Raw genomic sequence first — 72,089 nt, forward strand, 5'->3', positions numbered from 1 at the left:
TACGAAAACCTATTATGAAAACCGTATCACAAGTGATGCTGCAAGATGATTTTGAAACAGTGTTTTTGCTTATCATAAGTCGTGTTTTCTTTAGAGCAATGCTACGTGGATTATCTATTGTTTCCATCGCAGGGAATCGAATTCCGGATTTTAGCGTTGTAAGTCTATAAACTTTCTGCAGTCCCATAAGACATCATTAAAAGTTATACATGAGCAGAAAATTACATTCAATATTATGCGATGCATGTCACCGAAGACTCAATCCATGTATTTTCATATTCGTCTAAAGTTTTTTGAAATGCGCAAAAGGTATACTGAGCATTTAATGTTACTTTCATTTATACCACTACATTCTTAAGATGATTCAAATTTATCGTGTTCCAAGGTCATCTTGTAGCGTTTATTTTGATAATTTTTGTAATAAACATTTTTATATACCTGTAACAACTGACAAAGATTGTGGGTCCCGGTATGGCCAAATGTTTAGTACGCTAGGCTCGCAACTGAGGGCCATGAGTTCGAATCCCCGTCACACCAAACATGCTCGCTCTTTGAGCCATTGAAGACATTATAATGAATCGACCAATCCCATTATTCGTTGGTAAAAGAGTAGCTCAGCTGTGGGTGGTGCTGACTAATTGACTTCCTTATAGTCTAACACTGCTAAATTGGAAACGGCTAGCGCAAATAGCCCTCGTATGGCTTTGTACGAACTGCAAAACAAACAATGGTTGGGTGGTTTTTCCATCACCTGTATGTTTATGTCCGAACTTATTTCGTTCTAGTCCTACATAAAACCATGTTCCACACACTCAATGGGCGTCCTAGCATGGCCTGATGGTTAAGGCATTCAACATGCAATCTACTGGCCGTGGGTTCAAATTCTCTGAACATATTTCCCGTGTTTTTAGCCTCGAGGGCAATATAATGTGACAGTCAATCACAATTTTCGTTGATAAAAAGTAGCTCAAGAGTTGGAAACGGATGGCTTTGACTATCTACCTTTCCCCTAGTCTATCACGTTTAATTTAGAGAGAGTTGGAATAGATAGCTCTCGATTAGCTTTTTGCAAAATTCAACAAATAAACTTATACAGTGACTCACCATTTCACTGCCGGACCTCTTGGCAAAGCCAAGTGGGTATTAAAATTTAGATGACGACGAATCTAATTAGTAAGAAAGTTTTAAGATGACTTGAAGGGGGGGCCGGAAGGAAACTTTTTTGCAAATAAATGTTATTAGATTAAATTTGAATAAAGCTTTCTGTTTTTACTCATTAAGTTCTTCTCTACACTTTAAGCGTAACAAAAAGTTAACCTTAATAAGAAGGAAGGCCTACTTCTACGTCAGATCATAATAGTTAGCTTTATAGCTTCTGCTTTAACTGAAACTTCCATATGAAAGCCTAGGTTATTTCATTTATATTTAAATTGTTTTCTGTAATGTTTTTTTTCAGCTAAGACTAAATACATATGCGTACGTGTATTTAATGTTTTTATCGTGTATAACTGGGATTATTTCACTGTACAGCTGTTTCTGGAAGTATTTGTTTTTTGTAGTTATAGCAAAACTACAAAGGCGGTTATCTAAAGACGTTCGTAATTCTGAAATTCTGATTATAGAGATGGCAGCTAGCCAACAGCACCCTACCATTCACTGTCTACACACACACACACAAAATAGCTGCCCTTCTTTTAGTGTACCTACAGATTAAAATGCAAGGAACTTTTTGTGGTATAACACTTAGTCAAAACTCGGTTCGCTAACTCTAAAATCCATGAATCTTTGAATCATCATAAAACTATAAATATATATCTTCACATAAATCTCATCAAGATCAACTAGTTTTCAAAGTAATTCTAACAAATTCAAGTTATTTTATAACAAATTACTCAACTATGATGACGAGAAATTCACTTGAAATAAAGAAGTGTGTTCTTAAGAGTGCTGGTATGGTTATTAAAACTTCAATTAAAATAAAGGAAAGAACAACGTTTTGATCTACTTAAATCATCTTCAGTTTTAGTATTCATAGCAGGCGTATTTAGAATACAACTATTTAATAAAGGAAAGAACAACGTTTCGATCTACTTAGATCACCTTCAGTTTTAATATTCATAGCAGGCATCTTTAGAATACAACTATTTAATAAAGGAAAGAACAACGTTTCGATCTACTTAGATCATCTTCAGTTTTAATATTCATAGCAGGCATCTTTAGAATACAACTATTTAATAAAGGAAAGAACAACGTTTCGATCTACTTAGATCATCTTCAGTTTTAATATTCATAGCAGGCGTATTTAGAATACAACTATTTAATAAAGGAAAGAACAACGTTTCGATCTACTTAGATCATCTTCAGTTTTAATATTCATAGCAGGCATCTTTAGAATACAACTATTTAATAAAGGAAAGAACAACGTTTCGATCTACTTAGATCATCTTCAGTTTTAATATTTATAGCAGGCGTATTTAGAATACAACTATTTAATAAAGGAAAGAACAACGTTTCGATCTACTTAGATCACCTTCAGTTTTAGTATTCATAGCAGGCGTATTTAGAATACAACTATTTAATAAAGGAAAGAACAACTTTCGATTTACTTAGATCATCTTCAGTTTTAATATTCATAGTAGGCATCTTTAGAATACAACTATTTAATAAAGGAAAGAACAACGTTTCGTTCTACTTAGATCACCTTCAGTTTTAATATTCATAGCAGGCGTATTTAGAATACAACTATTTAATAAAGGAAAGAACAACGTTTCGATCTACTTAGATCATTTTCAGTTTTAATATTCATAGCAGGCGTATTTAGAATACAACTATTTAATAAAGGAAAGAACAACGTTTCGATCTACTTAGATCATCTTCAGTTTTAATATTCATAGCAGGCATCTTTAGAATACAACTATTTAATAAAGGAAAGAACAACGTTTCGATCTACTTAGATCACCTTCAGTTTTAATATTCATAGCAGGCATCTTTAGAATACAACTATTTAATAAAGGAAAGAACAACGTTTCGATCTACTTAGATCATCTTCAGTTTTAATATTTATAGCAGGCGTATTTAGAATACAACTATTTAATAAAGGAAAGAACAACGTTTCGATCTACTTAGATCACCTTCAGTTTTAGTATTCATAGCAGGCGTATTTAGAATACAACTATTTAATAAAGGAAAGAACAACTTTCGATTTACTTAGATCATCTTCAGTTTTAATATTCATAGTAGGCATCTTTAGAATACAACTATTTAATAAAGGAAAGAACAACGTTTCGATCTACTTAGATCACCTTCAGTTTTAATATTCATAGCAGGCGTATTTAGAATACAACTATTTAATAAAGGAAAGAACAACTTTCGATTTACTTAGATCATCTTCAGTTTCAATATTCATAGTAGGCATCTTTAGAATACAACTATTTAATAAAGAAAAGAACAACGTTTCTATCTACTTAGACCACCTTCAGTTTTAATATTCATAGCAGGCGTCTTTAGAATACAACTATTTAATAAAGGAAAGAACAACGTTTCGATCTACTTAGATCATCTTCAGTTTTAATATTTATAGCAGGCGTATTTAGAATACAACTATTTAATAAAGGAAAGAACAACGTTTCGATCTACTTAGATCACCTTCAGTTTTAGTATTCATAGCAGGCGTATTTAGAATACAACTATTTAATAAAGGAAAGAACAACTTTCGATTTACTTAGATCATCTTCAGTTTTAATATTCATAGTAGGCATCTTTAGAATACAACTATTTAATAAAGGAAAGAACAACGTTTCGATCTACTTAGATCACCTTCAGTTTTAATATTCATAGCAGGCGTATTTAGAATACAACTATTTAATAAAGGAAAGAACAACTTTCGATTTACTTAGATCATCTTCAGTTTCAATATTCATAGTAGGCATCTTTAGAATACAACTATTTAATAAAGAAAAGAACAACGTTTCTATCTACTTAGACCACCTTCAGTTTTAATATTCATAGCAGGCGTCTTTAGAATACAACTATTTAATAAAGGAAAGAACAACGTTTCGATCTACTTAGATCATCTTCAGTTTTAATATTCATAGCAGACGTCTTTAGAATACAACTAATTACTCTGCGAAAATTACAAAAAAATTATCAAGCTAATTTGATTTATAAAATCTAAGGTTCCTGTTACCGCAATTCGGATTATGTTAATAACGCGTTATTAAATTTAAAAAATTTACGTAATCGTAGTCCAAAGAATTATGCTAAGGAAAACGAGTTTTGTTTTACAAAAATGTCTTATGTTGCAACGCAAAATGTATATTTCATGTAAGTCTACTGAAGTAGCTTTATCGGCACATTTTGGGCAAATATGTATCGGATTAATATTGGGTTGAGGAATAATTCGTGAGCGTTTTTTCAAGTTAAAAAAATATATTCATAAATGAAACGCTTTCGCAAAATATTTCATGTCATTTGGTAGATAATTTTTTGCTCTAATAGATGGTGTGTTTGATTTTCATATGTCTTTAATTTTTGCTTTCATTTTCAGCTCATTAAATGGAATGTCATAAATGGAAAATCGAGCATTTTCGACACCATTTGCTTTTCGCATTTAATTTCTGGCAATTTCGTTTAAAGCAATGCATACTATATACCTAGGTATTACATGAAATAAAGTATCATAATAAATGTTTTGGGTGTAATGTGTTCATGCATTGAAGTATTGTATAGTCTTGCATGTAATGCTTGAATGAAATTATTTAAAAACGCTCACGAATTATTCCTCAACCTAATAGTTTTTAAGGAGGTGTAACAACTCGGAGAGATTCAAATCGATGACACCAATGTTGGAGTCGAGCAAAAATGGTTTTATAAGTTTTAACTAGTTTCCTGTTAGCCTGTTAAGGACGTTGCTATATCCTTAAAATTGTTATTAAACTTTGGAGTCTTTAACGTTTATTAATAGAAAATGGCAGCTAGTTTAAAAAATGTCAAGAATATATCCGGTTTAAAAATTACCAGTAGTAGTAAACTTAGGATTAATTACTTTATATAATTTGTCTTTCAAGTTCTATTCTTTTCGTATCAGTTGATCAAATTACAATTTATATATTTTGAAAACATCTATACATCAAATTATGCAAGTTCATCAAAACTTTCACTGTTCTGACTCAGTAGTTTAAAATTTAGATTTCATTCATTTCTTGTTATAACATAATGCTCATAAGAATAGTCTTTAACAGTGTTGATAAGGATAACATGCGATATTTAACAGTATATTTGAGAATAATAAGCATTTATTATATGCGTTGTGATGGTTATTTGACCACTAATTTAATTAAGTTCATCTTGTTTAGCAGAGGGTATGCACTACTTTTAAATAAATCAAATTTGACTAACTGTTGAACTGATATGTTACTTATTACTTAAGTGAAGTTTTAAAGGTTGGAACTCATAAACAAGAGAGTGTTTACTTGTTTTGTGAATTTCTTTGTTAAGACAGTCAGTAGTAAGATTACGGACTTACAGCGCTAAAATCTGGTGTTTGATTTCCGCGATGCTCACAACATATAGTTCATTGTTGCTTTGCTTTAAAACAAATAAATCCTCAAAATTTAAGCCATTTGTGTTTTGAAAATGTGTGTACTAAAAATAAGTTAATTACGAACTTGAGAAAAAAAAATTCAGTCATTTTGTCATAGTAAATAAGAAATATGTGATATGTATTTCTAAAAGATAAAACGATACCATGACACAGTAATTTTGATATAATTTCATTTTCTTCATCTGATTTACTACAATGGTTTTCGGATAATAAGCAATGCAACCTTGTAAGATATAAATGTTGTTTGTTGTTGTTGTTTATTATTAAGCACAAAGCTCTGCCCACCAAGTATATTGGAAACCCGGTTTCTGGGGGAGAGGGGGCAGATATAAATTTTACAGTTGCAATGAATATATATATAACTTTAAATGACGCTGGAAAGTTCTATTTACTAAATAATATTTTTCATTCGAGGCATACAAAATATGTACCAGCGCTTTATTTCTTTGTTTTCTGATATTCTAAAACGTTACTATGTTCCGATAATTGATATGAAGAGGTTTTTGGTGTTTTTTTTACACCAAATATTTTCCGTATTTTGTGCTGTCAAGCACTCGTGGCCAGCATTCTAACTCGTGCTTTTGGAATTCAAAACCACTTGTCCATTTTTTGTAACTACAATGTCTTAATGGGGTAAGAAAAACCACAAGTTTAAAGCAGATATGGTCACAATATTTTTTTTCAAAATTTAAATGTTTTTGTCTCGAATCAAAATCGTAACTTCAAACTTAACTTTATAATACTTTGAATTCTTTGGTCTAAATATTACGTATTTTGTTTCATATTATGCAAGCCAAAGAAGACATCAGACAAGGCTTTACACTGTAGAAAAACTAATTTTATGAAAACCATTTTTTATTATGAATTAACTTCTTCTTAATTTTATTATGATCTACAAAACATTCTCTTGTCCTGAGGCAGGCTTTACTTGGCCTTCTTAAATACTAATTTTATTATATACCGCCATTGTTTGTATATAGATTATTTTTTAGCGATAGTTCCAACTCTTGTTATTTGTAAACGTTCTACTACGTATGTATATGATAATAGAGATTGACAGTATTGTTGCGAGCTTCGGTGAAGCTTCTAAAAGTTTCATGTAATTGATGCATAAAAACCGACGAGTGACTGACAAGAAATTAATATTATTGGTCAGCTATAGTCAGTGTGCTATAGGCCTAGAAAGCTAAAACTGTGATTAACGCCTGTTAATAGGAAAACTACAGATTTTGTCCAGAAACGCTTAAAGATTTTGAATATAGCAAACCGTTCAACTTCAGTGAATTACTTCGAACGTTATTATTTCTATGAGAATACTAAATATCTTCCCTGGAAGGATCCAGCTTGTTCCTGGTGTGAGGCTATCTGTGAAAAGAAATCGTTAGCTTAGGCAAAGGGTAATAAAACCAACTCAAAATTAATTTGCTCATCGTGGACTTGGATTGTCAATAAAGTTTTCAATTGTATTCCGGATATAAAACTTTGTATTGTCTATAAGTTTGTAGAATTCTTTTATATAAACCATCAGTTGTAATAACTACTAGTAATTACCATTATTATAAATTCTATTGTTTTTATGTTTGTATATTGAAATATATTTATGCTAAAAATGAAACTGTGTGTATCAACCTTGTTGGCAAGTAACATAAATTTAATACATATTAACATTAATTAACTGCTAATCTCAAATTAATTTTTTTTGAAATAATAGCATGTAACGTAATAAATGGGAGACTCGTCCGAGATAAATTGTAACACGTAACATAGTTATTTTACCTTGAGTGTGAATATTTTGACGGAAAATAAAATTTAATGCAACGTATTTCTGGGAAACTAAAGAAAATGAGAAGTTCTAATAATTTAACTGAGAAATAGACACAGATTTTAAAAAGACATTTCAAAAACAGCATGCCTCGTATATTTCTAAAATAATTCTACATTGCAAGGTAAAAACAACAACAACAACAACTTCACTTTCAATAGTATGTGATTAAAGATTTCCATTATTTAAAATTTTACGAACTGGTTCTGTAAACCAAACAATCAGTTCCTGGTTAGTATGCCTCGTAAACACGACAAAGTGCAGATGTTTTAACAAAACTGTCATCAAATTAGGTCAAAAGTTTTCAATACACAAACCTAAAATGAATATTGTATGCTAATACCATGACATAATGAAACCGGAACTCAGATTTAAAGGGATAAACCCATTCACATATTTTTTCTGACGTGTGAATAAAAGTCTAAAATGCATATTAATTCTACATGTTTGATAGTATTTTGAAACAAATAGTGTAGTATACTATAATTTTCAATAAAAATGTTTCAGTACAGAGTTTATTTTTGGCAACATAGTCAACGTTAAGTTGACATTACAAAGTTTCTGTAAAACTGAGGAGTCAGACCTTGAGTTTAGGTATGACATAGGCCCGGCATGGCCAAGCGTGTTAAGGCGTGCCAGTCGTAATCTGAGGGTCACGGGTTCGCATCCCCATAGCACCAAATATGCTCGCCTTTTCAGCCGTGGGGGGCGTTATAATGTGACGGTCAATCCCACTATTCGTTGGTAAAAGAGTAACCCAAGGGTTGGCGGTGGGTGGTGATGACAAGCTGCTCTCTAGTCTTACATTACTAAATTAGGGACGGCTAGCACAGATAGTTCTCGAGTAGCTTTGTGCGAAATTAAAAGAACAAACAAACAAACAAACAGGTATGTCATACTTTATGCGCTAAGTATAAAAAAAAGATAGTAAGACATGTTGTTTAAAAATGAAAATGATTATTTTTTCTTTTAAATTGCTGAATAATAAAACTGATATAATATTAACCAATTGAGACATGTAGTGTATGTATGTATATATATATATGTATAATATTTATTTTCCTTAAAACTTATCTTTCAAGTTTTATATTTACTGGCCTGGTGTCGCCAGGTGGGTTAAGGCGTTCGACTCGTAATCTGAGAGTCGCGGGTTCGAATCGCTGTTGCACCAAACATGTTCGCCATTTCAGCCGTGAGGGCGTTATAATTGTACGGTAAATCCCACTATTCGTTGGCATAGAAGTAGCTAAAGAGTTGACGGTAGGTGGTGATGATTAGCTGCCTTCCCTCTAGTTTTACACTACTAAATTAGGGACGGCTACCACAGATAGCCCTTGTGTAGCTTTGCGCGAAATTCACAAACAAACATTTACCATATATACATATGACTGTGTATTGAGGCTAAAATAACCGGTTTTTTGAAGAGTAAATTCTAAGGAATTCCATTCAATAACGATTATTAATCTCCATTTCTCATGTCATTCATCGCCAGCGTCTGTCTTTCATTATAATAGTTTTAAGTGCTTGATTTTTCTTAAATTGAGAGTTGATTTTATACACAAAAAATATGTCGTACGGAAATATTTAAAGCAGAAAAAATGCATTTTTTTGGTGTTCGTTAAATGTTTATGTTATATTGTAGCATGTAATTATAATTACGTTTAACAGTTATTTAGTTCATTGTTAACCATTTTACATTTATTTACAATTCTACTTTAAGATTTTAGCATTGTTCACAATGTACAGAATTTCCTAGACTTTAAACTGTTTTCTATTGAGTTTTCAGAAAAAGAGAAGTAGACATCTACAGTGAACAATTTAATCTGTTAGTTACATTGTTTTCATGATCTAGTTTAATTAATGAATTCTTTCTTCTGAATTGTTCGTTTGTTTTAATTTCGCGCAAAACTACACAAGAGTTATCTGCGCTAGCGTTCCTAATTTAGCAGTGTAAGACTAAATGGAAGGCAACTAGTAATCACCACCTACCGCCAACTCTTGGGCTCTTATTTTTGCAAACTAATAGGGAGACTGACCGAAGTATAAAAGATACAAACTATTAGTATATTTGTTTGAACAAAAACATAGGTTAAATCTTCACACTTCCGCTTTTGTCACCATTGAGGATGGACTTCGTCTCTCATTCAAGAGAGCAGGTGTACGCGTGACATTATTTTCATAAAGGTTCCGCTTTACCTCTAATCTTTCTATGACAATACAATAATTTTTCAAGTGGCACGAAATGGCTGACATCCGTAATTATGCATCTCTAAAACATGGAGACAATTATTCAGACGTTTTCAGTGCTAAGGAAAATTGAATTCTTACATGAATTCGTCGTTGAAAATGTGACTTATTGATTTAAACTCATTTCTCTGTTAACTCAATATTTGTAATTTATCTTCAGGAAAAATACAAAAGATATATTTAACTTACTTTAAATATTTTGTCGAAATGTAGGGCTAAAGCTTGGGGAACTCTAAAGGTCATATCAGAAGCCAGTTGCACGTGTAACGCATTGAAAAAATCCTCTTATTATCCTAATAAATATTCCACAAGCATTTACATCGTAACATGACTTTAGTCAAACTTCCGCCTTATACATATATATATATATATATATATAGCAATAGACATTATTTTCGTACCTCAGCTGTACATCTGAAGACTTATAACGCTAAAGACCTGATCTCGATACTCGTAGTTTGTTTGTTTTTGAATTTCGCACAAAGCTACTCGAGGGCTATCTGTGCTAGCAGTCTCTAATTTAGCAGTGTAAAACCAGAGGGAAGGCAACTAGTCATCACCACCCACCGCCAACTCTTGGGCTACTCTTTTACCAACGAATAGTGGGATTGATCGTCACATTATAACGCCCCACGGCGGAAAAGGCGAGCATGTTTGGCGCGACGGGGATGCGAACCCGCGACCCTCAGATTACGAGTCGCACGCCTTAACGCGCTTGGCCATGCCGGGCCTCCATATCCGTAGTGGGAACAGCACAGTTATGTAGCTTTATTTAAAAGTTCTTAGAGTAATTTACTAAATTCAGAAGCGTACACAATGCATTTTTCTCACATCGCTTCCGAAAAGACCCGCCATGGCCAGGTGGTTAAGAAACTCGACTCGTAATCTGAGGGTTTCGGGTTCGAATCCCCCTCCTACCAAACATGCTCATCCTTTCAGCCGTGTGAACCTTATAATATGACGGTCAATCCCACTATTCGTTGGTAAAAGAGTAGCCCAAGAGTTGGCGGTGGGTGGTGATGACTAGCTGCCTTTCCTCTAGTATTACACTGCTAAATTAGGGACGGGTAGTGCAGATAGATCTCGTGTAACTGTGCGCGAAATTCAAGACAATCCAATCCTTTACAGCTGTATCCAGAGCTTTAGATACCATCCCTTATTTTAGTCAAGAGTCCATACAGACTGGTTAAGTTACTTCAGAACTTAATTAACAAAACAAATCATTCTTCTCTATCCATGTTATCTCAATACAATCAGTTAAAAATTAACTTACTTGCCCTGTCAGTTACCATGGTTGAATATAGAGCTTTAAATAATTCTCTTTTTTTTTGTCACAGTCTACACAGGCTGGTCAAATTACTTTAGAACACTCTTGGACAAGACAGATTATTTACAGTTATGTGTATATTATTTTAATGTCAATGTGTAACTCACTACAGAAATCACCCGTTATGGTTAATTACTCATACGCTGCCCAAATTCACGGTTTTTTTAATTAACTAATTTTTTTCTTGACTGAACTTCACTTGACTTGTACTCACTTGATCGCTTATATTTGTATGCTTTCAAACTGAGGCCTAGAACTTTTTACAAACTTGAAGATGTTATGATGTAACAATATTCACAGAGTTGGCGGTGGGTGGTGATGACTAGCTGCCTTCCCTCCAGTCTTACACTGCTAAATTAAGGATGGCTAGCACAGATAGCCCTCGAGTAGCTTTGTGCGAAATTCAAAAACAACAACAATACTCACATAGGGAAAAATTTAGAGGTTTTCAAAAAGATGACGTCAACAAGAGTAAAACAGTTGAACTACACACACCAGCTACGTAAACAAATTTGTCATAACTGTCGCCTTTGAAATAATTACTTTTAACACTCTTGTTATGAAAACTAAAAATATAATTAATTATTAGGTCACTAAATAAATAACTCTTGTATATCCAACTTATATAAGCTCTCGTGCCGTAAGAGTTTATAGACGTTTTTGGATATAAAACTTTAAATGAAACACAAGCTCAAAATAGCTTTAAAAGTAAATGCTGGATAAAGTTTGGGTAATTTGAGTTTTCGGGTACTATGCTTTTCTACAATACGATAAGTGATGATTAATAAGCCAATATCTCCACACATTTTCTTATTGTTTGTTTCAAATTAAATACAACACTACACAATGGGCTATCAGTGATCTGTCCACCACAGGTGTTGAAACCCGATTTTCAGTGGTTTGAGTCCGAAGGCATACTGCTGTGCCAAGTTTCTGGCGTTTCGTTACTTTAATTTAAATGAGTTGCTCTGAGCTTTCTATAAAAGCATTTTGAGATAGTTATTGTGTAAAGAACAAAATTAACGTTAGCTATGATGAGACAGGTTGATTAATACGATATTTTTAGACTTTCATGAAAAAAAAATGTTAATTAAGCAATGTCAAGCCTAAACATCACAACAGTTAAAAAAAAACGTGTTTTAACTCTAGCTTCAAGACCAGTAAGATGGATTCAGATTAATAAATTTACTGACTCGGTGAAGCGGAGAGCGGACCGCAGGGTCCACGTTTCTAGTCCTGATTTCTCCAAGCCCGTTTCCTTAGCTGTGGTTTCGCTAATTATTAGCGTTTAAGGTAAATAAACTTTGAGGTTACACACGTCTGGATTTTTTGTTTTGTTTTATTTTACACTATAAAATACAGTAATATGTCTGCGGATTCACACCGCTAGAAACCAGATTTCGAAATCTATGGTGGGAGAACAGCGATAGCCCATTGTGTAGTTTTGTGCTTAATTCCAAACAAACACGATTAAAGTTAAAACTGAGTTCATCTGACAATCAATTTAATGATGTTTAAAGTCTGTTTTTTTAAATTTTCTTCAATGAACTGAAAATTGAATTTGTTTAAATAAATAAAAATAACAGAACGTATGGAGGATAACTTTACTAATGCCACTTTGATTGCTATGAAGAAGCTGATAATAGTAATAATGCTATTTCTTTTACTGGTATTATACATTATTTAGCTTTATCAAGTTTAAATAAAACAGTAAATTTAATGGTTTACTTGGAGAATTTATCTTTAACTTCAATGTTATTGAACAGAAAGAGGATATTTGATCCTGACTTGCATCATAAGAATTAAATAATGTTAATTGAACGGTAATACAGAAGAACACGGTTTTATTATATGGTGTGTCAAGGTGATTGCGATAACGAGGCTGAGCATTTTGACGAGTAAACTAAACAGATTATTTTCATTCATTCTACCCCTAACTGCAGCCGTTAAATAATTCATCAGGCGTTAAGTATGGAGTTTAAACACAAATATAACTTATAAAACCTCTTTTAAAGATAAGGTTTAATAGTACATTTGTGCCTTTTAAAAGGAAAATAAATGAGAAAACAACAGCCCTGTGGGCGATTATAGAAGCTTTTCAGGTCTGTTTGGCTGTATGTGATCAGACATATTCCATATAACTTCGAGTTTCCCCTTGTCATTATATCATATTCTCATCCAAACCTTACTATAATTCAAATTATGATAACCCACATGTATATCTTGTATTTTTTTTATAATTGAACCTCATTTTCCATTTATTTACCTAACTCATTAAATCCTTTTGTACAACAGCAGTATCTTCTTTATAGCCAGCAACAACCAACACCTTAATATCATCAGCAAATTTATGTAATTTATTGACCGTTCTTTCGTTTATGTCATTGAAAAAGATACTTGTTTTTTATACGACGTTTATGTGGTACCTTGTCAAATGCTTTCTGAAAATCTAGATAAACCAAATTTACACTCTTATCCTCATTTACATAAGCAGTAACCTTTTCGAAAATTGTCAAAAGATTTGTAAGGCAAATTTTTTCCTTAGTGAAACTATGTTAACTCTCCAGTAAAATTCTAAGCTTTGTTAACTAACTTTCCAAAACATACTTTGCAAAATATTTCCCACAAATGTTGTAAAAATAAATAAATCTATAATTACTGGATAATAATATAGTGTAATTGGTAATTATTGGCTTCATTTTTTTGGTATTATAATGATTGCATAAAGTTAACTTAAACTTACAATTTTTTTCAAAATAATTCAACATAACAAAGTGATTTCAAAGCATACAAACTACTACTTAAGCACCTTTCCAATACTTTGTCAAAAGTCCAATGCTGGTTTGTTTACTCGTGAAAATAAACGTAGACAGTCAGCATGAACTCCGAACCACATCTTGGTATATACACTAATTTTCAAAGACGATGAAAATTTGTTTGTTTGTTTGGGAATTTCGCACAAAGCTACTCGAGGGCTATCTGCGCTAGCCGTCCCTAATTTAGCAGTGTAAGACTAGAGGGAAGGCAGCTAGTCATCACCACCCACCGCCAACTCTTGGGACGATGAAAATAACGCTGTTGTTTTTCTGGACCAGAAGCATACATTAAAAAAATATTAAAAATTGAATCTGACGAATCACACTTTATAGTGCTTGCATCTAGTTTTACTCCAGTAAGAGAAAACTGTTAAATAAATGTTATTCAAAGAAGTAAGGCTAATTAAGTTATGATTGGTACCAAATTTTTGAAGCGTACTGATTCAGTTGTATAGAACTCCCAAAATTAATAAGGGTTATTGTTTGTAAGGCGTAGCAGGAAATATGCAAGAAGAGTCTAATAAAATAAGCTTTACAAAAATGGTTATTGAAACAAATAAGCTTTACAAAAATGGTTATTGAAACATGATATCATAAAAGAAAGCGAACATGGATTCATAAAAAAAAAAATATTACCTAACCAATACCTATTCTTTTTTCGATGATGTTAGATTTTATCTAAATAGTACGGACGCGGTGTTATTAGATTTTCTAAAAGATTAATTACATTATAGGATGGTTGAATGAATAAAAATTGTTCTTTAAAAGTCCAATACAGTTTTAAAGGCCCCCCGCTAGTACAGCGGTATGTCTACGGATTTACAACGCTAAAATCAAGGGTTCGATTCCCCTCGGTAGGCTCAGCAGATAGCCTGATGTGGCTTTGCTATAAGAAAACACACACACACAATTTGAAAGGAGTCTTGTTGTGAGTGTCTTAGGGGTAAGTGCTTGGGCCATTTCGTATTGATGGCAGTGATAGAGATTAATTAGTAAATTAGCAAAGTGTATTGATGATATCAAACCTTTGGGTACTTATAGCTGTATTGAGAATGTTGAGGTATTACAGAAGAAATCTGATTAATTGGTAAATCAGAGGACCGTTTGGCAAATGACCCTTAATTATAATAAGTGCAAGGTTGCAGACTGGAACGTGTCAGACGCTTTTCATTAAGAGACTATATCGCCTTTAGAGGTGTACGGGACATATTTACTTCACCATGAGTTATTAAACAATGTATTTCAAATATTTAGTGTGAGTTAAAATGATGAGATATTGTATTATCTGAATGCGATTTTGTCACTGGCGACAATTTTAAAAAAAATAATAATCGCATAAATTTAATTATGCAGTTTTTGAAAACAGAACATCTAAACCTAAAAATTACAGGAGTAAAAATATTTTTAAATACATTATCTAAAGAATTTAGAATCGTGATTCGGAGTGGATATATCTCTCCATGGTGCTTAAAATAGATTTATTTTAAACTCTATGAGAACTTAGTTATGGTTTTATTGATGACGAGAGACCCACTTGAAATAAAAATGTATCTCTCCTTGTTCTCTTCTTATCAATAAAAGTGTTAATACCCCTACCAATCACTCTGAGATACATTTTTAGTTCTGTTTTTGTACTCTATGTAAAACCTGGAAGCTATCTTTTTTTTTTTTCCCACGTATAGAATGATATTTAGGGAGTGTAATAAATACATTGATTTTTAATAACTTTTTTGCTTGCATATTTAAATGTTGCCCTTAGAGATGAAATTATTTAACAGTATCATGTACTTGACAGATAAGTAGTCGAATAGCATTACTCTCCTTCCAATTTCTTTAAATCAGCTATTAATTTCAAGGTGTGACTGACAATTGTGAACTTTCGTCAGTTTCACATCCTTGTTTGTTATATTATTAGCGCTACCAGGAGATCTGCCCAGATTCACCACAGTGGTTTTCTGGGTCAGAGGTCTCTCCTTTACAACGATGGCCTTTCCGTTTTAGATAAGTTCATTGCTCTGTATTAGGTACAGGTGTGGCGTGGAGCTCATTAATATCTTCAGCACTTGTCTGCAGCACAGTAGTCGGTTCGCTTTCATCGAGAACACTGGTTACTGCCCCATGTGTCTCTTCTTTGTCTGAATGTAAACTTTGCTTCTACTTCACGTAACAGCTTCAAGAGTCTTATCTTTTCTTCCAGTTATAAGCTTATTGTTGGAATATAATGTGTTGTTTATTGGCCGATATTTCGCGGTGGACCAAATAAGTTAAACATATCATTCGTAACGTCACGATATGCTTGTTTGTTTATTTGGAATTAAGAACAAAACTACACAATAGGCTACCTGTTCTCTGCCCACCACGGGTATCGAAACTCAGTTTCTAGCGGTGTGAGTCCGCAGACATAACGCTGTACCACTGGGGAGCGCCACCAGTTGTATCCACTACTTAACATTACTGTATAAGTATATAAGTCGCTCAAAATAAAGTGTGACTAATTCTTTATGTTTATCCCCCACAGCTCAACAGCAAACCTGAAAGCTTACATTGCTAAAAATCGACTATCGATTCCTGTGGTGAGCTGAGAACACATATCTTAATATGTAGCTTCATTCTAAAAAACACAGCCAAAAGTTTGTCTGTTTGTTTATTTTTGAATTTCGCTCAAAGCTACACGAGTGATATCTACGCTAGCCATTCCTAATTTAGTAGTGTGAGACTAGAGGGAAGGCAGCTAGTCGTCATAACCCACCACCAGCTCTTTGGCTACTCTTTTACCAATGTATAGTGGGATTGACCATCACATTATAACGTTTCCACGGCTGAAAGGGCGAGCAACCAAAAGATCTTTTATATTTATCAAGTAAAATTACAAATATATACTTTGAACCTTTTTTCGACTAAGATAGGTATCGTATTAGATGTTTTATTTCATTTTTTGATTGAGAAAAATCTTATTTTTACTGGAATATCGAATCAATCGGCATTTTGCAGTTAAAGTTTCTGAACAACGTAAACAAATTCCATCGCAAGCGCTTCCTCATTTCTCCAACAATTTCCTCGTAATTGGTGTCATTATTTTCTTTAGAGTGGTTTGTTTATACTTGTGAGTAATAAGTTCTTCGCGTATTTATGGCACGTACAGAAAATAATAATAATTGCTTAAAGTGCAATCTATGTCGTCAATATTAACGAAGCATGAGCACCTGTACAAATGATCGTTAAAGCATTACTTAGTTAACAGGTTTTTCTCACACAATAAGCATTCAATTTATTATATTACATATTACAGTCTGAAATAGCACGAAAATATAATATTAATTTAGAAGTTTTTGGTTTGTTTGGAATGTTGCGGAAAGCTGTACGAGGGAAAATTGCTCTAGCCGTCCATAATTTAGCAGTGGGACTAGAGGGAAGGCAGCTAGCCATCACCACCCACCGCCAACTCTTGGGCTACTCTTTTACCAACGAATAGTGGGATTGATCGTCTCATTATAACACCCCTTACGGCTAAAAAGAGGAGCATGTTTGGGGTGATGGGGATTTGAACCCGCCACCCTCAGATTACGAGTCGAGTGTCTTAACCACCTGGCCATGCCTGGCCATTTAAAAGTTAATTGAATGTCGATAATTATCAATTTATGATATTTTCCAACAAGATTGATATACACAGTTTTCTTTCTTAGTACAGATATATTTTGATATACAAACAATAATATAATTTATAATAATAGTTGTTACAAATAAGGGCTTATATATAAAAAAAATTACATTACAAACAGTTCTGGCCTGGAACTGAATATTTTGTCAACGGTTCACGATGAGTGAATGAATTTGGAATTGATACTGGTATAGTTCACTTAAAGGCTAGCTATATGCTTTAGCACGTATATTTTAATATGCTGATTTACCGAAAAGTTAAGCATCTGTACGTATAACCACAGTTACAGCGTCCGAGGTTTATAGTATACTATTAGCAAGCTAACAATATATATATTGTCTCTTGACGCATCGATTTATAACTCTTTAGGGTGAGGTTCTCGAAAGTTCACTAGCAAGATACGCTAGTGTTTTCTTAAAACATATATTGTTGATTCTTATGCTCGCACGCCTTTCACAAATTTATAGAATAAGCAAGACTTTCACAATGTGCATTTAACAATATAAGCTACACGTATTTCTAAACATATATTAAACTAAACCAAACATCAGCATTAAAATAAACACATAATAGTAAATCCGTTACATAACTGACAGCGAATTTATTTTGAAACTTTGAGTGTTGTGAACCAATTAACATAGGTTTCTATAGAAAAGCATAGTGCACAGTATCCTAAAACAAACGTAACACTGAAGTTCCATTATATTATCCATCAGTGAAGACGTGAGCCAACTAAGACTGGTGTTATACAAAATGCTTTGCGACATTATTACTGTAAACTTAGCTTAAGATATTAATTTTACATTACACCAGCATTTGTAAAGATGTGCAGAAGTGATAGATTTATATCACAAACTAAAACAATGTATAATTAGCAATTTAATTTTAACCTTACTCCTATATTTTCAATATAAGATGGTAGAACAAAGTCTCATGATTATAGAGGAACCTGTAGGATCAGCCTTAAACTCTCGCTAAACATAGCTTTATAGCTGATCATTTCTGTTATAAAGCTCCGATAGAGGTTGTTGTGTTTGGTACTCCTATAAGTTGGCCTTGATGGATATTTAATTGGCCTGGCAGTCGTGTGGCAAGGTAGAGACCTTTTCAACTGTGTTAGTTTGTTTTTATTTTTGACAACACTTGGTGACGATACAGATTACTTTGGCGAGCTACAAAGTTTAGAGATGTTTATTTTCCATGTCCAACTGCAGTAGTTCGTGGAGAAACTATTGTCTGCTTATCCAAATTTTATTTTTTGTCCACTAGCATAGATTAGCTAGCCAGGCTGAATCCGGTTTGTTCCAGTTGTCCTGTATTATTGCTACTTCTTCTTTGTCTAAATCTGTTGGTTAAGCCATTCGACTCACAATTTGCTGATCTCAGGATCGAATCTCTTCACTAAACATGATCGCCTTTTCAGGCTTGAGAGCATTATAATAAGGTGGTAATTCCCAATTTTGGTTGGTAAAAGAATAGCCCAAATGTTGGCGGTGGGTAATGTTGATTAGTTGCCCTGCCACTGTCTAGTACAGTCTTCGAGTAGCTTTGCGAGAAATTCAAGAAACCAGTCGTTTTTGTTTCTTCACTGTTGTTTCATTGTAGCACACAGTTTGTGTAAAGGACTTTTAGGTCCTTGTGGTTGTATGTCTGAATTTCCTTTTCTAAATCAAATTACTTTTAATTTAGTTCTGTTTAACAACTTTGATCGAGTCTCCTGTGCATTATGGGAATTTGATTTTTTTTTAATCTTTTGATCGTCCTTAATTTACATTTCATGCGTTTATAGAACCAGGACTGACATTTTTCATTTAGTTCGGTTTGCACATCTGTTCTTATTATGCTTGTAGATCTAAACACACCTGGTAAAAATGGTTTTAATTTATATAATTTGTTTGCTTATTTTCTTTAGAACGATTCTGAAATATAAAAATTTGGTGATATCTGATAACTGTACATTGAAATGACTAAGTAATAAGAGTTTCTGTCAGTGAGTTTTATTTATGCCAGTAGTCAAGGATAGTTTACTAAAATATGTTTATTTGTTTTGTTTCTTTTTTGAATTTCGCTCAAAGCTACACGAGAGCTATCTGCGCAACTAATATAGGTAAAACACTTCAGTTACTTTCTGATATCACAGAGTATTATTTCTTAGTATTTCTTCTGCTAGGAAGATAATCTTATTAGAAACGCCGATGTATGTAAATATCATTCTTTATTTATTGTTAATTATTACAAATATGTAAGTAACACTCGTATTTAGTTCTTATCTGTTATCAGTCTCATGGTATAAAAACACAATGGTGCATCGTTTGTTATGGTATACGTATTAATTCCACATTTACAAAATACATCCACAACAATTTTTAATTGGGAGAGTCTTGGTTATTTCGTTGAGGATAAGTAAAAAGCTACAAAATGGGTTAGCTGTGCTCTGGTCACCACGGGTATTGAAACCCTCTTTTTAGCGTTTTCATACATACCGCTGTGCCATTACTTGTTCAAATTTATTCAAAGTTTTAAGTTAACAGTCTTAAGATAACGAAATAACGTTTTGTGATAACAAATGCCCAACAGTGATTGTGGTAATTAGATCGAAAATCATATCCAAATATTAATGAAAAAGAAATGATTTTACAAACTGTTTGGAAAACGAAAATTAAATTTTATTATTATTTTCATGTTTTTTTTATTATTATGTTTTAAAGTTCAATTCAAAAATCGATTACACGTTAATACTTAAGATTTCCACCTCTTGGCTGTTTGTGTTTTTCTCGCCAGGACACTTAGTTCTTCTTTGTGAATGAACAAACCAAGGTTCAAATGGTAATTCTGTGATCTGAATTACTGCATGAAAAACTTTATATTTATACCCTTACCGATTTATTATAACTTGTGGCTTTCTCCTTTGCCAATTGTACATTTATAAATGCCATCTCTATAATAGGTATAAGAGTGCTATTTCCGAATGAACGTATATTGCCAAAGTCCTGGTGCATGTGTTAATTTACGGAACCAGCTGATAAGATTATTACCTAAACTATCCATGCGAGGACAGTGCGATTCGCAGGTGTTGCGACCTGTCTGTTTTAGGCTAAAATGTTGATTGCTCCCTCACAATACAACAGGTGAGGGCCAGACGGTTGTTCTCGCTGACGCCTAATTTAAGTCCAGGGTCATCTGACCACAGCCATGGTGTAGCACACTGCAAACGTTCCGTGACATGATATTTTTGTATGTACCACCAAAAACTATAATGAAACCAACTCCACGGAATCTATATTTCGTGAAGCACCTGGTTTCTTGAAAATTTTATATTCTGCCTTTAAACGTTATACTAATACAACTCCTGTGAAACAAGTAACATCAGAAACGCACAAAATAAATTTTGAGCCAAATACCCGTACACTCTATATGCGTATTTTATATACATTTTCTGCCTCATAATACGATGAAACTAATTTGCAAAGGAGTGGAAAATATACTTTATGTGAAACTGATGGAATGTATGTCAAATTACTTTCCAAAAACATACAAAGTGTATACATTTTAATGGTCTAGTCATTCCAGTGCATAAGATAAAAGGCTAAAACTAAGACTGTTGCTGACGTATTTCTTAAAGTGTGAATTGAAAACATACAAAATCGCATATTAAAATTAATATATCATGCATATTTTGAATTACTAGTAACATACGTAGCGTTAAATCTCGTCAGGATGCAACGCTAAATATTTAGGATGTAAGCGCACTAAAATTACTTATTATATTTAAACATAAACCTCATAACTCTCGTAAGATGAGGAGCTAACACTGGAACAAACCCTGGAACAGCTTGATTGTTACTTCTATTTTAGCCGAAAATAGGGTACGAAGAACATAAAAAGTTCTAATTAATAAAAATATATCTCATGTTAATTATGTTTACGCTGTAAATTCTCTTTGTACTAAAATTTCTAAGTGTGTTTTATAAAAATGCAACGAAATATGGTTTGTCTAAATGCATTTTTTTCTGTAAGAAATGATTTCTTAAAACGTTTTATGCGGTCACAAAACAATTCAGAACGACGTGATAAAAAACGAGCAAACCCATTTGATATAGAAATAGCAGCCTGCATTCTACAAAACAAAACTTCTTATGAACAATAACACTTTAAAACACTATAAATAACAATAAATATATAACCAGTTTAAATAAAATAATTTTGCAATTGAAAATATCTTATTACAAGAACCGTTATGGTGATTAGTAAAGATGCAACAAGAAAGATGGTTGAAATATCTGCTTTTCGGTATCTGTTTGAGAACTTGACTTAGCTGCAACCGTGTATTCATGGTTAGTATAAAAACGTACAACTGATTGTAGAGAAATATGTAAAATACGTTAACGACGCAAAATGTATGATATTTGGTGGCGACGAGATCTTTCGACCAATACCAGGGCTCGTCATGACATATATTAAAATATGTTTGTAACTAAGCTTCGCAATAGGCTATGTGTGCTCTGTCCACCACAGGCGTCCAAACTCGCTTTCTGGCGTTGTAAATCTGAAAACATAATGGTGTGCCACTGGAGAGTATATGTTTGATACAGAGAAGTTAGGCATTTTGCTGACCAGTAGCTGCGGCCCGGCATGGCCAGGTGGTTAAGGCACTCAACTTGTAATCTGAGGGTCACGGGTTCAAATCCCCGTCACACTAAACGGCTCTCCCTTTCAGCCGTGGGGTTGTTATAATGTGACTGTTAATCCCACTATTCCTTGGTAAAAGAGTAGTCGAAGAGCTGGCGGTGGGTGGTGATGACTAGTTGCATTCCCTCTAGTCTTACACTGCTAAAGTAGAGACGGCCAGCACAGATAGCCATCGTGTAGCTTTGCGGAAATTTCAAAACAAACCAAACCGATAGCCGACATAACACTGTTCTTCCACTTTGCCGTATTTATAGACTGTAATATCTTAACAGTTAATTAATTTGCCTATTAATTTAATATCTCATGTATTTGCTCGACATTATAATAGATTTGTACTTACTATCTTTTCAGCAAACGTAAGACTGATTTAATCAGACCTTAAATATATATTAAAAAACACTTGGTCAATGTGGATGTCCACGATATATTAGAACCACCTCAAAGAGCATATTTTGTTGGCTGTCTGCTTTCAAAAAGTTAAGACTATGGTTCACTGCACCCATTAAACTTACACGCTGTTTAAACGAACCTGCCCTTGTGGTTCCTCTTCCGGTATAGAAATGTCAGTACATTTCCGCTAAAATGAGAGAAAGATAAGTTTTGACCTTGATTTCAGACTTCCCTTTCCTTGTCATCTCAAGTGGCTAAAGTTGAAATAACACCTGATCCTAGAATTACTTGTTTGAATCTAGTGCAATACACTTCCTATCTGCTTTTTATTTTTTCTCAGCCAGCATTTTGGGAGAAAATTCATGTAGAAAAGGTCATTTCCCTAATCAATTTATCATGTGAAAAGAGGTCTGGGAAAATTGTCAAGACACCTGAACTGACTAACCCCCATTTATAGTTCCCCTTTTATCTAGACCGGAAATTCTTCTCCTAAAACTTCACTTTCTTACAAGGGTTAGAGGTGTGGTGTTAAGGGGCCCTTTTTAAATGCTTATCAGCATGCATTTTAAACTTATTTCCCCACACCTATGAGAAAGAGATTGTATGATTATAAGTTATTCACAGGGTAAATCCAAATTGAGAGCGTTTTCTATGAAGAGAGTCTTACAAAGTAAAAACTGAACAAAATAAAATAAAAAACAAATGTTACGAAAAGTTTCTTTGAAAAGAGCCTATGGCATATAGAAAGATTTTAGAACTTAACATATATTAAATTACGGGCTGGTCCGAGAATTGAAAAACGGAATAGCTAGTTTGCTTCAAATAGGACAAAGGACTTGTAAACGAAACACATGGCACTTATTTTTCATTAGTTTATTTTACATTCTTGTATAATTTGTTTTGATTTTATTTAAACTACGAGCGTGTTTTTTCAGAACAAATAAGTTGACTTCATGGATAAAGGAATACGTTTTTAAGAAAACAAACAAATGATAGAAAATAGCTTTCATAGCTCAGAATAGCTTATTTTTTCCTTTTGTTTCAAACTGCGCATTAGACAAACTATATTTTCTTTCTATAATATGTACAAATCAAATACAAAAACTATTTGAAGAGCATGATTTGGTCACACAAATGTGTTTCTACTTTCAATAAAGTAACCTTTCTTATGTTAAAAACAACAACATGTGAAACATCAAAGTTTATAAATTCCTAATTTTAATTAGGATCTTATTATCTTTATATAAATGGGTTAGCACGTCTTAATGTTTTTGGCTTAATGGGCTGTGGATCCGAGTTCTATGGTTCAAGTCCTGTTACAAAAAAATCGCACTCCACACTTTGAGGTTACGGTTGCATAATAAGAGTAACAGTCAAATCCCACTTCTCGATTACAGTTGTCCAACAGTTTACTGAGTGATTTTCTCCACTTCAAAATTAGGGACGGCTAGTAGAAATGGACATCGTTTATCTTTCTTTGCGTGAACATTCAACATAATCAAATGAAACTTTATAAATATAATTTAGCAACGTTACTTCGTTTAATTTCTTACTATCTATAGATGGAAATAAACTAATTATTTTAAAGGTATCTGTTGACTCTACTAAAAAACAATTGCATGCCTGTCGGTTTGAATTGTGAAAATTTGAAAATGTTATTCTTTCCTGCCACGGCCCGGCATGGCCAAGCGCGTTAAGGCGTGCGACTCGTAATCCAAGGGTTGCGGGTTCGCATCCCCTTCGCGCCAAACATGCTCGCCTTTTCAGCCGTGGAGGCGTTATAATGTGACGGCCAATCCCACTATTCGTTGGTAAAAGAGTAGCCCAAGAGTTGGCGGTGGGTGGTGATGACTAGCTTCCTTCCCTCTAGTCTTACATTGCAAAATTAGGGACGGCTAGCACAGATAGCCCTCGAGTAGCTTTGTGCGAAATTCAAAAAACAAACAAACAAACAATCTTTCCGGCCTTTTTGTCAAATTTCTTTTCTCTATTGCCATCTGTACGCAGTAATCATAAGCGTTTCCCTGATTTTATAATTTTTGAGATTTGTGTCGTTATTAAATATTAATATTATTTTAGGTTTAATGCTGTCAATAACCTAGAGGTTATAATCAAATTAGAATTCTGCAGCTAAATATACTTCTATATACTGCAGTTTGATAATACTCAGACAAACTAATGATAGTTTCGTAACTCAACGTTTCATTCATAATACAAAGTTTAAAAGATTCGATAACCAAGTAATACATTTATATGTATATAAGGATACATATTTTCCAACTTTTATCTTGGTCTATAAGCACTCGGTTTGTAGGGTTTTTATTTTATAACTAGATCTACGTAACGACGACCACGAGTTTTGTATTTCAAAGTTTTATTTACCTTGTTGCTGATAATATTTTAACTCGCAAATGCTTTCAATGCTGATCGTGATGACAAGTTTGTTTTCTCAAAATCCTTGTGACAATTTCAGTTAAGTGTCTTTTCAACATCAAATAGTTATTTGTACTTGCAGCTAGCTGAACAGTTACATGCTGTGTATCAAAAATAATTATTACTCGACGATTCGGGCATGATGCATGGGTACCAGAAAAACAAAGAACCAATCACTCGACGCGATACACATTCGAGGCAGCTAATCTATTTTAGACTTGTCCTATCGTCGCTGCCCTATTTGAACACAGAACTAGGATCGTTCTAACAGTTTTGCAAATAGAATTACGTATGATGAAAAAAATTAATTAATCACTGATAATCCTGTGATTTTAGCAATTGTGAGTAAGAGCACTGATCTATGTTCAAAATACGCGAGAGTTGACAATTATGTGTCTGGCTGCCAACATGGATCGCCCACTTTTGGCTGATTGTTCAACAGTTAACATCATCAGTTGATTAAAAAAACGATGACTAAAAGAAAGTGGCATTTCTCATTTCCAAAGTGTTACGTGGTATTTCATAGTAGTATGTACATAAGGTAATGTATTTTAATTATTCAATTACAGTACAGATAGGCCAGGTGGTTAAGGCACTCAACTCCTACTTGGAAAGTCGCGGGTTCGAATCTTCCTTACACCAAACATACTCGCCATCTTAGTCGTAGGGGTATTATAATGTAACGATCAATCTCACTATTCTTTGGTAAAAGAGTAGTCTAAGAGTTGACGGTGAGTGGTGATGCCTAGCTGCCTTTACTGCCTTCTTACACTGGTAAATTAGTGACGGCCAGTGCAAATAGCACTCATGTAATTTTGCGCGAAATTTTAAAAAAAGTACAGTACAGATAACTGTATCGCATACATGATTTGTAATTTTCATTATCCCAAAACTACGCACTGAGCAACATGTTTAACATTAGAAAACAAACCCCAGAGTTTAGAAATGTAAATCTTCCACTTACTCACCAGGGGACTTGCACACATATCTAGAATATAACTGTCAAAAATAAATAATAAATCAATGGCAAACTAAGAATTTGATTCAAATGTTAAGTTGATAATGTATGAAGAGGACGTTTACTACACACCATAGGAAGATATGATGTGTCCAGTGTTTTCATTCATGTTGGTAAGATAAGATTTTTAGGTTTGGAAACTAAAATATTCATTAACTAGCACAACATTAGCTAAGTGGAAAGACGAAGCTAACAGAAAAAATTATAATACATTAGAGAAAATTAGAGTATTACCCGATGTTTTCAATAATGTAATTAAAGAGTTTATTCAACGTGACTGAACAAATTATTCGTAAACGAATAAAGTTTTCTCCAGAAAATGAAACACATTGAGAATGCTTACTTGTCATATTAAAAGAAAGCTTAATGTACCCAATATTTTCATTGGTTTTGATGCAGTGTTAGATATACAACACTGTTTCAGTTTAAGTTTAATGCAAGTGTTATAATTAGATAGTTTGTGCAGCGCAAGTGTTAAATTCAGTTACTTCTAGAAGCGATAACTCATCACAGGTTTATTTACATAATTGTTATGAATCATTTATGCTGTAATCTTTCTGTGCTCTTCAATATAATTACTTTATTGGTAAACTCAGCCAAAGAGTCCTCACAATGTTAATCTTTTATTAAAAGATCACCAGTTTACATATTAAAAATTTTCACGCCATCTACTGACAACATGATGGAAATATTTCTGTAGATACAACCTAAAATCATTTTTGTCATACCACTAGCAACAACACACTGCTTGGATGGCTTAAGAGACTGAGCAACTGTTACACCAAGACATTTTTCTTTCACAACAGTTTAAGTCATTCCCATCCAAATTATACTTATAATGTAAACTATGATAACCCATATGCATTATCTTGCATTTATTATGATCCAAATCTTTTTGCTATTTATTTGTCCAATTTACAAAATGATCTAAATCCTTTTGTAAATCAGCAGCATCCACATCCCAACTAACAACACCCAATACCTTAATATCATTTAAGTAATTTATTGATCATTCTTTCATCTATATCACTGATGTTAATCGAAAAGAATAAGAATACCAAACTTCTTACATTAATCCAGTTTGATTGAGCTCCATTTGTAACAACCATTTGCTTTCTTCCATCTAACCACTCTTCTTCCAGCTAACTCATCTCCCACACCTATACATATTTTCACAAGTCCTTTATGTGGTATCTTGTCAAATGTTTTCTGAAAAAATCCAGATACACCAAATGTTCACTCTTACTCTCATCAACATAGCAGTTACCTTTTCAAATATTGTTAAAAGACTTGTAGGACAAGATTTCTTCCTTGGTGAAACAATGTTGATTATATAATAATCTAAATTTTATTAAATGACTTTGTAAGGTATTTTATCAGATTTTCCAAATAGTTTCTCACAACTACTGTAAAACTAATAGGCCTGTGATTACTGGGGCATTTTTATCATTTCCCTCGAAAAAGAGGAGTAGCATTAGCCAATTTCCAATCCTCTGGCACCTTCTCACTGTTGAGGGATTTACAAAAAACAGTAGGAAGTGGTTCATATGTTCAGTATTTAACCTTCTTCAAAACTCTTGGAGAAATATTATCTGGACCAAAAGCATATCATTCTTTAAACTCCTTTAATCAACTCAGAATTAATATAGTCTTCTTGTTCGATCTCGTTTCCATCTATAAACTGTTCATGACATGGATTGTTTGTTTGTTTTTTGAATTTCGCACAAAGCTACTCGAGAGCTATCTGTGCTAGCCGTCCCTAATTTAGCAGTGTAAGACTAGAGGGAAGGCAGCTATTCATCACCACCCACCGCCAACTCTTGGGCTACTCTTTTACCAACGAATAGTGGGATTGACCGTCACATTATACACCCCCACGGCTGAAAGGGCGAGCATGTTTGACGCGAAGGGGATGCGAACCCGCGACCCTCAGATTACGAGTCGCACGCCTTAACACGCTTGGCCATGCCAGGCCCCATGACATGGAATACTGCTTAAATCTCAGTAAGTAAAAACCGAATAAAAGGCAAAATTAAATAACTCATCCATCCCATAATCAACAGATCATCCCACAAGGGTCCTATTCCCATCCTAACATTTTGTTTACCCTTAACGTATTTTAAAGAAATTCTTATTTTATTTTTTAAATTTTCAGCCAACCTCTCCTCATGTCCAACCTTCTTGATATCCTAATTTCCTGTTTCACCAACTTTTTGATATTTAAGAATTTTCTAAATCTCCTATCATACCACTCAATTTAAATTTCTTACATTTATTGTGGTTTTCTTTAATTTTATTTCTTATACTCTTTGTGAACCAATTTAGTTTTCATTTGGGTTGAGAAAATTTTTCATTTGTATAACCATTTTCTTTCTATAAGGAACATGATTTTGAATATCTAAATATTCATCTTTAAAGATTTTCCACATCTAATCGGTGACTCTGAATAATTTAGCTGACTAATTCACAACAGATAATTCTTGTCGTATCTCTTCAAAATTTGCTTTTGAAATTCGTAACTAAATTATTAGTATTCCTTATATGCATATACAGCAAAACAATGAAAAAAGAATGATGTGGGGAGGTACTAAAAATCGAACCCAAGGCCTTTCACCTGCAACGCAAACACTCTACCAATGAGTTGTACCCCTTACATATACGATATTTAGACTACCAGAAACATTTCACTGCAAGTTTAACAGAATTATTTTAAGTTCTGAAAATGAATAAGCAGAGACACAAAACCCATTCCCACCCCATCATATCTCATCTAGGTGTGATTTAGCTAGCATAGATCTTGTATCAGCAGCTGCGGTTATTGTAGCTACATGTCAACTTTTTGGTCACAAGGACAGATTGAAAAATGTGAACAGTCGCTGATGAAAAATATTATTCTGGGAAAGTATTATCTATTACGGTTTCAAATGACCTAAAACTGAATTAAATTGTAGTTCAGTTTTAGATGTTAAATAAGTGTCGATATGTATCCAATTTATGATACGTGCCAACAAGATTGATACACACAGTTTCTTTTTAATATAAATATATTTTAGTAAATAAACAATAATATGGTACAATAATTGTTATTACAAATAATGAACTATGTACAAAAGTTTTACAAACTTACAAACAATATTGAGTCTTCTTTCCGGTCTGAATTTCCTTGAGGTGTTATCAAGAGTTTATAATAAGCGAGTTAATTTTAAATTGATATAGGTACAATACACTTAACAGGGAGCGAGAAAGCTCTGCGGACCCCGGCATGACCAAGCGTGTAAAGGCGTTCGACTCGTAATCCGAATCCCGGTTGCATCAAACATGCTCGCCCTCCCAGCCGTGGGGGCGTTATATAGTGACGTTCAGTCCCACTATTTGTTAGTAAAAGAGTAGCCCAAGAGTTGGCGGTGGGTGGTGATGACAAGCTGCCTTCCCTCTAGTCTTGCACTGCTAAATTAGGGACGGCTAAATTATTGTTATTTGTAACTTACTGTAGTACTTTTCGTTTTGTAAAATTAATTATAATACACAATGTTGCACAATGAATATAATTCGTCTCCCATAAGCTTAACTCCTAGTTTTAGGTTTAGCATTACTAGATCTGTTTTATCTAATTCAGTTTAAACTTTGATTGGAGTTTATTTCACATATGGAAAACATTGTGCAGGCTTTAAAGAATATATAAATCAAATTTCTTAAAACGTTTGTCTTTAGAACGAATTATATAACCTTATAAGCTATAATACAACATAAAGTATTTTTGTTGTCAAGTATGTACACTGTGCATTACTGTGTTTTTGTATTTGAATTTGAAAGATATCATGAATGTACTGCATTTGTCTAGGTAGTTTTTGGACAACGTCTTGAGCTGCTGGCACAGATCTTTAGGTGACCCTGATGATTGTTTGTACTAACTGCTACTCTAACAATGCAGATGCTCGAAACGTCAGAAATAAAAAACCTTCCCTAGACAGGTGCATTTCATTAAGACTGGTGCTTTTCAGATTGTGTGTTTGTATGGAAATGAATTTGTGTTGTCCTCCTGTATGTTCTGCCTAGTTATTATAACTTATAAGTAAGAGTGGTGAGTTAGCTATGTTAATTATAGGTTAATTTTTAATTCTAATCCATGTTGGTTCCTCTTTGATAAAAAAATAAAATTAATAATTGGACAAGTTGTGAACAATAAAATGAAAACTCAAAGAACACGAACATTCATCAGTACTTTTGAAGGGGCAGGTTAAAGGTTGACCAAAGAGTTTTTCATTTGATAAACATAATATGCTCCATTGCATTCCATGCATTCTTTTGGTAATCATTACATAAGTAAATTTCAGGTGCTAGAGAATGATGGGTAATAAAATATTTCAATCATCTTTTATAGTCTTGTACCCCATTCTTTTAAGTATTTATGTCGAACAATTTATTGTAGCTACGTCTGTTAGTAATAAGAAGTGCAGTAATAGCATAAGATTGTAACAAAAGATAAGTTGAATATGTGTATGAAGATTTATGTGAAAAGATATTTGCAGTATCATAATCTTGAAAAGCATGAGGTCTAATTATCCAAGCACTTATATGAATAATTTTTACATGGTGATATTGAAATGAAGAGAACCATAGAGTTAGCTATTTTGATATATTTATCTTCATGTTTTCTCATGTTTCTTAAGGCAAAGAAAAATGTCAAGTTGTTAGACTAGAACTGGGGTATTATTTTAATACCTCATCGATGCAACATTTATTTTTTAGCATTTCTGTATCTTTTATGTAATAAAAATGTACCTAGTAACACCTTTTTAAAGCCTTATTTAATTATAATTTGTTGAATATTTTCATTCTTGTAATATTGAAAACATGGTTACATTTTTATACATTTCTTAGTAATTACTCCCAATTTGATTTTGTTGCTGTGCAACACTGTTTTTTACCCATAATAAATTCAGTTTCTGATTTCTATTACATATAATTTATTGTACAACAGAAATATTTAAAGTATATAAATGACCACATTTGATTGGTTTCATATATACCACACAATATTTCAAATATTCCTAAATTAAGATGTCTAAGTGCATTGGATATTAAAAATCATTATAGAAATAGATATATTCATAAACTCCAGATGAATAGAGCTTTTAATGTAGCTAACATTTTGACAGCATAGTTCAGTACCCCTGTTTTATGCTGACTTGCTCGGACTGCTCGAGTTTGGGGAAGGCACTGTTGCTTATTTTTATTGTAGCAGATTTCCTCCTCTTAAGACTTTTCTCACTTTTACTTTAACAAATTAAATTCATCAACTTGTCCATTTTACATACATTTTTCTTTGGTTGAGTTTGACTGTACTTTTTTTGTATGTGTGTTTTTCCTCTCCCTAGTTTCATAAAATCATTGTATTTTTTTTGTCACTGGTGCTTTAGAGATCTGATAGAATGATGTGTATTACACCTATGTTCACATCACTGGACAATTTCCTGTACCTTTGGTTTTCACCTACTATTGATATGGAGTTTTCTCCAGAGCTGTTGTGGTATGTTATCTCAGCAACTGGCATGGTTATTTCCACTCCTTTTAGAAAAGAAAGGTATCGGGCATAGTTCTGTACTGTACTTGCTTTGTAGTAACTTACTGCATTGTCTCTCAATGGATACCAATTCTAGATAACTGTGCCTGATGAAAGTGGTGTACACACACACACACACACTAGTGTTCTTTTTAATCAGATATCATACATGACTTTAACCAACTGATGTAATTGACACTTTTAGGTAATTTGCGACATAAGTTAATCAAGTTAATTCCTTAGCTGAATTTGACACTTACCCAGGTGGTAACACTTTTGTCAGTAACTGCACATGTAGAAGTAACACAAATTTATTAACTGTTTTAAGCATGTCATCATTCATGGGAATACCTGTCAGAACATACATGTAGCAAAGTTGTTTCATACTAAAAAAAGTTTATATATTTTTAAAAAGATCCTAGGGCACAAGCTTCAACATGGGATTATAAAATGTATCCTAGGGTTTGGAGGTATCTGAGGAAGTAGGAGCCCCATTGTGGTGGTGATACACCATCTATGAGTCTTAACTTCCAATTCACTAGTCTCATATAAGAAGATTAGAAATTAGGAGAGCAAGAGATGTGGGTGATCAAGCCCACATTGTTCCACATCTGTATCACCCTTCACTGCCTGAAGACAGTTGTGGGAAGGTGACTGCTCTCCCAAGTTAAAATGAGAATAAGATAAACATAAAAAGCTGAAAAAAAAGTAATGATAAAATGAAAATAAAATAAAAAATAATAAGGAAAATAAAATACTCCATTTGGGAATGAGTAAGATAAAACTTACCTCTTGAAGTAAGCATTCCTGCCCCCAGTATGGTAGAGGCAATTAACACGACATCAGTAAAATGATAGTTGATTCTGACTACCATGCTTTTATGTGTGCCTCAAGGTGTACATCAGCATAAAGTTCTTATTTTTAACTAAAAATAATTATTAGTTATTTTTAGTAAAATTTCTCTGATTTTACTTTCTTTGTATTTATTTAATACATTTTTGTATTTAATACAGAATAAAATAATTTTATCTAAATTTCTTTATTAAACCCATTAACTATAAATTTTGTGTTAGTATATCAACATTGTTAATAAAATATTGTAAAATTTGTAATAAATTACAATATCTGAATAACTGCAAAGTTATATATTTATAATAGATGGTTAAACCATAAATTGGAAATTCAAAATCTTTTCTTTTGCCAAAAAATATTTAAATTGATTTCCTTTTTATCAATTACTTTAATTTCTAAATCTAAATAATATGTATCTGTATTAGAAATTGAAAATACTTCGATTTCTAATTCTGTGGATAAATGGTTTAAATAACATTATACATTTCAGAATTATTTATGCTAATTAAATCATCAATATATCTGTAAGTTAAAGTAAAAATACCTGTATTTGCATAGTCTTCAATAAATATATTTTCATAATAGTATAAATATAAATTTGCTGTACAAGTTGAATAGTTACCTTCCATTTGAGCACCTATCACTTGTTTAAAAACCTATTTACTGAAAAATGTATCATTATTATATATACATAGACTTAATATGTTTTACGTTTTTGGAACTATTATTTTCTTTTTTTTCCACTTCTATAAAAGGGTAACAATAATGTTCTGTTAATGAATTTGAAACAAAGATTAAATCTATTAATGGTATTGTGGTATATAATGTTGTAAAATCAAATGTTTGAATACTGTTTACCTGCTCACACTTTCTTAGACATTCTAAAATAGGTTGGTTATTTCTTATAATCCAAAATGTATGTCTTTTATTGTTAATACTTACATTTTTTATTTTACCAAGTAAAATATTAAGTGAGTTATTTAATAATATAGCTGGTTGTTTGGGAAATAAATCTTAAGTTCAGTTGGAGATTTCTTTAATTCTGGAATAGCATAAAGAAATTGCAAATCTACACAAGAATTGTGTTTAGAAGGAAGTTTATGATAGGCTTTAATGAATTTATTAATTACTGTATCTTTGGATTGGTTGACAAGTTTAAACATTTGTCAATTATTAATTACTTTTGCCATATTTTATTCATAAATTTTTTTTGCAAATTATAACAATGTACCAGTTAGCTTTATCAGTAGGAACTATAACATATTTTTCTTGCACTTCTTTAATCTTATTTATTAGCTGATTAAATGATAAATCTGTGTGGTATTGTTTAAAATGTATGTGGTAAAATTTTTTTGTTTTTTAAGTATGTATAATTTCCATTCTAAAAACTATCTCGGTGGATAAGTTGTACTTAAATTTTAAAATGTATTCAATATTTGTTCAAGAGATTTTAAGAGTATTATTTTTATAACATTTTGTTACTATTCTGTATTTAGCTCCTTTTTTGATTATTTCATGCAATATTTTGTCTTTTATGATATTTAAATTACCAGTAATAGTATGTTTATGAAAATTATCAACAAGTAAACTATTTTCACATTCATCAGGTAACTTATTAACATCATCTACATTTAAACCAGCTGAAAAACATGTATCAATGGACCAGTTTGAACTACATATTTATAACTGACAGTGGATCTTAAGTTTTTACAAGGAAAAATATTTTTTATAGATTGATGAATAATTTTAGAAATCTGTAAATCATTGAATATTTTGTCTAAAATTAATTATCACATATGAAGGTTTTACTTTCTTTTTCTCTTTTTCAAAACTTGAAACATTAACCTGTAATTGATATTTTATAATGTCTATTAGTAAGTATTTTGCGTGATCATTTCAAAACTTCTATTTAATTATTACATTAATTAATACTTTTATTTTGGGAAGATTACATTCATAAATCTTTTAAACAATAGTTTACATACACTAATGCCAGTATAAAACTATTATCTAAATAACTACACAATTCTGAAAAGTTAACCCATTTTACTTTATTAATTCTATACCACTAGTTTTCTTATTTTTATTAATAAAGTTATCTTAACAGAGGTTAAAGGATGAATTCTGAAATGTTTCAATCCTGTAGAATTCATTAAATTGTTTTAAACTTGAAATCTATGTAAATTTATATGTATATGTAATGGGTTTGAAGTTTGACCCACATATTCCATATTACATTTAGTACACGTTAATAAGTAAATAATTTTTTATTTACAAAGGGAATTAGTGTAAGTAACAGGGTGAAAAGTATTTAAGAGTAGGGCATGTGAGACATCCTTTGCTATTACATTTTATAATATTTGCAGCAATATAATTACCCAGCTTGCTAGGCTAAATTATAGTTCCAATTTAATATATCACTAGTTAAGACTATTATCTTTCATGAAGCTTGAACAGTGCAATGGAAGATGCGACATAGTCAGCAACGATTTACGTACATTGAATAAGTTTTAGTGAAATTAAATAATTACATCCAAACTATGAATAAAAAACTACATGTATTTAAATATTCTACTCAATATTGTTAATGGAAGTAAAATACAAAATATGGTAAATCTTACTAACTGAAAACACTGACACTAGTTGTAAGCATCAAGTACTCTTAAAGTGATCTTAAAAGCATACATAAAAAGATATCACTTACCTTGCATATTACTGCTATAATTTTACAAATCCCACTGAAACAAAACACTTTTGAACAAATTCAAAACACAGAATGAGTTTCTTCACACTAAACAGTACCTCAAAATCCAAAAAAAGAAAACTGTAGCATACATAACTTTTCAATACCACAAGAAGAAGAAGCCAATGACACTAGCCCAATGCTTAGCAATTTATAATGTACTTTTCAAATGTATCTAATATCAACCACTCCCTTTGTTTAAATGTTTTCAGATATAACACTGTACACGATGCCTCAATCACTTTCTTCGAAACTACATGCAAAACAAAAAGTAATTGTCTAATACACCATTAGGTGATATATATTATTTAGAAAAGCTAAAAATGATAAAAAGAGAATACATCAACAGGAAGGACAGCATGAATCTTATACAGCATAGCCAAACCTTAGATGAAATCTAATTAAATGTAAATTCAAGAATTGAAAAAAACAACTCACAGCCATAGTACAAGCATCTAACACTGGGGCACACATTTAAAAATCAAGGCACATTACATAATGACCCACCTTATGATTTGTGCTCCAGTGTTGGATATTTGTATTGTAGGTGCAATTAAATAATTACATTCAAATGAAGCCAAATAAGTAAACAAAATCATGAGGAATGGCTGCATTAAAAATGGCAAATCCCAACCTCTGATTAATTATATTATAACCATAAATTTTTAATCCATAAATGAAACACATTAAAATTAAACAAAATATACTGCATATTTAAAAAAAAAGATCCTATAGTAAAAGCTACAACATGGGATTATAAAATGTATCCTAGGTTTTGGAGGTGACTGTGGAAATAGGACCCACATTGAGGTGGGTATACACCATCTATCAGTCTTAACCTCCAATATTCCAGTTTAATATAACTATAATGTAGTTATCACTTAGTGAAGGTCTTTATCAAAATTAAGATATATTGAAATATTAGTGATGGGCACATTTTGTTGAATCTTCAACTAATGGTGTCTATTTCATCTGTTACATTTTATATATTTTTTGCTTTTTTTGTAGTAATGATTGTTTCTATGAATTTCTGAACTTGGTTCTTTCAACAGCTTAGTTGTTTTTAGAAAGGATCAATTTTTGAGTAAAATTAACTAAATATGAATCTTAAGAGTAATGTATTAATCTTTGGAAGCCTAAACCTTGACTAGATTTTTAGTAAAAGTAAATTTATTTGATAGGAATATGGCTGTGAAGATAAGTTTTGGTTGTTTGGTTTACTAGATGGAGGACTAATCATTATGGCATTAATGAGCTTTTGTCACTTTGGTATCGTTTTATTTGTTATTTGTAAATTTTTAGGTAAGATTAATTAATTTGTGTTATTGGAGTTTTATTTAATTATAATCTAAAACTTTAGGGTGGAGTTAAAATTGTGTCACATTGAACAGAAATTTCAATTTTGCATGCAATAGCTAATTTTAAAGGGATACAATAGGAATTATTTGTTTGTGAATTGGGAAGCTTATTTATTTGGAAGCATTGATCAATGTGGAAAATTTTTAAATATTAAAGGGAAACATAGTCCTTGGAAAATCAAGTAAAAAACCAGACTGGTTCACAAAGGGTATAAAGGATAAAATTAAAGAAAAGGCTTACAAATTTAAGATATTTAAATTGTCTGGTATGACATGACATTTAGAAGGTTGGTTAAACAGGAAATTAAGACATTAAAAAGAATGTATGGAAACAGTTAGCTAAAAATGTAAACTTTAACAGTAAGGATTTCTTTAGATACATTAATGGTATACAAAATATTAGGATGGGATAAGGACTTATTGGGGATGATAAAGGAAGGCTTGTGTCTGATGGTTATGAAATGGCTAAATTATTGAACTGTACTTCTTTCAGTTTTACTCGGAAAATTTAAGTATTATTTCTCATCTTGAACAGTTGATGTATGGAAACAGCTTCAAACAAGATAATTGCATTAATTCAGAGTTTATTTTAAATAACTTGGAAGCTTTGAGACAGTAAGACTCCTGGGCCAGATAGTATTGCTCCAAAGGTTTTGATGGAGGTTAAGAACTGGATATGTGAGCAATTTGCTACTTATTTTCTGGTTGTTGTTGCAAGTCCTTGAATGGTGAGGAGGAGCCAGAAAATTGGAATGTGGTTAGTGTTACTTATTTTCAAGGGAGGTGACAAAAATTGTGCCGGTAATCATAAGCTTATTAGTCTTTTATCAGTTGTGGAAAAGGTTTAGAAAATCTGGTAAAAGATGCTTTACAAAGTTATTTAGCAAAGCTTAGAATCTTATTTGAGAGTCAGCATTGTTTTCCTAAGAGAAAATCATTTTTAAAAAATTTTTGATAATCTTATAAAAGGTTATTGCTTATGTAGATAAGGGTGTATATTTGGTATATCTGAATTTTCAGAAAACATTAGACAAGGAATTGTGTAAAAGGCTTGTAAAAAAAGTATTTATGGGTGTGGGAGATGAGCCAGCTAATTCTTTAGAAGAGTGGCATAATGGAGCTCAGTCAAACTGGATCGATGTCACAAGTGAGGTACCCCAAGATCCATTCATAAACCCTTTGCTCTTTTTAATTTACATCAATGACATAGATAACAGAGTGGTAAATAAATTACTTAAATTTGCTGATAATATTAAAGTCTTGTGTGTTACTGACTGTGAAGAGGATGTTGCTGCTTTACAAATGGATTTAGATAATTTAATGACTTGGGTAAATAAATGACAGATGGGTTTTAATTATAATATATGCAAGTTATACATGTGGGTTATCATTATTTGAATTATAAATATAATTTAGATGGGAGTAACCTGAACAGTGTGGAAAGGAATCTTGGTGTAGTGGTTGTTCAGTCTCTTATGCCATCCAAGCAGTGTGCTATTGCTAGTAGTAGGGCAAGTAAGATTTTAGGCTGTATCTGCAGTAATATTGAACACAATTGTAAAGCGGGAAGAGATTGAGCTGTTGTAAAAAATTCGGAGGAGGATTACTATAATGGTGACTGGAATAGAAATATTCTTGTATGGTGATAGGTTAAGATCCAAATTTATTTTCTCTTGAAAAAAGAAGTTATGAGAAGGTCTGATTGAGATGTTTAATATTGTAAATAGAATTGATAATGTTCATGTGTCTTTTTTTTTTTTTTTTTTAGTTTTTCATTTTTATTGATGCGAGTGGCATGACTGGGAGAAATAAGTTTCAAGTTTGACAGAGTAGGAGTCATTTTCAGCTAAGGCATTTGCTGTTTTAATGGGATGTTTGGTCTGTGGAATAGGTTGCCTTCAAATTTAATCAATGCAGTTAATTTAACAGAAGTCTTGTAAATATTTTAATGTTTTATTGTATGCAGTATATTGTGTGGGAGAGTGTAGGTACACCAATAGGTTTGTTTTTACCTTAAATTACTTGTATATATATTACTTTGTGTAAGATATTAAAGTGTAAATATGCTTGGATTTTATTTTACTTGTATACAGTTGATAATTCAGTTTTTATTATAAAATCTGTTGCATCTTTAAGCCAAATATTTTTGTATAATTTATGTTATGTATTGTTACAAATAACCTTCTTTATTTATTTTTAAGATAAATTGAAATCTTTTTCTGTTTTTGTGGGTTCTTTTAGGTTCTGCCATCATTCAGATATTAGAAGCAAAGCATTTAAGATATGCTTGATTTTTTAAGACTAGGATGGTAATTTGCAAACCTTATCATGCTTTGAAGAAAGTGTTCTCTTTCTTTCTTGAAAAAACAAATATTTTAGTTGCACTTGAAATATACTTGAGAAAAATGGAGATAACTTCAGACAGTTCAACTTGCCTTGATCCACCTACCTCTGTTCAAGGAATGAAAGTACTTGACAGGAATGCTTTCAAAAAGACAGTTTTTGTTCCATATTTTGAAATTAATTCATCTTCCACAGCAGATACTTTAAAAATCCTGAAATGTTATTTACTCAAGTTAGAAAATTTCAAACCCTTGCAAGTAGTTGAAGCCAAAAACATGTTATATTAAACCCATTGAAATTTAAGTGTTATGATGTACTGACTGAAATTAAGAAACAGACATTGGCTGATATTGGTGTCACAGAACAATCATTGAAATGGAAGAAATTGGAATTAAATTATGACAATTGGAAAGCAGAGTCAATTCTAAAATCTGTATTACCTTCTAACTTACCTGGTGTTTCAGGATATAGTCTTATTGGTCATGTTTTACATCTTAATCTTAGAGAACATTTGAATGAGTACAAGGAGTTGATTGCTCAGGTACTTTTAGATAAAATAAAAGGTGTCACAACAGTAGTCAATAAAGTAAACATCATTGATTCAACTTACAGAAACTTCAAGATGGAACTTTTGGCTGGAGAGAATAGTATGAAGGTTAAAGTAAAAGAGAATGGAAGTACATTTGAATTTGATTTCTCCGAAGTTTATTGGAATCCACGTTTATGTACTGAGCATGCCCGGATTGTCGAGAAGTTAAAATGTGGTGATACATTTTATGATATGTTTGCAGGAGTTGGACCTTTTGCAATTCCAGCAGCAAAAAAAGAAGTGTACTGTTCTCGCAAATGATTTGAATCCACATTCATTTCAGTGGTTATGCCATAATTCCAAGTTGAATAAAGTTGGACATTTATTGCATGCATACAATCTAGATGGACGAGAATTTGTTAGAACAGTAATTAAACCTCATATGACTGAACAGTGGAAAGATTGTTTGTCTAAAATTCCTAGAAATTTCCATGTTGTTATGAACTTGCCTGCTTTAGCTGTTGACTTTTTTAGATGTCTTCAAAGGGTTATTTGAGGATGAAGATGCAGATATTAGAGGGAGTGCTATCTTGCCTATAATACACTGTTACTGCTTTACCAAGGAAGCAACTTTAAATGAAGCTGTTGTATGTATGGTTGAGCAGGTGTTAGAATGTTCTTTAACTGGTGATTCTCAGATGGAAGTACTACATGTAAGAAGTGTAGCCCCAAATAAAGAGATGATGAGAGTAACATTCACTATGCCCAGGGAAGTCTTGTTCAAGAAGAATTGTGAATCGAACATAGAACCTTCATCTAAGAGGTTACGATTAAATTAGAAAGAAAAAATAATTTAATTGCTATAGCTAATGTTGCTGTGTATTGCTTGGGATGTGTGTACATATATGTATAGCTACTGAATTATACAGGGTGAGCCAAAAGTAGGTGGACAGTAAAAAAACATTTATTTAGAGATCACGTATACGTACAACTATATGTAATAAGACAATTATATTAATGAAAATAAAATGTTATTTATTAACGCAAATGCTCAAATTGTTTTCCTTCTTGATTTACACAGCTTTGAAGTCTACCTCTTACGCTTCGACAACCATTTTTGCACAAGTCACTCTGGGCATTAATTTCTTGAAATGCATCTCTTATGGCCCCATCTTGTTGAAAATAAAAGTCATGTAAATTAGGTTGTTGCTGTAACTGGGGAACAACTTGATTCCTTAGAATTTCGAGATACTTATCTCCTGTAATTGTTCCGTCCAAAGAAAATGATCCATAAACACCAGAACTTGAAATACCACCCCAAGCATTGACACCAGGTTGATTTAGCTGTTGTTCTAATGTTAAATGCATGTTCTCACTATACCAGTAAACACAATTATGTCTATTGACATGACCGGATAATTTAAAAGAAGCTTCATCATTCCACACAATGTTATCTAAAATTCCTGGGTTTTCTTCAATCTTGTTCAGCATAATTTCACTAAATTGCAGTCGCCTGTCTGGATCATCCTCCAATAAGCCATGAATTAGTTGTGGTCGATAGGGTTTCAACCCAATTTGCATTATGATTCGCCTAATAGAGGTTTGTGGTATGTTCAATTCCATAGAAGCTCTTCTGGTGGATTTGTTTGGACTTTGAACAAATGCATCGGCAACACGTTGCTTATTATTCTCTGTACAGGCTGTTTTGGGTCGACCAGTTTTAGCAGCATTAAGGATTGAGCCAGTGGCGTCGAATTTGTCATGGATACTGTAAATGGTTTGTCTTTTTGGAGCTGGAGTATCAAATGTTTCAACCCACTTTCTCCTTGTGGTTTCAGTATTTTGAGATTTCCAATATTCTTTTAACACCCATATTCTTTTATCTGTATTTAAAGTATTTGACATTATGGGTTCTATTAATAATCTAAAAAAAAAGAAAACAGATTAAATTAAAACAAATGTAATTATAAAATTGTAATTTTATAACACAAATAATATAGTTGCCACATAGTTATAATATACAATTGCATTAATATAACCGATACATAAACCTATTCCAAATGCTGTCCACCTACTTTTGGCTCACCATGTATATGCTAGAATAAAATAGTTTTTTTTAATAATCATTTTTTGCACCACATTTTATTGCATGCAAAACATCAAACAAGACAATATTAAAAACTTTATTTGCATGGTGAAGAATATAATATCTATTGTATTTTTATTGGATAGTTTTATCCTTTCTAATAATGTTGTTTATGTATTTGTTTTTAATAACAGGGATAAAAGAAATGTTATAGTTACATGATGGATAATGTAATGATAGGCTGAAAATGGCTTTTGTTTGACTACCAAATAACTTGTAGAATAATATTTTTTTGTGTGCAAAAGGTTCTTTGGTTCAAGTCGCAATCTTAGAGCCATTGTTTTCTTTCATTCGTAATGTTCATTACATTATTGTGAAAAACATGATAAAATAGTATTGTAACTTGAAATATTTTCCTAAAATTTAGTTTGGATGATAGAGATGTATATGACATACAGCATTAAAAAGGACTGATACATGTACTAATGTAAATTTATCTTTAGCCTACTTGTGATAAAAGTAAATTATCAAAAGATGCATGTTGAACTAGACGGTTTTATTGGAGTACTTACATGGATAGTAATCTAACAAAAATGTACATTCTGTGACAATTCAAAAGAAACATTTGTTGCATAACATCAGTTTTTAGAGAAAAGTTCATTTTGTCATTATCAGTAACATAGTACAAGTATTCAAATGCAATATGTAATATTTTGTAAAATATTTGAAAACTAATATTGACAAACTTTATGTCACTCATTCTTTATATGGCTTATATTACGCATGTATTGCTGCTCCTGGCACCATCATAGGAAGCATTTTGTGTCATGGCCTTAGTTGTTGATTGTTGCATGGTGTTCAGTGTTGTTTTTTAATGTTCTGAGGTCATTATCCTCCCCCAATCCTTTTTCAGTGACTAATAAGGTACATCAAAATTTTGCAACATTTAAGAGCCCATCTGAGCACTTGTCCATGAGGAATGTCTGTAGGTAGTATAGCATGGGTTTTTTACTTTAATTTTTCACAGGAACTGATATGTTGAATACAATGACTATATGCTTTGTCTTGATGGGATATTGGTATTCAGTCCTGAAGATGGTATTTCATCATGGTATACTGGTATCACTATATTACCCTAATAGTATTCAATACTTACCTTAATAGTTTTCTCAATTCTCCAGTAAATAACTTACCTTTATAACTTGAGATTAACTGTAACCTGTAGCCATCATACATTCCTTGGAAATATTTTGCAATATGTTATGTACTGTTTCTAGCAGAATGATAATAAAGTTCCCAGTCTTATGCAGTCACTAAAGTAAATATATATATATTTTAGTGTGATGACATACATTTATCAAATACCATATGTCAACTCTGTAGGGCACTATCTGTTTCTGCAAATTACCAGTCTTCAACTGAATTGGAACAGAAGGGTCAGTATTTTTAACTTGTGTGCCCACAAATGCAAAAGGCATGTTTTTAGTATAGATTCTGAATAGTCACAGACCATTGTGTTGAACAGTATTTTCATAACAGGTACAACATTTTCAATACAGGTGCAACATTTTCAGGTACACAAGATGTAAAGAGGGTTTTAGTATTTAAATCAACATTCAACAATGTATTTAAATTTCATAATTGATGTTGATAACCCATGCATGTACACATCTATGTGAATTTACAATATATTTATTTATGGCTGAACAAAAAAGAAACAAATGTAAATAAATATAAAAAGTGTGGAATATTTTATGCAAAACATCTGTAAGAGAATAGTAATGTCTAGAGAAATAATGTCATATTTCATATTTTAAAGTCATATTCATCTGCTAGTCTTTCAAAATATCTAATTGGGGTATGTTACTATTTTCTAAATATGGGGTAGCTCAAGTGTTTAAGTTTCCTTTGTTTTGTGAAGTGTTTGTGTGTTATGTAAATGTCTCTTAGCTGTGCTTTTTAAAGTCTAATAGTTTCTGTTACTGCTTTATTTTGAAGTAGTCTACTTTAGTAAAGCTTTGAGTTAACTGCACAACTTCATCAATGATGATTTCTTTGGTAAATATCAGGGTGGATTGAAAACTAAAGATCAGTAATCAAATACAAATATGAATACTTCATATTTGGTCAACTCAACAGTATATCCTATCATGATTTCGTCTACTTTATCGTCATTGACCCGATACATCATGATCAGTTTCTAATCACTAGAATTTTTTGTCAAGAACTGAAGATGTGGTAATTCACTTGCATACTTCACTATCTAATGCACACTTTGACTTATTGTCCAAAACATTTTTACTAGAGTTGTCTTCAAATAACTTGAATAACATTTCTGTTACTATTGTAGTGCCAGCTTAATCTCTGTTCTCCTTCATTACTGATTAAGGCTTGTCTAGTAGTGTCACTTCGAAACCTTTTTCATCGTCTTCTGTAGCCAGCTAATCTTGTTCATGTAACGCTTGATTCTCAAACGTTTTTTCTCTAATCCTATGAATTTAGATCTATAATGTTCACTTTATAATTACCTAACCTCATTGATTGGTTAAACTAGTTCTACCTCTCGAGGTGAATTTCTGTATGTGGTGAAGGGGACCTCCCAGAAATGGTTCTGTACTTTCAGGACCTATTTTGGGATCTAAGCGTTCACCCACGTCTTTGCCGTGCATGGTGACCTGTGAAGGGGAGGAGTGGCTCCTGGTGGTTGATGGGTCCAACTCCAACACACGACTTTGGCCTTGAATTTCTGTAGATGGGTAATTGGCTGGTCCACTTGGGCTAAGGTCAACCAAGTGCCAGTGTTGGATGTTCTCAGTGGGTGTTGTGGGCATTGTGTCTGATAATGGTGTTTGGGTATGGCACTCATGAAACTCTGGTGTTGCTGCAGTGTCCTTGTTTGGCATTGTAGTGTGTCCCCTCATAGGAGTCATGATGGATGGGGGTCAATGGGCACTGAAATGTAGCATCTTTTTCATGGATACTCCCATTTATGAAAAATTAATAAAAATGAAAAAAATTGAAAAACTTTATTGGAAAACGACCAAGCATGGATTACTGTTGTACAGTCAACTTTATGATCCACACATCTTTTACTCTATCTTTTACCCTAACTGGGTGGAGGAGAAAGAGGTGTAACAATTAAAGACTATAGATAGTATCTTCTACCCAGAGGCTCTGAAATTATTGTCCTCAACTCCATTTTAGATATATGCTGCTGCACTCCATTTCACTACCACAGTGAGTATGCAGACAGATATTTCCATGTTTCCAGCAGAGTCATTTGCAAACCATCTGAAGAATCTTTTACCCTCCATGATTAAAAGAGTTGAGAATCTTCGTATACTTCCATATCTGTTCCTGCCACTCCTTCCATTGACTATCTGTTTCCACTTTCTTTAGCTTTGGGTTCAGGTGTTTCCTTGGGTCCATTCTCTTCTGCAGTTTTGTGAAGTAAAACGACCATTTCACGTCCTCAATCACCAGAATCTTTATCCAGAGATAGAGACCTGCCTACTCGACCCAGGGCAGGATCGGTAGAGATCGATAGATCTTCCTCCAATAAAGAAGAAAAACATGGTCCAAAACAGAAGGGATCCCCATCATGTTCTACTCCATGTAAATAAAAATGGCCATTCTCATCCAGTGGAACTGTCGGGATTTTCGTTCAAATATAAATGGAATTAGGTTTTGATTGATTCTTACCATATTGTGTATGTGTCTTTACAGGAAACCTTTCTTAAACCTGCTGATACAGTCACTCTTTAGCAGTTTTCTTTGTACAGAAATGGCAGGTTGTGTGATGGACGAGTGCATGGTGGGGTGGCATTGCTGGTTGATCAGCATGTGCCTATCCTGTCTTTGCCACTTGATACACACTTGGAGGCTGTAGCTATCTGTGCTTCCGTGGATCGTACCATCACTATTTGTTCTTTCTACCTGGCTCCTGAGGATTAGTTAGACCTTGATGCTCTCATTGAGCAGTTACCATCTCCTCTTTTAATTCTGGGGGATCTTAATGGCATAATTCCCTCTGGGGTGCTGCTGATATTGATGGGAGGGGTCTTTCCATAGAGCATATGCTCTTGGATCACAACCTATCTCTCTTTAATACTGGTTTTTATACTTATTTTCATTTACCTAGTCAATCATTTACTGCTATAGATCTTTCTATCTGCTCCCATACTTTATTCTCCCACTTTTTTGGGGGGTTGACAGAAGTCTACGAGGCAGTGATCAATTTAAGAGACACTGGCCGTGGTTAATGCCTTCTGACCTGTATGCCTCAATGAAAGTTGGACCAGGCCAACTAGTCCTCCTTCACTGCTCTCTCAGAACTTGATCCTGCCATCGTCTATAAACCATCGATAGGTGACTACATGGCAGCAGTGACTGACTGTATTATCCAAGCAGCTGCTCAGTGTATTCCCAAAACCTCTACACGTTTCCCACAATATCCTCGTCCTTTGTGGAATCATGTCTGCCACATGGCAAGGAAAGCTCAAAAATGGGCTTGGGATACTTTTCATAGGTATCCCACACTTTTAAACTGCGTTTCATTTCATTGGGTCCGTGCACATGCTCGGCAAGTCAGATGCCAAAGCCAGGAGTCTTGGATTAAATATACACCTCTAGCATCTCTTCCACCACCAGTTCCAAAGTCATATGGGACAAGAATCGAAAGGTTAATGGACAATATACTTTTGTTCCTTTTCATCATGCTCTCTGATGGCCAGGAAGTTGCTGGTGCCCAGCACATCACCAATACTTGGCAAAAGCTTTTCTTGTGTATCTAGCATTTCTGCTTCATCTCCCACTTTTTTAGCCAACAAGACATAGGCAGAGCGATCACCTCTTTCCTTTAGGGCTAATCGTCTCTACGAATACAATCAACCCTTTATGCTGGTGGAACTCGATCTTGCTCTTCATCAGTCTGGCAGTACGTCAGTCCAACCTGGTGATAATTATTATGAAATGCTGTGCCATCTCTCTCACGTCTCTCTTGCTGTTCTTCTGGTTGTTTTAACCAGACCTGGCAGGAAAATGTTTTTCCTGATACCTAGGAAGGATTTCAAGATTCCTTCAAACTACTGCCCAATTGCTTTAACGAACTGTCTCTGTAAGATCTTAGACAGGATGGTTAATTCTCGTTTTATTTGGTTCCTCGAATCAGACAACCTCCTTTCACCAACTCAGTGTGTTTCACTGTGGTGTGACAGCTCTACACCACGAACCACCTGATTCAACTTGAAAAGTCAATCAGAGAAGTCTTCCTCAAGCAATAACATCTTGTTTCTGTATTGTTTACCTTGAGAAAGCTTATAATATAACGTGGAGGTATAACATCTTGCGAGACCTTATCAGTTGCATGGCCGTTTATCCATTTTTTATTAAACTTTTTTATGAACCATCGATTTCAAGTCTGTGTGGGTTTGACACTTTCCTGTTATTTCCCTCAGGGCTGCATCTTTAGTGTTAAACTTTTCATTATAAAGATTAATGCCATCAGCAGACAAATCCCACTACAGTTGCAAATGGTTTCTTTGTCGACTTTCACATCTCATGTCAGTTGTGAAGCATGCGGTTTATTGAATGGCAGCTACAAATTGCCCTCACTCACTGACTGAAAAGGGCCACAGCAAATGGTTTTACCTTCTCTCATCTCAAAGCTGTTTGCATGCACTTCTGCCACCAACTGGGTATTCACCCAGATTTTGGGTTTATCTTTGTTATAAGCTGACCTTTATTCCACACATCAAACAGCTATGTGTCAAATGTACAAGGGCATTGAACATTCTCCTTGCCTCTCTTCCACCTCTTGAGGAGCAGATCAATATTATATGCTAAAAATCTATTGTGCCCTTATTCGATCAAAACTGGACTATGGATCTCTGGTCTGTGGCTCTGCCAAGACTTTGGCCTTGAAGAGGTTGGATCCTGTTCACCATCAGGGGCTCTAGCTGTGCACAGGGGTTTTCTGCAATTTTTCAGTTCAGAGTTTGTACACTGAGTCTTGCGAACCTCCTCTATATCTTTGCTGTTTGCAACTGTTCTTACTATGTGCTTCAAAACTTCTATCCTTATCACAATATCCCATGCGGGGCTATTTTCCTTCCTCAGTGGGCCATGTTTTTCCAGAATAGATGGTCTGCTGTTGTTCCTTTTGACCTTTGTATTCAGGCACAGTTGGATGAATTGGGTCTGTCCTTGGATAGCATAGCTGTATCCACTGATCAGCCCAATCCCACAATGGTTAATTACCACACGCGAATGTGACCTTTGTTTGAGTCGTCTGAAGAAAATGGATACTCCCAGTTGGAAGTATCGCCTCTTATATGCCGAATATCTTTCGAACCATCCTTCCATTTCCTTTTATATGGATGGTTCAAAATCAGGTGCTTCTGTGGGCTCTGCCATGGTTTGTTGTGATTCCTTTGTAGCACACAGAATCCTCTCAACAGTTTCTGTGTTCAGTGTCAAATTATACGCCATTTCTCTTGCCCTGGATCACATATAAGCTATGCTTAGCTCTTTATTGTCCCTGGAATCGCTTCACGTTAGTTCTCACCTTGTTCTCGTTCATATTCAAAACTGAGTGGTACATTTCTTTCTATCATCTACTTCTATCCAGGTCACGTCGGTATTCACGGGAGCGAGCTTGCTGACATCGCAGCGAAGTTTGTCTGCTCTGGTATTATCACTACCGTGTCTATCCCATATATGGACCATGGTCCTGTATTCATGTTTCGGCTCCGCGCCAGTTGGCAGTCGACTTGGAGTGAGCAACGTAATTACAAGTTTTTCCTGATCAAATCTATTGTTCTTTGGCCGCTTTGTTTCCGTAAGGAAGTTGTTCTCACAAGGTTACGTATTGGTCACAGTTTCTGACTCATTGCTTTCTTTTATCTGGTACTGATGCACCAGTGTGTGACACTCAGGTCACAATAGCCCACATTTTTCTGTCATTTAGTCGTTACGATAAAGAGTGATGATACCATTTCAAAAATATTTTTACCATGGGCTCACCCTTGACGTTGGACAGTGTCATTGGCAATGGTGACACTGTACACCTCAGTTGTGTTTTTTAATTTTTGAGGGTCATTGGTCTTTTTAATTATGTTTAAGATTTTAATTTGAAAATTGGACGATTTTTTGTTTCAGCATGATTCATTTTTACATTTTTAATGATTTTACTTTTTAAACCTTTTTTTTTGGTTCTTTGGCGCAGTTATTTTCCCCAATAAACTTTAAACAACCAACCAACCAACCAAATTAGAACTAATTTGGTCATCAGTGTATTAAAAAAAATCAATCCACATTCTGTTTGGAGAGGTCACCGTCATCTAATTCAACTATTTCAGAGGCTTTTGAATAAAGACAAATTTCTATTGTTGCCTGACGTTTTCTGGTTTTCTTTTGAATTTAAAATTTCATCAAATCCAATTTCTCAGATATTGTATATAACATTATAATTACAAGTACCACTATCAAGCATAATGTTATCATCACCGAATTAAACAGCTTTAACTTTTCTCTCATAATTTCTTTCTGCTTTATCTCCCAAACGGTTTACATACTGTCTCTGATACTTAACTCTACTCTCGTAAGGGGCAAGTCTCGAATTCCCTCAAATATCCCTGTCCTCTAGAGCCTGAATCTACATTTGTGCTCTGAATTAACTGTGATTCTTTTCATAATTAGCAGTTTTTATTTCAATCAGGTATTCTTATATTTAATAGCGTTTCTGTGTACTTAGTTTTACTTCTAAAAGTAGAAAGTAACGTCACTTCTTGACCACGAATGGAACAATTTCTAGCCAATCTAAGGTATCCACTATTTCTTAACTACTTCAGGCTGGTGATCAAATTAAATTGATGCACGTTTGATTTAGGGCATACCACTGATAAGGTAAGTTTATCTTTTACATCAAATAATCAAGTTCCTGTAAAAGTAGAATGGCTTACGGATAATTACTGTATTTTTACATAGCTCAGCTATTCTATCCGTAATTCCAGCAACATTACGTAAATAAAAACTGAATAAATTCCTGAATTAGGATCACGTACTCGCATGGGGCCTATACATTTTAACATATCTTCCTCTTGCCATTTCTAAATAAGTATGCTGACCACTTGAAACAGCAATGTATGGGTTTTCATTTTCTATGGTTGAAGCTAACGAGTGGTTTAAATATTAAGGGTAAAGGTATGATCCTATACAATTTAAACATTCTTAGCACGGCTGTTTTTACATCAGCCTATGTATAATACATGTAAATCTGTTTACTATACATAAGAATTACAAACTGAAATGTGGAAGTAACCTTTCTTCAAATTCGTCTAACTCAACTTCCTATACACAGCTACGTACAATGCTTGTAATAATTTAGGTAACTCAGTTCTGATTTTTCCAATTGTAAACGATAACTGTTGTAAGTTATTCTAAATCCTAGAATTGAAAACTAACATTACAGTTCTTGCCTTACGAAGCTCAGTCTGTCTTACTCTGGTATGTATCAAGGTGTTAGTAATATTTACTAGTGTTTGAAATTCTCTTGGTCATCTAACTCAAGTGTTTGATTTAACAAAGTCATTATAGTCGTTTGTTCATCTTTCAAATGAATCTTTTCTCTGGAAACCTGTCTCTGATGTTTTACCTTCTTGTGTAATTCACGTAAATCGTTTGTGGGTGCCGTTTGAACAAAACTTTTAAAACACTTCCACCTGCATTTATTAAATCACGTTTCTGTTAAGTTGATCCTAAATCGAAACGTTATTTTAATATCTTTCAACTCTTGTCACCGATCGTCTATTTCAACAATATATCATCTAACTAATGCCTGATAATTCTTAATCAATCCTTTTTGGGAGATTCTCACTAAACGTAAAATAACTATTTCCTGATTTTTCATATGATATGACGTCATATTTTCTGAAACTCTGTCATCGAAACTAACACGAGTACTGGTGTCAAACACTACTAGTTCCTCTTATAACCAACTAACAACTGAACATATTGCAGAAACGGTATATCTTCGACAATTATACACTTATCTCCAGATAATATAAACTTTTCTTCTTTAACAAAAATCATACCTATCTTATTCCAGAACAATACTTACCTTCTGTCCAGCAATGTTTCCGATCATCAACAGCACAACGCTCCCGTTGAACCTGAAGATATATCTATTACAAATATGCATAAAAATAAATGCCCCATAAACCTATGTAAACATAACGATACACGTATATGTCTTATTCTACAGGGTGTTCGGAAAGTCACTGTGCAATTTTGTAATCATATTTTATTCAGTCTATTTCGAGCCAGCAACTAATAGTGGTGTTTAGAAACAAAATAAGAAGGGTCAAGACCTGTATTGATGCCAACGGGGGTCACTTTCAACATTGTTTATAATTGTCATTCATATTTACCTCCTGTATTCTGTATTGAATCAGGTCTGTTAATAAATATATAAGTACACAGTGACTTTCCGAACACCCTGTACTTACTAAATTCTAATTGCAACTTCAATTAAAACTTTCTAATACGCTATCGTTTTCTTTATTAGTTAACGCTAACTATATTAGTATTATTTTTAGGTCTATGTACAATCAGTTGAGGACTGAAGCTCATTCACCTCCTAGTAGTTGTAGGTGTTAGTTCTATTTGACTCAGTATAGGACCATGTGATCTCAAGATGTAGTAATGGGTTACTGTATAAACTTGGCTCATTGCTGGGGTACTTAAAACACTATCTTCAAGTGCCGGGAAACTAACGTCACTATCAGCACTACTAACTTGGTGGGTGGAACACAGATGGCCAATTGTGCAGATTTGTGCTTATTGTAACCAACGAAGGACGATGTAAGGCACTGATCTATAGTTATAGTAATTTAATTTTAACTAACAGTATTCGTGACTGTTAAAAAATTAACTCCAGACAAAATGTAATGAGATGATACCATGGTGGTTAAAATATCAGCAGCTACTACATTGAAATGTGCCTCGAATATTCAAAAAAGAGCATTAACTGCAGCTTTGATATGGAAGTTTATACACAAGAAACTTCATAACCAAGAAGGCCCGGCATAACCAAGTGATTAAGGCGCTCCACTCGTAATCTGAGGGTTGCGAGTTCGAATTTCCGTCGCACCAAACATGCACGCCCTTTCAGCCGTGGGGCGTTATAATGTAACAGTCAATCCCACTATTCGTTGGTAAAAGAGTAGCCCAAGAGTTGGCGGTGGGTGATGATGACTAGCTGTCTTCCCTCTAGTCTTACACTGCTAAATTAGGAACGGCTAGTGCGGGTAGCCCTTGTGTAGCTTTGCGCGAAATTCAAAAACAAACATTACCAAGAAAATGAGTGACTCGGCGCAACCAAAATAGTTACTTTGTGGTGACTTACTTTAACAATTCTTACATTAACTTACTATTTGATTATAATAAAATGCATCTGACACATATCACGAAGTCACAAAGTTTTAAAGCTGACTGACATTTTATAACAGACTTAACCTTCATCAAGTTTTGCCCGATGCTTTACTTTCCCTTACCACACGAAAGTTGCTTTCGAATTTGGTATGACCAACTAATTCATTGAAATTTTACAAACAAACAAAAACATTCGTTTGTCATATGTAGGGATGGAGAGTCTATTGCTAAGTTTTAAATAACTAGATAACTCTTTTTAAAATCAATGTATCGAATCAATAATATTGTTGTCACTTTATTAACATTTATATAATATCATGTTAAGATAATTCAGTTTTTCAGTATATTGTAATTAATTGAACATTAGTTTTAATAAAGTAATGAAACCTAAATTCCATAGTATGACAAGTAAACCTTCGTTTTTTTCAGCAGTTTTAATTGCATCTTTATCATAGGGTTCATCATTAATAGTAGACGTTACAAGGGAAGTTCTTAGTAAGTTATATTGACTTTAAAGCTAAAACGTTTTTATCAGATGTTTTAATCTTTAGCTGTTTCACATCGAACCTAACTGCTGGACGGAAGTAACTGCAAATCTAACTCAACTAATTTTGCAGAGTTAACATTGCACATAAAATATGTTAATTAACATTAGAGACTTATATACTGTGCAGTTTGTTTACAACATGTAGAAATAGTTTTATATTAATAATTCAGATTCCGAAGGTGATGTAAATTATTTATCTTTCTTTAAGAGGTCAGAAGCCTAGAAAACTTTGAGAAGGGCCATAGAAAGTTTAGAAATTATAACTGACAATAAAACAAATTAATATTTCTTTTGGAGTATTTTCTGTTACTTAACAATATATTTTAAAAAAATATTTCTTTCTCTATTGTTTTCAAAGCTATGAAACTTTTTTTTTCTACCAGAACTGAAAACTCTCTGGGAACTAGGTTCACAGGTTTCTATACTTTTTTAGCTCTAGTCGTCTTACAAAATCATAATGATTAATTATTACTTACTTTTAATTATTCGTGATTTAAAAATGAATAACGCCCCCTCTAGTGGTACAATGCTATGTCTGCGGATTTACGACGCTGAAACCTAGGTTTCAATACACGTAGTGGAAAATATTATGTTCTCGTAATTTGTAACAGCAATTTTCTTTTCCAGCTTGTCAGTTGGGGATTTGCAGAAGCCTTGCGTGGGATTCGTAAGTGTGAGATAAAATGAATAATTTTCTTCCATTAAGAACAAAATAGTTTGTCAGCGGCTCCTTTTGATACTTGTGGATTTAAATTACGGGGTTTAGGTATTGTTTGGTTCTGTAAATACTGTCCAGTACATCAAGATGCTGCATGTAACTCAGTCTTTTTTCTTCCAGTTTCTGAGAAGTCTGAAAGTCTTACTAGAGTTTAGATCAGAGTGTACTTGGACAGCTGAATTGAAGGAAGTGTTTATTCCAAGGTTATACATGGTTTTGGTTTGTAACAGAGAGAACGTTCAAAGTCTGTTAGGTTTAGAAAGTCATCAGGTGAAAGGTTATCGGATGAAGAGTGGTGATTTTTATCAAAGGTTGTAGAAGATTCTTGGTTTGGAAGAAGAAAAGTCTCGAAGGTTATGGAGTTTGGAAGGTCATCAAAATAAGGGGTTACTAGATGGTTGCTTGGATTAAAAGTGAAAGTCTTAAAATTTCCATAATTATTAAATTTAGAAGAAGGGAACGTAATTGTGGAAAAGGGGTTTGCAAGTGTAGAAGTGTGATCTACAGTAGTTTCAGAATTTGGTAATGGTGCGGGATTCTTGGGTTGTGTGTTAGGTTTAGAGGTCAGGGAGAAGTTTCTTGAAACAGCAGTGAAAGTTGTAACTTCTGTACAAGTACGACGCTTAGAAGTTCCGATTTAGGTTAAGCGTGCCCCAATGATTAACGTGCCAGATTGGGGATCCTGAGAGTTCTGTGTTCGCATCCCGTTCCTGGCAAAAAATATGCAATCCCCACTTTGGGACGTGAATGCGTTATGAAATAGCAGCTAAATTCCAATTTTAATGGTCGCCTAAACAGCTAAAGCTAATAGCCTTTTATTAGGTTTCCGTAAATATTATAATGCAAATAAACAGAAACAGCCCCAACTTTTCTAACATCCCGCCTCCTCCCTCCGGCGTCTCAGCAGTACGTTTTAGAGCTAAAAATCGGGCAGCAGTGGGCTCAGTAGTGATAACCTGTTATGTAACTTATTACTTTGAAGAAAAACAGCCCTGACTTGTGGTTGAGTTTCAGGAAAACAAGATATTTTTTCTTCAAACTCTTACGTATATATACACACACATATATACATTCATACACCCTTGTGCAAATTAATTGAAACAAGACGGAAAATTACGATTGTTTTCAATTTTTTGCGTTTTATTTCTGAGAATCCAAAAATTACTCACAAATTAATACATGATATGACCGCCTTTATTTTTCAGAAGATCATTAATCCGCTTTGGCATCGAGTCCACGAGTTGATTGCAACATTTACTAATTTTTGGATCGCGATACCACACCTCAATTATAACCTCAATTAGCTTATCTTTCGTAGTACTCTCTTTTCCCCGAAGTTTTTCTTTACAAATCGCTCAGAGATTTTTAATAGGATTTAAGTTCGGAGAGTTTCCAGGCCAGTTCAGCACCTTTATTCGCGTTGTAATCATAAAATTTTTCACAAATTTGATGTGTGGCATGGAGCCAGATTCTGCTGAAGAATCCCAAATCCATCTGGAAATCTCTTTTTCAATTCTGGAACGACTCGTCTTTGCAAAACTTCTATGTACTGTGGTTCTCGCATCATACCTTCTACGATATGTAAGCCTTTGACACTATAGTAGCTGAAAAAAGCCCTAAAACATGTTTTACGAACTGATTGATGTGAGATTCCAGAAGTTTCTCATTTGGAGATCTGCGAGCATGCAGACTTCTGTGAACTTGTACGAAGAAATGAGTCTCGTCACTGAATAACACCTTCCTCCATTGTTCTTGCGTCTAGTTCTTGTATTTCAGACCCCACTGATACCGTTTTTTCTTTACTGAGTTGGTAAGTTGTTTTTGACTGGTCTCCTTGCCCTTCTGATGCAATTTCGAATGACATAATATTCCTCACAATTTCGTTATATATCCCAAAAACACAGCTAATGACGCCATCTGTGTGAAAAAAATGACTATTAAAGGAAATCAACGGGTCCAACGAGCCTACACCGGCCGCCATGCTTAAAATATTGTAAAATGACCATCTGTTTCAATTAATTTGCACAAGGGTGTACATGACCCGGAAGTTAAGGCACTCGACCCGTAATCAGACGGTGGCGTGTTCGAATCCTTGTTACATCAAACATGTTCGCCCTTTTAGCCGTGAGGGCGTTATAATGTGATAGTCAATCTCACTATTCGTTGGTAAAAGAGTAGCCCAAGAGTTGGCGGTGGCTGTTGATGACTGGTGAGATAGACTGAAATTAGCATAGTTATGTACGTTTTGTTATAACAAAATACTGTACTATCCACATGTGGAGCAGTTATTAATTCTTAAGTTATGGTACTAACTTAAACAACACTGTATAACAGTACTATAATAGCCATTTCAGTCATTGGCTGTCATATACATTCATCTATGCAGTTCTGAAATAACAGATTAGCATACTTATTTCTTCTGGATTGCTTTTCTGTAAATAATTTATGTACAGTTTCGAGTTTGGTAGCAGTGTCATAATGATTTTTTAATGAAGCCAGAGCACTGAGCTTTTCTTCGGTTCGTGTACACCTCAGGTAATCGTTCAATCCGGCTGAGAATAGATGCAGAACGTTCACATAAACAATAACTCAGTGGCAGTGTGGCAGAGCATCATTAATATAGAGATATCTGGTACACTGAAGCATGCTCTGGAGAATGTCTTTAAGACATATGGAACACCACCATGTTTTCATCGACGAAGTTCTTCATAAAAGATGTCAGGATTTGGTAAATATTCCCTGTAAAAATGTATAGCCTGCCTGATATTATAGATAGAAAGCGATGGGCTTCTCGCTGACTAGCTTGTGGCATGCTAACAATAATATTAGATTTGTTTGCAATATTACTGTTGTGCCTGAAGATACGGTGTGAATAATCATCTACGCTCATTCTCAGTGAAGTTAGCTCTTTACAGCATTGTTCTATTAGGGTGTTCGGTCGACCCCGACGTAAGTGCTGTGTTGAACGCACCAAAATAATTTTGGCATATCTTAGCTTTAATAATCTTCAACTTAATCCATAGATTACAATATCTGAATTAACCGGAACTTCCTAAGACATAGTATAATGTAAGGTAAACCTTTCTTATGTTATCTTAGCAATTTTGCTTTATTCTCTACATATTTGTAAAACAGGAAATAACAGAAAGGTTGCATATTTCGCATGAACAAAAATTTTTTCACAAAACAAAATATCCGTAATAAATTTTACTGTGAACTTTTTGCAAAGTTAAGCAGCAAAAATCTGGATTATTTTCATACAAAATTATTGATAGGTGTCACATAACAACGAAGTTATTTCCTCTTGGGGCTTTATTGCCTGGGTGAAGTTTCCACAGAACTCTGACTATTTCAACTGGTGCCCTCTTGAAGATGTATAAAATCATGACAAATTTACACAATACATATCAGAATACCAACACCTAACAAATAAATTATAAAAAACATTTTAATATTTTATTACTAACAAACTTATCGTATTCACAAAAGCTACACTGAACTTTCTGTACGGTTTAGAGAATAATGCTATTTCCTTTTCATAATTTCCGATCTTTCTGTTTGTTTTGTTACATATTATAATTTATTTCCTGACAGCCCCAGTGGCACAGCGGTATATCTGCGGACTCTTAACGCTGAAAACCGAGTTTCGATACCCGTGGTGGGCAGAGCACAGATAATGGGCTATTATGTAGCTTTGTGCTTAATTCGAAACAAAAACATTTCCTGAAGAGTCTCCAATTTGTTGTGTTACTCACATTACATTTTACTATTTCAATTAACTGGAAACTTGAATTTGAATTTAGTAGTTAATTAACTGTTAATATGTATCAAATTTATGGTATTTACCAATAAGATTGATTGATACATACAAGTTTCTTTTTTAACACGGCCTAGCATGTCTAGGTGGCCTAGGCACTCGACTCGTAATCCGAGTGTTGCTGGTTCAATTTCCGTCACACCAAACATGCTCATCCTTTCAGCCGTGGGGGCTTTAAAATGTGACGATCAATCCCACTATTCGTTGGTAAAAGAGTAGTCCAAAAGTTGGCGCTGGGTAGTGATGACTAGCTGCTTTCTCTCTTGTCTTACACTACTAAATTAGGGGCGGATAGCGCAGATAGCCCTCGTGTAGCTTTGCGTGAAATTAAAAACAAATTTATTTTAATATACAAACAAACAAATCAATTTATAGTAACGGTTATTACTACGTTACCGGCCCCCGCTAGTACAGCGGTATGTCTCCGGATTTACAACGCTAAAATCAGGGGTTCGATTACCCTCGGTGGGCTGAGCAGATAGCCTTTGTGGCTTTACTAAAAGAAAAAAAAACTAACTTATTACAAATAATGGTTTATATAAGAGATTTACAAATTTACAGACAATACTGATTCTTATATACGGTCTGGAACTTAATATTTTATCGAATATCCAGATACACGTCGAACAAATTAATCCTGAGTTGGTAATGTCACACTTCGCTTAAGCTGTCTAGCTGTCGTTTCTCGATTGGCCTCATACCGCTCACAAGTTCACTTCTTACTGAGGAACACATTTAATGTCGTTGTAAAAACATCTGAAGTAATTCACTGAAGTTAAACGGTTTGTAATGTTAGGAATGTATGTTTTTCTAATAGCAAAGCCACATAAGGCTATCTGCTGAATCCACCAAAGGAAATCGAACCCCTAATTATAGCGTTGTAAATCCGAAGACTTACCGCTGTACTAGGGGGGCATAATGATAGGAATCTATAAACGTTCCTGGTCAAATTCAGTAGTTTTCAGATTAATAGGCATTAATCACAATTAAAGCTTCCTAGGCCTATAGCGTACTGACTGTAGCTGTCCAATAATATTACTACTACCGTCTCTCGTCTAGCCGCATTTGATAGGAATCACGCGAGTTTGCAGGAATTTCAATAAGATTGTTGATTTTTACTTTCAAGAACCTTCTACAAATCCCGAATACAGGCAGGACTTGCGCAATGCGGAGTCAACAATATATTTCACAAGCAAAAAATCTGTAGCGAAACAAGCGAGAACACTAAAATAAATGTACAACAATAAATCGTTTACAGTTTGCTTAATGACTCGTAACACCACTTAAATTATTAAATATTTTAATTGTTTGTTTTTTGAATTTCGTGCAAAGCTACACGAGGGCTATCTGCGCTAGCCGTCCCTTACTTACTAATGTAAGGCAAGAGGGAAGGCAGATGGACATCACCACCAATAACAAACTCTTGAGCTACTCTTTTACCAACGAATAGTGGGATTGACCGTCACATTATAACGGCCCCACGGCTGAAAGGGGCGAGCATGTTTAGTGCGATGGAGATTTGAATCCGCGATCTCTAGAGTAGGAGTCTTAACCCACCTAGTCATGCCGGGCCAAATATTTTCATCATCAATTATAAGTTTATATCAACTGCATATGATTTAATTATGCACATTATACTTCGTTAGCAAGAAATGTTCCATGTTACTTTTCATTCTAGAAATTATTACAGAAAAGCGTGTTTTGTAACGCGTAGATTTTTTAACCTGAAAAAAATCAAGAGAATCGTTGTAGTTTTCAAAATAAGATCATAAAACTGCTGATAGGTGTTTCATTAACGTTTCTCCATATTCTTCTTTTAGTGACTTTCGTTCTCAGACTTGCTTCATCATATTTGTTCAAACGATGTCATTTATGTATGCAAATTATCATTCTATTTTAAACTCAGATAAGATTTAAAACAACAGAACGGGCGTTTTATAAGACGTCATTCTACTGCTTGATAAGGAGAATAGCGAAACTTTAAGTATGGTATTTAAAAACTTTAAAGTGAGAACAGGAAATATAATTTCTGTACTTCTTACTTCGAGAAGATCCGTTTAGAGGGTTTACTTTGGTTGATCGAAGAAATAGTTCCCTTCTGTTATTGCTTTTTCTGCTCTGCCAGAATTCAGGGACTACGATAGACACAGAGTTCTCAGTCCAATGAACTTGTAAGGAATAAATTAAACCAATGTTTTTCTCAAGTTTACAAGTTATTTTAATGTATTTCCTGGTTTTAAAGTCCCATTCCTAAAATAAATGCGAATGCGTGTTTCTGTAGCATGATAAATTATATCTTTTTATTGTATTAACCTGTTGACTGCCAAGTATTTTAGCTACTACAATATAACTCTAATGCCTCTTCATTTTGTAACTTTTTCGTGACGCCATTTTGGATCGAAAGTGAAATATTCTGTAAGTAGGTCAAATGCATGTATGATGCTGACATCTAGCTTTAAAGTTAGGTATTACTGAAAACGAAATAACTCGTCCGTGGCACTGTGTTACCGATCGGCTTGGACGAATTATCTCGTCTGCGGCACTGAACAGATTAATGAAGTAAGATACCGTTTACATTTTAAAAATCTGTATATGTATGAACGTTCTCACACATATACGTAAAATTAATTACAGCTGGTTTATTTTTGCATTACAAATATCTTCACACTAGCTTCCCATTCTTTCTGTAATAATAAAAACTTAAAAATAAATACAGCTAACATTTTTCCAATGCCAAAATTTCTGGAAATTGTTATACACGTAAACGTACACAGGTAGAACTGAAATAGAAACCCTTATAACATTGGACATTTCGAAAGCCCTCGGGTCACAAGGGTTTCTATTTTAGTTTTATCAAGACTTCTTGGACTTACGTGTTTTTAGCACATCATGGACGTACGAAGGTAAATATTTGTGCGGTAAGAGTATGGAGGAGGTGATTACTTACAACAGCTGCAAGATCAGTATGTTATAAGTAAGTAACAATAGTCATTAAAAGATATTAATGGGTTTATGGTGTTCTAGTATTAGAATTCTGTGATTACCGTGTTTTTTTTTTGTTTAAGTGGCGTTCTTCTGTATAGTTATTCTTGTTTTGTACAATTTCAAGACAAATTCCGTGTTTTAGAATTTTTACAATATTTTCAAAGACAGAAAATAAAATTAAAAAATGCAGGAATTAGTCTGTTAATATCAATTAATATCAAATTAATAATTTCACCTCTTATGATATGAATGAGTACAAAACCAGGTCACTGTATCCGTCAGTGTTAAGTGGTTTAATTGGTTAATGTTTTAAACCTTAAAGCGTTATACTTAATTTTTATCTATACATCTTATGGTGTTTGTTAAGAATGTTTTATATTAATAATATATTAATTATTAAAAGGTGAAAATGGATAGAGTGGGTCCAAACATAAAATTATGAAAGAAAGTCTACAACAAACACATTTTGACTCAATTTCTGACCTAAAACTATAAATTTCAAATTACTTTTTGTTTAATTTATGATATTCCTTTGTACAATGTTAGAAAATAATTTTTTAATTTTTTTTAAAAAGACAATGGAAACAAACACGTGCAAATCAACAGGCTTCAGCACTTAATCATCATTTAAATGAGAGTAGGTAATCAACCTGTCAATAAGGGATATTTTCATATTGTCGTCAGAACCATTTATTGCAACCTGCAGAAAACCTCTCAGACTTGTACTATTTACTGGTTTAGCATGTACACAAATAAATATATATACTAACATTCATTATATACTTTTACTTTAACAAATTAAATTCATCAACTTGTCCATTTTACATACATTTTTCTTTGGTTGAGTTTGACTGTACTTTCTTTTGTATGTGTGTTTTTCCTCTCCCTAGTTTCATAAAATCATTGTATTTTTTTTCTCACTGATGCTTTAGAGATCTGATAGAATGATGTGTATTACACCTATGTTCACACCACTGGACAATTTCCTGTACCTTTGGTTTTCACCTACTATTGATATGGAGTTTTCTCCAGAGCTGTTGTGGTATGTTATCTCAGCAACTGGCATGGTTATTTCCACTCCTTTTAGAAAAGAAAGGTATCAGGCATAGTTCTGTACTATACTTGCTTTGTAGTAACTTACTGCATTGTCTCTCAATGGATACCAATTCTAGATAACTGTGCCTGATGAAAGTGGTGTACACACACACACACACACACACACACACACACACTAGTGTTCTTTTTAATCAGATATCATACATGACTTTAAACTCTATTGTTTACCTTGAGAAAGCTCATAATATAACGTGGAGGTATAACATCTTGCGAGACCTCCACTCGTACCAGTTGCATGGCCGTTTACCCATTTTTTATTAAACTTTTTTATGAACCATCGATTTTAAGTCTGTGTGGGTTTGACACTTTCCTGTTATTTCCCACAGGGCTGCATCTTTAGTGTTAAACTTTTCATTATAAAGATTAATGCCATAAGCAGACAAATCCCACTACAGTTGCAAACGGTTTCTTTGTCGACTTTCACATCTCATGTCAGTTGTGAAGCATGCGGTTTATTGAATGGCACCTACAGATTGCCCTCACTCACTGACTGAAAAGGACCACAGCAAATGGTTTTACTTTCTCTCATCTCAAAGCTGTTTGCATGCACTTCTGCCACCAACAGGGTATTCACCGAGATTTTGGGTTTATTTTTTATCATAAGCTGACCTTTATTCCACACATCAAACAGCTACGTGTCAAATGTACAAGGGCATTGAACATTCTCCTTGCCTCTCTTCCACCTCTTGAGGAGCAGATCAATATTATATGCTAAAAATCTATTGTGCCCTTATTCGATCAAAACTGGACTATGGATCTCTGGTCTATGGCTCTGCCAAGACTTTGGCCTTGAAGAGGTTAGATCCTGTTCACCATCAGGGGCTCTAGCTGTGCACAGGGGTTTTCTGCAATTTTTCAGTTCAGAGTTTGTACACTGAGTCTTGTGAACCTCCTCTATATCTTTGCTGTTTGCAACTGTTCTTACTATGTGCTTCAAAACTTCTATTTTTATCACAATATCCCACGCGGGGTTATTTTCCTTCCTCAGTGGGCCATGTTTTTCCAGAATAGATGGTCTGCTGTTGTTCCTTTTGACCTTTGTATTCAGGCACAGTTGGATGAATTGGGTCTGTCCTTGGATAGCATAGCTGTATCCACTGGTCAGCCCAATCCCACCATAGTTAATTACCACACGCGAATGTGACCTTTCTTTGAGTCGTCTGAAGAAAATGGAAACTCCCAGTTGGAAGTATCGCCTTTTATATGCCGAATATCTTTCGAACCATCCTTCCATTTCCTTTTATATGGATGGTTCAAAATCAGGTGCCTCTGTGGGCTCTGCCATGGTTTGTTGTGATTCGATTGTAGCACACAGAATCCTCTCTACAGTTTCTGTGTTCACTGTCAAATTATACGCCATTTCTCTTGCCCTGGATCACATATAAGCTATGCTTAGCTCTTTATTGTCCCTGGAATCGCTTTACGTTAGTTCTCACCTTGTTCTCGTTCATATTCAAAACTGAGTGGTACATTTCTTTCTACCCAGGTCACGTCGGTATTCACGGGAGCGAGCTTGCTGACATCGCAGCGAAGTTTGTCTGCTCTGGTATTATCACTACCGTGTCTATCCTATATATGGACCATGGTCCTGTATTCATGTTTCGGCTCCGCGCCAGTTGGCAGTCGACTTGGAGTGAGCAACGTAATTACAAGTTTTTCCTGATCAAATCTATTCTTCTTTGGCCGCTTTGTTTCCGTAAGGAAGTTGTTCTCACAAGGTTACGTATTGGTCACAGTTTCTGACTCATTGCTTTCTTTTATCTGGTACTGATGCACCAGTGTGTGACACTCAGGTCACAATAGCCCACATTTTTCTGTCATGTAGGCGTTACGATAGAGAGTGATGATACCATTTCAAAAATATTTTTACCATGGGCTCACCCTTGACGTTGGACAGTGTCATTGGCAATGGTGACACTGTACACCTCAGTTGTGTTTTTTAATTTTTGAGGGTCATTGGTCTTTTTAATTATGTTTAAGATTTTAATTTGAAAATTGGACGATTTTTTGTTTCAGCATGATTCATTTTACATTTTTAATGATTTTACTTTTTAAACCTTTTTTTTTTTTGGTTCTTTGGCGCAGTTATTTTCCCCAATAAACTTTAAACAACCAACCAAATTAGTTCTAATTTGGTCATCAGTGTATTAAAAAAAATCAATCTACATTCTGCTTGGAGAGGTCACCGTCATCTGATTCAACTATTTCAGAGGATTTTGAATAAAGACAAATTTCTATTGTTGCCTGGCGTTTTCTGGTTTTCTTTTGAATTTAAAATTTCATCAAATCCAATTTCTCAGATATTGTATATAACATTATAATTACAAGTACCACTATCAAGCATAATGTTATCATCACCGAATTAAACAGCTTTAACTTTTCTCTCATAATTTCTTTCTGCTTTATCTCCCAAACGGTTTACATACTGTCTCTGTTACTTAACTCTACTCTCGTAAGGGGCAAGTCTCGAATTCCCTCAAATATCCCTGTCCTCTAGAGCCTGAATCTACATTTGTGCTCTGAATTAACTGTGATTCTTTTCATAATTAGCAGTTTTTATTTCAATCAGGTATTCTTATATTTAATAGCGTTTCTGTGTACTTAGTTTTACTTCTAAAAGTAGAAAGTAACGTCACTTCTTGACCACGAATGGAACAATTTCTAGCCAATCTAAGGTATCCACTATTTCTTAACTATTTCAGGCTGGTGATCAAATTAAATTTATGCACGTTTGATTTAGGGCATACCACTGATAAGGTAAGTTTATCTTTTACATCAAATAATCAAGTTCCTGTGAAAGTAGAATGGCTTACGGATAATTACTGTAATTTTACATAGCTCAGCTATTCTATCCGTAGTTCCAGCAACATTACGTATTTAAAGGTTATTATGGATACTGAATAAATTCATGAATTAGGATCACGTACTCGCATGGGGCCTATACATTTTAACATATCTTCCTCTTGCCATTTCTAAATAAGTATGCTGACCACTTGAAACAGCAATGTATGGGTTTTCATTTTCTATGGTTAAAGCTAACGAGTGGTTTAAATATTAAGGGTAAAGGTATGATCCTATACAATTTAAACATTCTTAGCACGGCTGTTTTTACATCAGCCTATGTATAATACATGTAAATCTGTTTACTATACATAAGAATTACAAACTGAAATGTGGAAGTAACCTTTCTTCAAATTCGTCTAACTCAACTTCCTATACACAGCTACGTACAATGCTTGTAATAATTTAGGTAACTCAGTTCTGATTTTTCCAATTGTAAACGATAACTGTTGTAAGTTATTCTAAATCCTAGAATTGAAAACTAACATTACAGTTCTTGCCTTACGAAGCTCAGTCTGTCTTACTCTGGTATGTATCAAGGTGTTAGTAATATTTACTAGTGTTCGAAATTCTCTTGGTCATCTCACTCAAGTGTTTGATTTAACAAAGTCATTATAGTCGTTTGTTCATCTTTCAAATGAATCTTTTCTTTGGATACCTGTCTCTGATGTTTTACCTTCTTGTTTAATTCACGTAAATCGTTTGTGGGTGCCGTTTGAACAAAACTTTTAAAACACTTCCACCTGCATTTATTAAATCACGTTTCTGTTGAGTTGATCCTAAATCGAAACGTTATTTTAATATCTTTCAACTCTTGTCACCGATCGTCTATTTCAACAATATATCATCTAACTAATGCCTGATAATTCTTAATCAATCCTTTTTGGGAGATTCTCACTAAACGTAAAATAACTATTTCCTGATTTTTCATATGATATGACGTCATATTTTCTGAAACTCTGTCATCGAAACTAACACGAGTACTGGTGTCAAACACTACTAGTTCCTCTTATAACCAACTAACAACTGAACATATTGCGGAAATGGTATATCTTCGACAATTATACACTTATCTCCAGATAATATAAACCTTTCTTCTTTAACAAAAATCATACCTATCTTATTCCAGAACAATACTTACCTTCTGTCCAGCAATGTTTCCGATCATCAACAGCACAACGCTCCCGTTGAACCTGAAGATATGTCTATTACAAATATGCATAAAAATAAATGCCCCATAAACCTATGTAAACATAACGATACACGTATATGTCTTATTCTACAGGGTGTTCGGAAAGTCACTGTGCAATTTTGTAATCATATTTTATTCAGTCTATTTCGAGCCAGCAACTAATAGTGGTGTTTAGAAACAAAATAAGAAGGGTCAAGACCTGTATTGATGCCAACGGGGGTCACTTTCAACATTGTTTATAATTGTCATTCATATTTACCTCCTGTATTCTGTATTGAATCATGTCTGTTAATAAATATATAAGTGCACAGTGACTTTCCGAACACCCTGTACTTACTAAATTCTAATTGCAACTTCAATTAAAACTTTCTAATACGCTATCGTTTTCTTTATTAGTTAACGCTAACTATATTAGTATTATTTTTAGGTCTATGTACAATCAGTTGAGGACTGAAGCTCATTCATTTCCTGGTAGTTGTAGATGTTAGTTCTATTTGACTCAGTATAGGACCATGTGATCTCAAGATGTAGTAATGGGTTACTGTATAAACTTGGCTCATTGCTGGGGTACTTAAAACACTATCTTCAAGTGCCGGGAAACTAACGTCACTATCAGCACTACTAACTTGGTGGGTGGAACACAGATGGCCAATTGTGCAGATTTGTGCTTATTGTAACCAACGAAGGACGATGTAAGGCACTGATCTATAGTTATAGTAATTTAATTTTAACCAACAGTATTCGTGACTGTTAAAAAATTAACTCCAGACAAAATGTAATGAGATGATACCATGGTGGTTAAAATATAAGCAGCTACTGCATTGAAATGTGCCTCGAATATTCAAAAAGAGCATTAACTGCAGCTTTGATATGGAAGTTTATACACAAGAAACTTCATAACCAAGAAGGCCCGGCATAGCCAAGTGATTAAGGCGCTCCACTCGTAATCTGAGGGTTGCGAGTTCGAATTTCCGTCGCACCAAACATGCACGCCCTTTCAGCCGTGGGGCGTTATAATGTAACAGTCAATCCCACTATTCGTTGGTAAAAGAGTAGCCCAAGAGTTGGCGGTGGGTGATGATGACTAGCTGTCTTCCCTCTAGTCTTACACTGCTAAATTAGGAACGGCTAGTGCGGGTAGCCCTTGTGTAGCTTTGCGCGAAATTCAAAAACAAACATTACCAAGAAAATGAGTGACTCGGCGCAACCAAAATAGTTACTTTGTGGTGACTTACTTTAACAATTCTTACATTAACTTACTATTTGATTATAATAAAATGCATCTGACACATATCACGAAGTCACAAAGTTTTAAAGCTGACTGACATTTTATAACAGACTTAACCTTCATCAAGTTTTGCCCGATGCTTTACTTTCCCTTACCACACGAAAGTTGCTTTCGAATTTGGTATGACCAACTAATTCATTGAAATTTTACAAACAAACAAAAACATTCGTTTGTCATATGTAGGGATGGAGAGTCTATTGCTAAGTTTTAAATAACTAGATAACTCTTTTAAAATCAATGTATCGAATCAATAATATTGTTGTCACTTTATTAACATTTATATAATATCATGTTAAGATAATTCAGTTTTTCAGTATATTGTAATTAATTGAACATTAGTTTTAATAAAGTAATGAAACCTAAATTCCATAGTATGACAAGTAAACCTTCGTTTTTTTCAGCAGTTTTAATTGCATCTTTATCATAGGGTTCATCATTAATAGTAGACGTTACAAGGGAAGTTCTTAGTAAGTTATATTGACTTTAAAGCTAAAACGTTTTTATCAGATGTTTTAATCTTTAGCTGTTTCACATCGAACCTAACTGCTGGACGGAAGTAACTGCAAATCTAACTCAACTAATTTTGCAGAGTTAACATTGCACATAAAATATGTTAATTAACATTAGAGACTTATATACTGTGCAGTTTGTTTACAACATGTAGAAATAGTTTTATATTAATAATTCAGATTCCGAAGGTGATGTAAATTATTTATCTTTCTTTAAGAGGTCAGAAGCCTAGAAAACTTTGAGAAGGGCCATAGAAAGTTTAGAAATTATAACTGACAATAAAACAAATTAATATTTCTTTTGGAGTATTTTCTGTTACTTAACAATATATTTTAAAAAAAAATATTTCTTTCTCTATTGTTTTCAAAGCTATGAAACTTTTTTTCTACCAGAACTGAGAACTTTCTGGGAACTAGGTTCACAGGTTTCTATACTTTTTTAGCTCTAGTCGTCTTACAAAATCATAATGATTAATTATTACTTACTTTTAATTATTCGTGATTTAAAAATGAATAACGCCCCCTCTAGTGGTACAATGCTATGTCTGCGGATTTACGACGCTGAAACCTAGGTTTCAATACACGTAGTGGAAAATATTATGTTCTCGTAATTTGTAACAGCAATTTTCTTTTCCAGCTTGTCAGTTGGGGATTTGCAGAAGCCTTGCGTGGGATTCGTAAGTGTGAGATAAAATGAATAATTTTCTTCCATTAAGAACAAAATAGTTTGTCAGCGGCTCCTTTTGATACTTGTGGATTTAAATTACGGGGTTTAGGTATTGTTTGGTTCTGTAAATACTGTCCAGTACATCAAGATGCTGCATGTAACTCAGTCTTTTTTCTTCCAGTTTCTGAGAAGTCTGAAAGTCTTACTAGAGTTTAGATCAGAGTGTACTTGGACAGCTGGGTTGAAGGAAGTGTTTATTCTAAGGTTATACATGGTTTTGGTTTGTAGCAGGGAGAACGTTCAAAGTCTGTTAGGTTTAGAAAGTCATCAGGTGAAAGGTTATCGGATGAAGAGTGGTGATTTTTATCAAAGGGTGTAGAAGATTCTGGGTATGGAAGAAGAAAAGTCTCGAAGGTTATGGAGTTTGGAAGGTCATCAAAATAAGGGGTTACTAGATGGTTGCTTGGATTAAAAGTGAAAGTCTTAAAATTTCCATAATTATTAAATTTAGAAGAAGGGAACGTAATTGTAGAAAAGGGGTTTGCAAGTGTAGAAGTGTGATCTACAGTAGTTTCAGAATTTGGTAATGGTGCGGGATTCTTGGGTTGTGTGTTAGGTTTAGAGGTCAGGGGAGAAGTTTCTTGAAACAGCAGTGAAAGTTGTAACTTCTGTACAAGTACGACGCTTAGAAGTTCCGATTTAGGTTAAGCGTGCCCCAAGGATTAACGTGCCAGATTGGGGATCCTGAGAGTTCTGTGTTCGTATCCCGTTCCTGGCAAAAAATATGCAATCCCCACTTTGGGACGTGAATGCGTGATGAAATAGCAGCTAAATTCCAATTTTAATGGTCGCCTAAATGTTGCTCGATGTTGAACGAGCTACCTTCTGTCTTCTATCAGTTCAAGACTGGGAACAGCTAAAGCTAATTTCCGTAAATATTATAATGCAAATAAACAGAAACAGCCCCAACTTTTGTAACATCCCGCCTCCTCCCTCCGGCGTCTCAGCAGTACGTTTTAGAGCTAAAAATCGGGCAGCAATGGGCTCAGTCGTGATAACCTGTTATGCAACTTATTACTTTACAGAAAAACAGCCCTGACTTGTGGTTGAGTTTCAGGAAAACAAGATATTTTTTTCTTCAATCTCTTACGTATATACACACACACATATATACATTCATACACCCTTGTGCAAAGTAATTGAAACAAGACGGAAAATTACGATTGTTTTCAATTTTTTGCGTTTCATTTCTGAGAATCCAAAAAATTACTCACAAATTAATACATGATATGACCGCCTTTATTTTTCAGAAGATCATTAATCCGCTTTGGCATCGAGTCCACGAGTTGATTGCAACATTTACTAATTTTTGGATCGCGATACCACACCTCAATTATAACCTCAATTAGCTTATCTTTCGTAGTACTCTCTTTTCCCCGAAGTTTTTCTTTACAAATCGCTCAGAGATTTTTAATAGGATTTAAGTTCGGAGAGTTTCCAGGCCAGTTCAGCACCTTTATTCGCGTTGTAATCATAAAATTTTTCACAAATTTCGATGTGTGGCATGGAGCCAGATTCTGCTGAAGAATCCCAAATCCATCTGGAAATCTCTTTTTAAATTCTGGAACGACTCGTCTTTGCAAAACTTCTATGTACTGTGGTTCTCGCATCATACCTTCTACGATATGTAAGCCTTTGACGCTATAGTAGCTGAAAAAGCCCTAAAACATCTTTTTCAAGGGATGTTTTACGAACTGATTGATGTGAGATTCCAGAAGTTTCTCACCTGGAGATCTGCGAACATGCAGACTTCTGTGACCTTGTACGAAGAAATGAGTCTCGTCACTAAATAACACCTTCCTCCATTGTTCTTGCGTCTAGTTCTTGTATTTCAGACCCCACTGATACCGTTTTTTCTTTACTGAGTTGGTAAGTTGTTTTTGACTGGTCTCCTTGCCCTTCTGATGCAATTTCGAATGACGTAATATTCCTCAAAATTTCGTTATATATCCCAAACACACAGCTAATGACGCCATCTGTGTGAAAAAAAATGACTATTAAAGGAAATCAACGGGTCCAACGAGCCTACACCGGCCGCCATGCTTAAAATATTGTAAAATGACCATTTGTTTCAATTAATTTGCACAAGGGTGTACATGACCCGGAAGTTAAGGCACTCGACCCGTAATCTGACGGTGGCGTGTTCTAATCCTTGTCACATCAAACATGTTCGCCCTTTTAGCCGTGAGGGCGTTATAATGTGATAGTCAATCCCACTATTCGTTGGTAAAAGAGTAGCCCAAGAGTTGGCGGTGGCTGTTGATGACTGGTGAGATAGACTGAAATTAGCATAGTTATGTACGTTTTGTTATAGAAAAATACTGTACTATCCACATGTGGAGCAGTTATTAATTCTTAAGTTATGGTATTAACTTAAATAACACTGTATAACAGTACTATAATAGCCATTTCAGTCATTGGCTGTCATATACATTCATCTATGCAGTTCTGAAATAACAGATTAGCATACTTATTTCTTCTGGATTGCTTTTCTGTAAATAACTTATGTACAGTTTCGAGTTTGGTAGCAGTGTCATAATGATTTTTTAATGAAGCTAGAGCACTGAGCTTTTCTTCGGTTCGTGTATACCTCAGGTAATCGTTCAATCCGGCTGAGAATAGATGCAGAACGTTCACATAAACAATAACTCAGTGGCAGTGTGGCAGAGCATCATTAATATAGAGATATCTGGTACACTGAAGCATGCTCTGGAGAATGTCTTGAAGACATATGGAACACCACCATGTTTTCATCGACGAAGTTCTTCATAAAAGATGTCAGGATTTGGTAAATATTCCCTGTAAAAATGTATAGCCTGCCGGATATTATAGATAGAAAGCGATGGGCTTCTCGCTGACTAGCTTGTGGCATGCTAACAATAATATTAGATTTGTTTGCAATATTACTGTTGTGCCTGAAGATACGGTGTGAATAATCATCTACGCTCATTCTCAGTGAAGTTAGCTCTTTACAGCATTGTTCTATTAGGGTGTTTGGTCGACCCCGACGTAAGTGCTGTGTTGAACGCACCAAAATAATTTTGGCATATCTTAGCTTTAATAATCTTCAACTTAATCCATAGATTACAATATCTGAATTAACCGGAACTTCCTAAGACATAGTATAATGTAAGGTAAACCTTTCTTATGTTATCTTAGCAATTTTGCTTTATTCTCTACATATTTGCAAAACAGGAAATAACAGAAAGGTTGCATATTTCGCATGAACAAAAATTTTTTCACAAAACAAAATATCCGTAATATATTTTACTGTGAACTTTTTGCAAAGTTAAGCAGCAAAAATCTGGATTATTTTCATACAAAATTATTGATAGGTGTCACATAACAACGGAGTTATTTCCTCTTGGGGCTTTATTGCCTGGGTGAAGTTTCCACAGAACTCTGACTATTTCAACTGGTGCCCTCTAGAAGATGTATAAAATCATGACAAATTTACACAATACATATCAGAATACCAACACCTAACAAATAAATTATAAAAAACATTTTAATATTTTATTACTAACAAACTTAACGTATTCACAAAAGCTACACTGAACTTTCTGTACGGTTTAGAGAATAATGCTATTTCCTTTTTCATAATTTCCGATCTTTCTGTTTGTTTTGTTACATATTATAATTTATTTCCTGACAGCCCCAGTGGCACAGCGGCATATCTGCGGACTCTTAACGCTGAAAACCGAGTTTCGATACCCGTGGTGAGCAGAGCACAGATAATGGGCTATTATGTAGCTTTGTGCTTAATTCGAAACAAAAACATTTCCTGAAGAGTCTCCAGTTTGTTGTGTTACGCACATTACATTTTACTATTTCAATTAACCGGAAACTTGAATTTGAATTTAGTAGTTAATTAACTGTTAATATGTATCAAATTTATGGTATTTACCAATAAGATTGATTGATACATACAAGTTTCTTTTTTAACACGGCCTAGCATGTCTAGGTGGCTAAGGCACTCGACTCGTAATCCGAGTGTTGCTGGTTCGAATTTCCGTCACACCAAACATGCTCATCCTTTTAGCCGTGGGGGCTTTAAAATGTGACGATCAATCCCACTATTCGTTGGTAAAAGAGTAGTCCAAAAGTTGGCGCTGGGTAGTGATGACTAGCTGCTTTCTCTCTTGTCTTACACTACTAAATTAGGGGCGGCTAGCGCAGATAGCCCTCGTGTAGCTTTGCGTGAAATTAAAAAACAAATTTATTTTAATATACAAACAAACAAATCAATTTATAGTAACGGTTATTACTACGTTACCGGCTCCCCGCTAGTACAGCGGTATGTCTCCGGATTTACAACGCTAAAATCAGGGGTTCGATTACCCTCGGTGGGCTGAGTAGATAGCCTTTGTGGCTTTACTAAAAGAAAAAAAAAACTAAGTTATTACAAATAATGGTTTATATAAGAGATTTACAAATTTACA

General features: G+C 33.9%; 1 protein-coding gene across 1 annotated transcript; it reads left to right on the forward strand.

The window, feature by feature from the left end:
- Nucleotides 1-29,502: 29,502 nt before the first annotated feature.
- LOC143256838 (tRNA (guanine(37)-N(1))-methyltransferase-like) lies at nt 29,503-40,837 on the forward strand. Its single transcript, XM_076514585.1, is given in 5 exon segments — nt 29,503-30,083; nt 38,760-39,125; nt 39,128-39,681; nt 39,683-39,916; nt 39,918-40,837. Coding segments are annotated over 4 exon segments (1,401 nt in total). The 5' UTR covers nt 29,503-30,083; nt 38,760-38,824; the 3' UTR covers nt 40,230-40,837.
- The last annotated feature ends 31,252 nt before the right edge of the window (nt 40,838-72,089 follow it).

Source organism: Tachypleus tridentatus, chromosome 7 (assembly GCF_004210375.1).
Source record: "Tachypleus tridentatus isolate NWPU-2018 chromosome 7, ASM421037v1, whole genome shotgun sequence".
Taxonomy (NCBI): domain Eukaryota; kingdom Metazoa; phylum Arthropoda; class Merostomata; order Xiphosura; family Limulidae; genus Tachypleus; species Tachypleus tridentatus.